Raw genomic sequence first — 72,089 nt, 5'->3', positions numbered from 1 at the left:
AATGTCAAATTGGCCGTAATTTTTCTTTGAATTTGTCGCTGCCAACTGGGGTGGCAAGGCTTTCTTTTAGGGTGGCATTTGCCACCCTATGCCACCCCGGTAGATCCGCCCATGTTTATTCACCCCCGAGCGCGCTGGAAACTGTTCCATTGGTATGTTCAGATCCAGTCACGAGATGAGGTTGCCAGATCTCTCTATAAAAAGGTCACTTTGCAGTCTGAATCTGTGGAATATTCGTAAGCGAGGACTGGCAACCAGCAGTGGGTTACGCACCAGCTGATCAGAACTCCAATGGAAAAGAAGCACGTGTTAGTAACTGTTTATCTCGATTGGCTGTAACCTTGTAAGTGAAATGTTTGGCAACAATAATGTTGTAGCCTGCCTACCCCCCCCCCCCCCCAAAAAAAAAACCTCTTCGGATCTACACGATTCACACAAGTGACCTATTTTGGGACCAAAACGGCGAATTTCGCCAAAAGGTGAGGAGTTTGCATGTGTGCAGATAGCCTGTGCCTTTTTATCTAAGTAGGCATGGTGGGTCATAAAGAACCAGAAGTTCACTCAGGTACTGTGGTGTGAGACCATTCAGTGCTTTAAAAGGTCAATAGTAGTATTTTATAATCAATATAAAATTTAATTGGGAGCCAATGTAATGTGGATAAGACAGGGGTGATGTGGTCATATCTTCTAGTTCTAGTAAGGACTCTTGCTGCTGCATTTTTAACTAACTGGAGCTTGTTTATGCACTTATTGGAACATCCAGACAGTAAGGCATTACAATAATCCAACCTTGAAGTAACAAAAAAAAAGCATAAACTAGTTTTTCTGTGTCATATAGTGACATTACATTTCTTAACTTAGCAATGTTTCTGAGATGAAAGAAAGCTATCCGGGTAATGTTATCAATATGAGATTGAAATGAAAGACTGGAGTCAATGATGACCCCGAGGTCTTTTACTGCTGCACGTGAATAAACAGAAAGGTTATCCAGAGTTGCTGTGTAATCAGAAAACCTACTTCTAGCTGCATGTGGTCCTAGTACAAGTACTTTTGTCTTGTCAGAATTAAGCAGAAGAAAGTTAATAAGCATCCAGTGTCTAATGTCCTTTACATATTCCTCAATTATATTAAGCTGGTGTCTTTCATCTGGCTTTGCAGAAACATACAACTGTGTGTCATCAGCATAACAGTGTAAACTAATACCATGATTACGAATAATATCACCCAGAGGTAACATATATAAAGAAAAAAACAGTGGGCCTAAGACAGAACCTTGTGGAACACCAAACTTTACCTCAGTATGTCTAGAATAATTACCATTTACATCAACAAACTGATAGCAATCAGTTAAAAAAAAAAGGCCTGAGCCAGGAGAGGGCCATTCCCTTCACTCCCACAACATTTTCTAGTATATCCAGGAGAATGGAACGATAAGTGGTGTCAAAAGCTGCACTCAGGTCAAGCAATAGAAGCAGAAATACACAGCCCTGATCAGACGCCAACAGTAGGTTGTTTACTACTTTAACCAGTACTGTCTCTGTGTTTATGAAGAGGTCTAAATCCTGACTGATACATTTCATGGATGTAAAGCCCGTGAACTACAAAGCCTGGCTGTGAAGGCCCAAATGCTTTGGTACCTTTTTCCAGACAGATGAAGATATTGTGTGAGGGGTGCATGGGGTCATCCACAATGCTGGTGGCTTTCCAGATGCAGTGTGTGGTGCAAATGTCTATAATGGAGGGAAGAGAGACTCCAATTATCTTCTCAGCTGTCCTCACTATCTGCTGTAGGGTCTTGTGATCTGAGACAGTGCAATTCCCAAACCAGACCATGATACAGCTGCTCAGAATGCTCTCAATAGTCTCTCTGTATAATATTATGAGGATGGATAATGGGTTTTCCTCAGCCTTCATCGGAAATAGAGACACTGCTGGGCTTTCTTGGCTATGGAGCTGGTGTTGAGGGACCAGATGAGGTTCTCCACCAGATGAACACCAAGGAATTTGGTGCTCTTAACAATCTCCACAAGTGAACTGTCGATGTACAGCAGGACGTACTTACATAGGCAGGGTTACAGTTACAAGCCACAAGAGTTTGACTTCCTCCTCACATCTGTATTGCAGTGTGCCTCACCAGATGGCAGTAGGTACCATTTTTATGATGGTCTTTGGTATGACCAGACCATGAATAGAACTCACGATCTCTCAGTCAAGAGGCAGATACACTAACTACTAGGCCAATTCGCAGTTATGAATTAAGTCATTAACTAATATTTAAATAGGATTATATCAACCTTCCAAACTGCTCCTACTGGCTTTTTCTGTATGAAATGGTTTTGTTGGAAAAAGTCAAGTGTCTACAGTTAACTGACGTCTGTGTAATCATGTGATCACACCATTATACATGAGTCATAACACATTTAGCCATACAAATTGGGCAAATGGTTTGTCTGTTTGAAGCAGAGATGTTGTGGTTGATGACAGTTACTGACTAAGTGTGTTTGTATTTCTGTAAAGTCAAGTGTAAGCTCAGCTTAATCAAAGTCTTTGCAATGAGTCTTTGCATATGGGAGTGTTGCTCGCTGCTACATCACTGTGGAAATGTGATTACAGCCCTGTTTGGTGGCAAAGGAGCAGATGACTGAAATAGCACATTTTACTTTCCTGTCTGTGTTTGAGAGAGATTGAAGAGAAAAGGCTTTTGGGAGAAGAAGAAATGGGCAGAATGAGAGAGTTATACTGACAGAGAGAGAGAGAGAGAGAGAGAGAGAGAGAGAGAGAGAGATGGTTTTTGCCACCGCTTTGTTAATGCCATTCAAGTGGACTCACCCCTAGCAGTAACAGTCACATAGTGAGAATGCCAGAGAGACACAGAGAGAGCCAACTTAAGAGCGAGAGCAAAAGAGTGAGCGAGAGAGAGGGAGAGGGAGAGAGAGAGGGAGAGGAGCGGAGCGGAGAGCACACAGATCCGTCCTCTGTAGAACGCCTACACAGTGTCAGTAATAAAGACACAGTGCTGTAGGTTTGGGGCTAAAGACTGGGTCTGTGTGTAATCCTGAGAGGTGCGCTAGAGCAGCATCATGAGAAAAGACACAGAATAAGCTGGGGGGGGGAATGAAAACAGCTGAGAGGAAAGACAAAAGGAAGATCAGAAGACAAGACAGAGCCTTGAAACCTACAGATGTTTCTTGTCTTTTCAGGGTAAGGAAGTTTATCTTCTTCTTTCTGAACTTGTAACCAAGGAAATGGCATTTAAAATGCAATGCACTATGTTTAGATAATTATAGTTTCTGTCTGAATCATTACAGCTAACCACAAAAAGCTTAAGAATGATATTATAAACATTGACTAAGGAATGATGCTGTAGCCCTGTGGTTTAGCATGATCAAAGCATATCAGAAAAAAACTGGCAACAATTCAAGTCGACAAGCCTAAGTTGTGCTGTTGAGCAGAGATTAGATTTGGTCTGATTTGTTTTTGTTCTTTCATCCTGGGTGCCAGTTATCATTGGCATGCCAGGCACATAAGAATAGAGCAGGTTCCAATTCTGCCATTAACTTGGTCGCAGTGAAACGGAAATGTGTCGTGGCGTGAAATTTCACAGCAAAAGCAGTTGCAAAATAAGGTGCCTGTGGGGTGTCACTGAATACATTGTGTGTGTGGTGTATGTGTGTGTGCATTCAGGGGGATGCGTCTGTCATTCCATTGAAGTGATCAGCATCCAAACCCTTCCTTCCTCTCTCTCTCTCTCTCTCTCTCTCTCTCTGCTGACCCTCCTTTCTTTCCCTCAGTTGTCATGTAGTTGTGTACTTGACTATCATGTTGGCGCAGCTGCTTTAGTGTTTAGAGTAATTCCCCACTGTTTCTCCACAAGCAGTCCAGTTGTGATTATTCACCTCAGCGAGCCTGTCTAAAGGGTCGCCACTGAAGGATTTAATTCTCCCCTGCCGGTCCTTTTGAAACAAATCTGTGTGTGTATGTGTGCATGTGTGTGTGTGAGATGTTTAAGAGTTGAACTTGGACAAGTGAATGTTCTGGCAAGGGTCCGGTGTGTTGCTGTTGCATATAGATAGACTGTTATAGAAGAGGGAGTAGGAGTGGGTGTATTGAGTACAAATATCTATTGTGTTCAATCAAATGCATTGCTCAAAAACTGGATATATTTTTGCCAACAAAATGTTAGCTATGGTGGGTATTTTGACTATCCTGAAAATAATTTGGGAAACGACCTCAAAAATTACATTTAAATTTGCAGAGCAACTATTTGGCTCATAAAACTCCAACCCATAAATAAATGATTGAAACACTAATAAAGTTTACCCTGAAATGAAGCACGTCTTTATTACTGACAGCTAGACTAGAAAGATAATTATGTCGTTTGTTCCTTGTAATGTTGATTAGCCTTCAGTCCTGTCTATGGCTATGATTATAAAAGGCATAAGGCCATTGCTTGCATGATGATGCTTGACTCTTGCCCAGATTCCATTATAGAGTCCATAAATTGTCATTGTGACTTCTCGTCATATTGCAGAAAGAGAAAATTATTAAGCTATAGAGTAAATTGGAACGCAAATAATTGTTGGGATAAAATGTATTTTATTTTATGTATTTTATTTTAAAAAAGAGTATAACCTGCATCATTTACAGTACTTTAGTTCCCATTATCATTTCAACATTTTTTTTGACTGAAAATAGTGTGATTTTTAAAATTCTTAAAAAATATAATGGGTGACAAATTAAAGTGATCAGAGCCACCATGAGCCACCAGAAAATGGCATAGATTCTGAAAGTATGTAGTGGAGGGATAAACACCAGTCTTCCAAGTTAGTTTTTCCTTTAATCTGTCACCCATCTGTAGCCATTTCCCTGCCAATTTTAGCATCTGATGAATGTGTGAGCATTTTTTCTGTAGATTTTCTCTGTTGTTTCCATTGGACATCTCCATATTACTTCAGGAACATCAGGAAAAGTATAAATTAAACCCCCTATTCAGTTTTGAAATTCACAAACATCTTTATTACTGAACAAAAGCCTATATTTCCTGATCTTATTTAGGTATTCTTGTTCCTCTCAAAATAATATCCTATGAGAAAAAAAAAAGGTCATCAAGGATAGATAGAGAAGCTAAAGAAAAGTGAAGAAAATGGAGGTAGTAAATGTTCATAAATGCTTATTAAGAAAAGACATTCATTTCTAATAAAAATAATATTTGAGTTAATAGGCTATTATATTTTACACCAACCTTTACAAATGGGGGGAAATAATTATTGTTGGTTATTTTAAAAAAATGAAACAAAAAAGGTTGTATTTGTTTGTTTTAATTTAACAAAAGGTATAAGTTGATTAAGAGTAGGAAAATAAACATTGGACGTTTTTGGTAATAAAATTTTCTTCATTTAATATTTTTTCAAGAATATAGTGGGATAATTGAATAATGAACACAATGTTGTGAATCAAATCGAATCATGAATTGGATGAATTGTTGCATGCCTACGGTACTTGAGTAAACAGGTCCCAAAGCATATAAGCTCAACAGTCCAGAGACTTTGAATTTATGTTATTTGTTCTTTCCTATGTGACTAAACACCTTCAGCCAGTACTGTCTGATCAAAACTACGCTATCAAAACAGATATTAGAGGTGATTGTAACTCTGTTCCAGAACTTCCAGGAACACAAAACAGCCAGTTCACATTGTGGCTTAGCCACAAAAGTGCCCACTGAAGCCCATGTGAATAGTGCACTTGATCATTTGAAAAATAAAACTACTGGAAGGCTGACCAGGCAGCTGCAAACAATTAAAGAATCCACAAATGCAAATACCCTCTCCTCCACCACTTTATAGCCTCTTTTATAGACTTTTTTTTTTAATTAATCTGAGGCTTTTCTGTACTCCTGGTGTCATCAATATCTTCATTTCATTCTGCAGGTAAGTTTGCAAAAATGTGAAATGTTGCACTTCTTGCACAAAACATCTGTTAAATACTGCTTGTCACACTGTGAGTACAACAGATAAGGGAGGTGTTGAGAGAGAGAGAGGGAGAGAGAGATCCAACAGATGAGCAGAGTCAATAAAGACAATGATTAAGGAGGAGACACAGGTTGCTTGCAAGTGAAGTTTCTGTCTCACAGGTCTGCCACTTTAACTACAGCAGTCAAGTCAAAGAATCTTATCAATTAGAGATGTAAGGAAACTGATTAGTGTTGGTTACTGGATACAAACTGTACAGTGTCTTGCAAAAGTATTCATCCCCCTTGGTGGTTGTCCTATTTTGTCACATTACAAGCTGGAATTAGAATGGATTTTTTTTGGGGGGGGGGGGGTAGCACCATTTGATTTACACAACATGCCTACCACTTTAAAGGTGAAAATTGTTTTGTTTTGTTTTTTATTGTGACACAAACAATAATTAAGATAAAAAAAAAACAGAAATCTAGAGTGTGCATAGGTATCCCCCCCCAAGTCAATACTTTGTAGAGCCACCTTTGCTGCAATTACAGTTGCAAGTCTCTTGGGGTATGTCTCTGTAAGCTTAGCACATCTAGCCACTGGGATTTTTGCCCATTCCTCAAGGCAACACTGGTGCAACTCCTTCAAGTTAGATGGGTTGCGTTGGTGTTCAGCAATCTTCAAGTTATGCCATAGATTCTCAATTGGATTTAGGTCTGGGCTTTGACAAGGCCAGATATTTAAATGTTTCCCTTTAAACCACTCCAGTGTAGCTTTAGCAGTGTGTTTAGAGTCATTGTCCTGCTGGAATGTGAACTTTTGTCCCAGTCTCAAACCTCTGGCTGACTCAAACAGGTTTTCCCCAGAATTGCCCTGTATTTAGTGCCATCCATCTTTCCTTCAATGCTGACCAGCTTTCCTGTCCCTGCAGATGAAAAACATCCCCACAGCATGATGCTGCCACCACCATGCTTCACTGCAGGAATGGTGTTCTCAGGATGATGGGGAAGTATTGATTTTGCATCACACATGGTGTTTCCCATGATGGCCCAAACGTTCAATTTTAGTTTCATCTGACCAGAGAATCTTCTTCCATGTGTTTGAGGAGTCTGCCACATGCTGTTGGGCAAACTCCAAACATGTTTTCTTATTTTTTTTTCTTTAAGCAATGGCTTTTTCTGGCCACTCTTCCACAAAGCCCCGCTCTGTGAAGTGTATGGCTTAAAGTGGTCCTATGGACAGATACTCCCATCTCCACTGTGGATCTTTGCAGCTCCTTCAGTGTTATCTTTGGTGTCTTTGTTGCATCTCTGATTAATACCCTCCTTGCCTGCTCTGTGAGTTTTGGTGGGCAATCTTTACTTTTCCACAACTCTGTCTCTGACCTGTTTGGAGTGCTCCTTTGTTTTTATGTTGCTTGCTTATTAGTGTTGCAGAGTCAGGGTCCTTCCAGAACAGGTTGATTTATACAGACATCATGTGACAGATCATGTGACACTTTGATTGCACACAGGTGGAGCTTAATCAACTAATTATGTGACATATGAAGTGAATTGGTTGGACCAGATCTTATTTAGGGGTTTCATACAAAAGAGGGTGAATGCCTATGCACACTCCAGATTTCTGTTTTTTCCACTTAATTGTTTGTGTCACAATAAAAAACAATTTGCACCTTTAAAGTCATGTGTACATGTTGTGTAAATTAAATGGTGCTAACCCCCCAAAAAATCCATTATAATTCCAGCTTGCAACGTGACAAAACAAGGCAAACACCAAGGGGGATCAATATTTTTGCAAGACACTGTATGTTTATTTGACATGGATGGACATGCCGTGATTTGGCATGTATTAATATTATGCAGCTTCAATGCCTTAACATTCAAGGTTTGACGTCTTATTAACATTCCAGTCATGTCCCACTTAAATGCTATAATCCCATTTTTATCACCTTGGATCATCCCAAGAGGAATTAAAGAATATTCCCAATTATATTGTTTTAAAACATGTAGATGAGGGATTAGATAAGAACATCACTCCAAGAGAAAGCTTGGTGATACCTGAGAAATAAACACATTTAACTGGGATGGGGTTGACCGTTAACTCTACTCACAGAAATGGGCATTGTGTTGATATCTTTATCTATTTCTCTCCACCTGTTTGTCTTTCTTGCATTCTCTCTAAGTTACAGAGTTAAGCTTGGCTTAGACAGCCAGAGGCGATACCTGACTCCTGCCTGCTAGGAAGCAGGAGTACTGCAGATGAGCACTCTGTGCCTGCATGTGTTTTGAGTGTAAGTGCTCTTATGTGTCACCTTTGGTCCTGGTTGGAGAGCACAAGCATCACCAACGTCTGTCTAACCAAAAGAGGAGAGAGGAAAAAAGAACTTGTGCTGTCACAGAACATTTCTAGATATACCGCCTTTTCTATGTGGTGTACTCCCATCAAGTCTCTCTCTCTCTCTCTCTCACACACACACACACACACACATGCGACAACATGTACATGAACCTGAAATGTTCCCAAAGCACCAAAATGGTGTGCAGGTTTGGGGGGAGATCCTTTATTTATTTTGTGAAATTAAAGCAAAATATCACTTTCACAAATATTCACAGATAATTGACAGTGTGCATTTCTCTCAAATACAAGCAAGGAAGAAGAGACAGAAAGAACAGTGCTTGCATCCCTCAAGAGCATAGCTGAATGAATAAATAGATCAGTCTGCCATTTTGCAGCCATTGATGAATGCAAACTGTGATGCTGAAGCAGCTTGGATAGATTTAACAGCAACACAGTTAATAGCAATCATTTGTAACTTGACAGAATGCCAGTTTACCTGCCACACCACCTCAGCATCAGTAGGGAATGTCTTTACTAGCCACTAAACCAGACCTCTATCTGACCTCTTTCTCTTTTACACCTTGGAATTGATACCTATAATGTTAGTGCCTTCATTTTAGCTCAGCTCAAAAAGGCTAAGTCATCAGAATAAATCCTCAGTATAAGAGAGCAAGAGTGTGGAAGAGGGCTGGAATTGGATGGGAGTTCAGAATTAAACAGGTCACCCAGGTCAATTCACTGGACAATAATACTATAGCACTTCATAATTAATGCTCAGAAGGAGCCCATTTGTCTATCCGTAAAGCACATTACCTAGTGCATCTTAAAACAAAATTTGATTGAATGTATTGATTACACTATTATTGGACCATCTCATCAGTAAAGTCTTGATTCAAGTGCAATGGCATAGTAGGTGTGGATTAATTATATCAAGCTGCCAAAACCAATCTCAGTACCCTGAATAAGTCCCTGTGCACTTAACATGGGAACACAGGGAACCTCAGGTTGCAAATACAAAGAAGCAAAGGAAGCTTAGTTGAGATCAACTCATTTTGTTGCTCCATCCAATTTTTCTCCAATTAGCACTAAAATCATTCAACTCCAATGGGCCAAAAACACTGAGCACTTTAGGAAACGTTAAAAAGAGAAGGGATGGCTATTCACAGTAAACAAACTTACTTTACTTACTTATCCTCTTCATCCCTAGTGAGACATAAGGCCATGACTTTTTCTTTCCATCTGGGTCTATCCTGCGCCATAGTCTGTGCTGATTGCCAGGAGAGCCCCATGGACACCAGGTCATCTGACACTGTTCTCCTCCACGTGGTTTTAGGTCTTCCTCTTTTTCTTTTCCCATCTGGTCTCCAGTTTAGGGCGACTTTGGGTATTCTGTCATCCATCATTCTTAGTACATGGCCAAGCCATTTCAACCTTCTGCTAATAATTTCAGTGGATAGTCTTCTACATCCAGTTTTGCTATGTAGTTCCTCATTTGAGACCTTGTTTGGCCAGAAGATGTTGCATATTTTGCAGAGACAGTTGTTGTTGAATGCATCGATCTTCCTCATTTCAGTCTTTGTAACTCTCCAACTCTCTGAGCCATGTAGAAGAACTGACTTGGCATTACTTTTGTAGAGTCTGAATTTAGTCCTAAGACTATACTGTTTAGATTTCCAAATAGTTTGCAGTCGGCTGAAGGAACCCCTAGCTTTGTCGAGGCGAAATTTGATGTCCTTTTGTGCACCATCAGTTGTACTCATAACACTTCCCAGGTATGTGAAGACTCCTACACCCTCCAGGGCCTCTCCATCTATGCTGATGGGGGGGGGGGTCTGTTGGTGTGTTAATGTACATAACTTGTGTCTTCTTCTTGTTGATGTACAAACCAGTTTGTTTACCTCATTCAGTCTTTCCCTGGAGTAGGGTACGGATGGATGCAAGAGCAGCCAAGTCATTGGCAAAGTCGAGGTCCTCAAGGTACATGGTAGGAGTCCATCTGATGCCGCGAGGACAGTCTGATGTAGTTTCACGCATTACCCAGTCGATAGTGATTAGGAACAGAATTGGGGAGAGAATGCATCCTTGTCTAATACCAGACCTAACACAAAACGGTTTAGTTAAACGATTCTCTGTGATAAAACTGCATTCAAAGTGTTCGTAAAATGTTCCCATGATGGTAACTATTTTGTGTGGAATACCATACGCCCTTAGGATTTTCCACAGGCTTTCCCTGTGAACACTATCAAAGGCTTTCTGGAAGTCTATGAAGTTTATGAGCAATGGGGAGTTCCATTCAATGCACTGTTCAATGATGTTCCTCAGGGCAAAGATCTGGTCTGAACAGCCGCGGCCTTTACGGAAACCTGCTTGTTCTTCCCTTAACTTGGAGTCTATTGCACTGTCAATCCTTTTGAGAAGGATTCTGCAGAATACCTTACTGGGGATAGATAGTAATGTTATTCCCCACCAGTCATCACAGTTGCTAAGAACTCCCTTCTTAGGGATCTTAAATATGAGACCTTTGCTCCAGTTCTGAGGAATGACTTCATGTTCCCAGATTTTGGTAAACAGATCTGTGAGTAAAAGTGTAGCTGTAGCACAGTCTGCTTTCAAAAGTTCTGCCTGTAGGGAGTCAATACCTGGTGCTTTGCCATTTTTCATTGCCTTTATTGCTGTTTCTACTTCAGCTTGAGAGGGCGGGTTGGTATTGATGGGAATGTCATCGGAAGGTACTGGGTCAGCCGGCTCATCCGGCTCCGGTCTGTTTAATACTTCTTCGAAGTGTTGAGCCCATCTTTCTGCTTGTTCCCTTTCAGTTGTAAGCAGTTTTCCCTGTTTGTCTTTGACTGGTACAGAGCAGACACTGTTCTGGCTACTGAGCCTTTTGGTAATTCTGTATACTGTGCTAAGTTCTCCTCTAGTGGTAGCCCTTTCTGCTTCATTTGCTAACTCTAACTCCTCTACGAAGGCTCTCTTATCACGTTGAGCACTCCATTTAACCTCTCTGTCTTTGCTCCTGTATGTGTCCTTTGCCTGTTGTGACTTTGTATTCAGCAACTTCCTTTTGGCTACTTTCCTTTCTTCAATTTTCTTCCAAGTCTCCTGTGTTAACCACTCCTCATCTTTCTTCTTTCTATAGCCTAGGACTTTCTCAGCTGTTTCTCTGTACACCTTTGTTATGGTATTCCATGTTGTTTCCACAATGTTTTGTTCTTCTTCATCTGCTAGGTTCTCTAGGGCTTTGAAATGATTTTTTAGCTCAAGGGCAAATTCATGTCTAGTTTTTGGAGTGCGTAGTTTGTAAGTGTCCAACACCTTACGCCGCCACTTGGTGGGAGATGTTGCTCTTAACTTCAGTCTAACCTTGGTCACTATCAGATGATGGTCACTGCCGACATCTGCTCCATGGTAGACTCTGACGTCTAGTAGAGACCTCTGCCACTTCTTGTTGACTATTACATGGTCAATTTGATTAATGGTATGTCCATCTGAGGAAGTCCAGGCCAGTTTGTGAATGGTTTTGTGTGGGAAGATGGTTCCACCTATCACTAGCCTGTTGCTTAGACAAAAGTCAATAAGTCTCTCTCCATTGTCATTGATGTTTCCACATCCATGCTGACCCATAGCATCTTCCCTCCCACTGTTGTCACTGTCAACCTTGGCATTCAAATATCCCATTACCAGTATCATATCATGTTGTGGGGTTTTACTGATTTCTCGTTGTAGTTGCTCATACCATACCACTCATCTTTAATGTCATCCTCTGCCTCATTCGTAGGAGCATAACATTGTAGGACAGTTAGGTGGGGTTTACATTAGACCGTATCAGCGGATCATCAGATTAACGTTTTTAAAACGATTAGCGTGCACACAGCAACACCAATACATGATTCGCGTGCACACAGCAACGCCAATACACGGATACGCTCGACTCCGCAGGCATCCTGCGCTCCAAATCACTCCGCCCTGAACAGCGAGTGCCCTCTGGAGGGTGCGCACTCTGGCCCTGCGCAGCTCACAGAGTGTGCGAGTGAAGTGCACGAGCAGTGATTCGGGACTGAGCCGCTGTATGTGTGATCCTAGTGCATATCGGGCATGCGCGTCACCACTTGCAAGTGGAAGGATGGCAAGCCTAAAGACAATCATAACTACACAATGGGCAGTATTTGCATCAGTATTTGCAGTATTTTCATACTTTTATACTCTTTAATGAAAGGTGATACAAGGCGGAAGTCCGCGCCGTTTTTCAGCAGTCGCATCACATGACCAATGCCAGCGAATCAGGAAGGTGGATGTCACAGTGACGTTGTCTAATGACGACGCCAGCTAGAGCTCAGCACAGCGTATCCGTGTATCCGCGTATTCTCAATGTTTACACAGCACCGGACCAGACACGATCTGGATTGAATACGTGGACCCTGGCGGATTCCCGTTTCCCGGCATTTCCAGGCATTTTAATGTAAACGGACAGTGCATCCGTGAAGAAAACGAGACAGATATGGTCTAATGTAAACTTGGCCTTAGTTTGCAGAACTTGGAGTCAAATCTGGCTCTGATTAGTCTATCGCTGATGGGTTCCCATTCAAGAAGTGATTTAGTTGCCTGTTTGTTCAGTATGAGGGCTACACCATTAGCATGTTGGTTGTCTTTACCAGAGTATACAATGGTTAGGCCTTCTGAGGTTACTTTATGTCCTGCGCCAGTCCATCTACATTTGCTCACACCAAGAACATCTAGGTTGTATTTCAGCATTTTCCTGCTTACTTGAGCTGTCTTTGAAATTTCGAACATTGTTCAAACATTTCATGTACCAATCTGGATGGTACTTTTAGGGCCTAGGAGACTCCAATTCAAGCTTCTGACTTCCTGGGGTAGGCTTTCATCAGGAGCTGTCATGGTGCCTGTTGCTAGGCTGGCGCATCCTGTCAGGCCCTGGGGTTTCGTAGGTAGAAAAGTCATAGTTTCAGTAACAGGATTGAGTTTTTGCAGGGTGAGGTTGTTGACCTCACGCCCAACCCCCAACCTGGAGGGCCAGGTGCTGCCTTTTGTCTGACCTCTCACCTGTAACCTGCCCAGCATGGTTGAACCTGCCAAGGACCTGCCAAGGACCTAAGTCTAGGCCCCCATCGGTATAGCTCACAGGTTCCTTGAGGCACTCAAGCCTCCCCACCATGTCAAGGTAGCAGCACAGGGGAAGACAGTAAACAAAGCAAGAATGTAAATCATTAAATCATTACTTCTTCTTTTTAACCTAATCTCTATCTCATCTCATCTCATTATCTCTCTAGCCGCTTTATCCTGTTCTACAGGGTCGCAGGCAAGCTGGAGCCTCCTAATCTCTATCCATAGTGTATATGTGATTACCACAGACAAGAATATTGACATGCTTTGATCAAGAACATATAAAGAAGATGTGTGTTCCCATTGTACATACCTGAGAAATAAAGACAAGGTCTAGGTATGTTTATTAAGGCAAGGCAGGTAGATTTAATTGGGACGGGGTTTACCAGTGGCTCTACTTATTACACATACACCACATACAGACTGAAAAAAAAACCACTAGAGTGTTTCTTTAATAAATTATATACTAGCACAAGTGTAACACCTATCATTTGTAGGAAAGTATTACAGAAACAAACTTACTTTTGTAATTATTTAAATGCCTGCCACAGTAGCCGAGTCAAAATGCAGGAAGGGTCAATGAGATGATGGGTTGGAGGCATCCAAAACTTTCCAGACCAAGTTTGACAGATTGACTGACTGCAGCTGCTGCCTGTGGGTCTGAGCACTCATGTAATGTCATAGTGTAAAACACTGAATAATTCATAACATACCCTAGTAAATTAAATTACAGGAAAGTGGCTCAAAATCAGATGCTTAAGTGATTCTGTGGCTCAAGGTTTGCACAAGGCACTCTCTCTCACACACACATACACTGATCAGCCATAACATTATGACCACTGAGAAGTGAAGTGAATAATATTGATTATCTCATTACAATGGCACCTGTCAAGGGGTGGGATATATTAGGCAGCAAGGGAACAGTTAGTTTTTGAAGTTGATGTGTTGGAAGCAGGAAAAATGGGCAAGCATAAGGATCTGAATAACTTTGACAAGGGCCAAATTGTGATGGCTAGATGACTGGGTCTGAGCATCTCTGAAATGGCCCATCTTGTGGGGTGTTCTAGGCATGCAGTCGTTAGTATCTACCCAAAGTTGTCCAAGGAAAGACAACCAGTGAACCGGTGACAGGGTCATGAGTGTCAAAGGCTCATTGATTCGCATGGGGCACGAAGGCTAGCCCAGATGGCCCAATCCCACAGAAGTGCTACTGTAGCACAAACTGCTGAAAAAGGTAATGCTGTCTAAAAGAGAAAGTTGTCAGCATTAATTATTTCAGCTGTTTGTGTTACAGTAGCTCTTCTGTGGGATTGGACCATATGGGCTAGCCCCCGTGCTCCATGCAAATCAATGAGCCTTTGACACCCATGACCCTGTCACCAGTTCACTGGTTATCCTTTCTTGGACCACTTTTGGTAGGTACTAACCATTGCATACTAGGAACACTCCCACAAAATGGGCTATTTAGGAGATGCTCAGACCCAGTCATCCAGCCATCACAATGGCTGGATGACTAGGTCTCTGCCACAAACAAAATGGCGGCGCATGTTGCTGAATCAACTGAGGACGAAATAAAAAAATCTACTCAAAAACAAAACCGCAAAAAAGGCAACAAATTATGGATTAAAAGTATTTGATGGTAAGAACGTATCTTTTTTATTTTTCTAGAATTATTATGATAGCATTTTTCACAAATTGCTACGGTCATTTCACTGGTTTGTTTATATTCTAAGCAGAAATTATTTTGTCGGACGTGTTGTATAAAGTTTTTATTTATTGAATTTGCAAAAAATAAAAATGTTCTGTTTCTCAAAATCCAGTGAATGTGGATAAAATAAAACAGTTATTCCACCCAATCTCATTGTACATGGCTTATAGCCTCTTCTGCGCTATGGGCCTCATCGGCTATCAGCTCATGTATGTCTTGATTTCATGGAATAACTGTTAAGTGTTACACCAGTCAGCCATAACATTACAACCACTGATAGGTGAAGTGAATAACATTGATTATCTCTTTACAGTGGCATCTGTCAAGGGGTGGGATATATCAGGCAGCAAGTGAACAGTCAGTTCTTGAAATTGACGTGTTAGAAGCAGGAAAAATAGGCAAGCATAAGGATCTGAGTGACTTTGACAAGGGCCAAATTGTGATGGCTAGATGACTGGGTCTGAGCATCTCCAAAATGGCACATCTTGTGGGGTGTTCCTGGTATGCAGTGGTTAGTACCTACCAAAAGTGGTCCAAGGAAGAACAACCAGTGAACCGGTGACCAGGTCATGGGTGTCGAAGGCTCATTGATTCACATGGGGCATGAAGGCTAGCCCATACGGTCCAATCCCACCAAAGGGCTACTGTAGCACAAACTGCTGAAAAAGATAATGCTGACACCTTTATATAATAATGCTATTAAAAGTTATTGCTGACTAAACCAGAAAGGTGTGAACATTAATGAAGAAATTCCGCTAATTAACTTTTGACAAGGCACACCTGTTAATTGAAAAGCATTCCAGGTGACTACCTCATGAATGTGGTTAAGATCATGCCAATAGTGTGCAAAGCTGTCAGCAAGCTGAATGCTGACTGGTTTGAAGAATCTAAAATATGAAACATGTTTTGTTGTTTTTTAAACAATTTTTTGTTCACCACACAATTCCACATATGACGCGGTACGCGGTGGTCCGGACTACCGTTGTGGTCCGGACCACGCCGTTTTCAGGTGTGGTCCGGACCACCAAGTTCAGAAGACAAATAAATTTTAAATTTTCAGCTACTTCTTCCCCTAATTTAGAATAAATTATTTCCTTTGCCCTTTCTTCTGTTGCTTTGTAGTCTCTAGCACATTTTTTCTTATTCCTTAGAAGCTGTTCATAACCACCCTGAGACATAATGACGAAAGTTGGTAAAATTATTTTTCACTTCCCTCGTGGCAGCTCCCGCTTTTTTACATGCGTTAGAACTGGTATCTTTTATTGCGCGTGTGTTTTACGCATGCATTTCTCTTCCGGTTTGAGAAAAAATAACAAATGATGTACGACTTTGTAAAAAAACTCGTATTAAATGACAAACACAGTATGATTTTGGTAAGTTTTTATTTATATCGTAATATAATACAGCATACAGTGAACCGGACCACAATCCAGGAAAAATAATTAATTAATGCCCTCGTTTTGTATGGAAAATACGGTGATCCGGACCACCGCGTACCGCATCATATGCTCCATATGTTTTTCATAGTTTTGATGTCTTCAGTATTGTTCTACAATGTAGAAAATAGTCAAAATACAAAAAACCTATGAAAGAGTAGGTGTGTCCAAAATGTTGTCTGGTACTGTACTTTACCAGTTAAATGTTTGGACACACCCACTCATACAAGTTTTTTTTATTTATTTGTTTAAATTTTACTATTTTCTATTTTTGTTTTACTATTTACACATGTCTGCATGTATTGGGAGATAGGGGAAAACCAGTGTTGTGGACTTGAGTCCCATGACTTTGATTTGATTCACAAATTTGGAGACTTTCAACTCAACTTGACACAATCAAAGAAGGCTTGCAATTCAACTTTGGTATCAATTCACTTGTGACTTGGAAAGACTTGATTCGTTTTCAAAACTAAACTCAAACCATAACCCAAGATTAAGAATTATACATTTAAACGTGTGCAGTGAATGGACTTTTCTTCTTCCCAAAAAACAATTAATTTTCAGTAAATCAGCATCAATCTTCATTCAACATCAGCATTTAACCAGTCAGATACCCAATCAACTTGCACAAGACAACAACAAAGTTGAAAGACAATGCAAGTTTGAAAGACAATGGAAGATAGTAGCCTTTGCCTATAAATGTTATGTTGTTTGCAACAACATACAGGTTGCAACATGTAGAACCTGTGGTTTAAGAATATCAGACACAAAACCAACATTTTCAATATTATTCATCAATTGTCATTGCACAAAGCAAAGGCAAAACCCAAGAAAAAACAAATTGAACTGATGGGTACTCTAAGTGAAAACAGTCTACACCTCATTTGATGTGAAACTGAACTGAAATATTCAGTTATTTGTGTAAATTTACTACAATCACTATTACTCTGGCCTTATATGTGGGAAAGAGCACATTGTGACTTATTAGACTTCAATGCTTAAAGTTGGTGGTTCAATGGGATAAGGCTCTAGAATACTGATAATAGGGTTGCGCGTTTAAGTCCCACTGCTGCCGTTGTTGGGTCACTTGGCAAGGTCCTTAACCCTATTGTCTCAACTTATCTACATCAGCCCCATACAGAAGTGGGAAAAATATGTAGGCATAAGGACTTAAAGCTAGACAGCCTTTTGATTTCATAAAATTGGTGAAATTTAGTTCCCTCTGAAATTTGGTCATTGTGATCTGTTTATTACTGTAATAACTCACAAAATATCAGGTCATTCTGTGGCTGGGAAGTTATTTAATTTGAGGGGATTCCCTAGCAAATAACGTGCATGAAATCACTCACTTCACACAGTCAAGCAGACAGAGGAAGTCCATGTGCGCATGCACAGGTTTACCTTCTTCTTATTATTATTTTGGGTTTTACAGCAGCTGGCATTCACAGTGTTGCATTACTGCCATCTACTGGTTTACCTTGACTGTGCACCAACAGTTACATCATTCTGTTGCTAAACAAACAGCTGATCACACCAAGGTGCTTGCTGACTGCTGATATTTATTAGTTTGGTCCTGCATTTCCTTTCCTTCATAACAATGTCTTTTCTTCTTGCTTTCCATTCCTGTAATCAGTCTTTCATGGTTCATTCACACAAGCATGTCCTCCATTTTTCTCTCCTGTTTCACATTTGTATCCTACAATGCCTTGCGCAAATGGGGAAAGCCCACCATGTGATGCATGACGTAGTATCTTGAATTGGGTCATGTTGAAGCAGGAAAAAATAGCAGGGCCACATGGCCCTAAATTCATTAATTGTTCTATTTAAAAAATATATATTATAAAAATAAAAAAACCCTAATAAAATTGGAAGTATCTTTAAAGTACTTGACGTTTACTTAAAGTTAAGTAACTTGACTTGGACTTATCCATCTTGTCTTAGGAGCTGACTTGTGACTTGAATGCCAAGACTTAGAGACTTACTTGTGATTTCCAAAAGAATTACTTGTCTGGAAAAACCTGGAATTCAAAGGAAACCCTCACGAACATAGGAGAACATGCACAGAAATTCCACACAGACAGTAATCTACCTATGGGTTTTTCCATTGTTTCCGAGGGCACAGTGACGTGATTTAATGTTAAAAAACACTTTGACCATGCCCACTTCAGGTTGAAATCTGAATCCTTGACTTGCAAGCGATGTCAAAGCCAATTAGAAAACTGGATGTCGGCCACGTTGATGGATATAGAAATGCAGGGCCAAGTGACATTCCATACAAAACACTATAGTCACGCGTGCAAAACTCTCTTTGTTTTCACTGCTTTAAGCGTTCTTTTAGCTATGCCATCTGTGTATGGTTGTGGTCACAACAGTACTCATGACTGTGGTAAATTCAGATTTTTTAGAATTCCATCTGTGATTCAGAAAGAGGGTGAGGAAACTTTGAAGCATATACGGAGAGGAGACGAGCATGGCTGAACAACATCAGCAGCGCTGATGATTTAACTGAGGCTAAAACAAAAACAACTCATGTTTGTAGTGATCATTTTATCTCAGATGAGATTTGAGCATGGCTGAACAACATCAGCAGTGCTGACAATTTAACCGAGGCTAAAACCAAAACTACTCGTGTTTGGAGTGATCATTTTATCTCAGGTGAGATTTGAAGGTTTCTAAATAATATCATGGAAGAATTTTGTGTTTCTAGAATTTTTCTATAAAATGAGCTTTCTCTTGTCGTGGTTCACTCGGTCGTAGTTATAATTTTAACACGTATTACCATTTCGCTTCTAGGAGCGCCAGCAAAATTATACGACAGAAACAATCCAGACTGGGCACCCACTCAGAAAATGGGCTATGTTTCGTCCAAGGTCAGACTTGATTCTTTGGCAGCCGAATGGCACGAAAGAGCTCAAAGGAGGAGGAAGACAGCTGAATTAGTGGAAGATACATGTGGTAGCTCACACATGGAGTTCCAAGACATCCAAGACACCACGGTTGAAGCTGAGAAGTTAATACCAGGTCAGCTAATTTTGACTGAAACAAAGTACTATTATTTCGAAACTTACATAAATTTAAGATTTCCAAACTGATCTCTATCTTCTTTGAGACAGATCAGTCCGATGTTGGTGAATCATCTGTTGTTTACACATAGAAGTAAACTAAATGCAAAAGTAGCCCTAACTTACCCTTGCAAATACAACTGCTTTATCGTCATTGACTGGTTTAATTAATAAGGTATTTACCCATCAAGAGACAAAGAAATGATAGGTTTCTGTGGATTTATAAGCCTTCGTTTGAGATTTGTCAACCCATAAAGTCTGCCAAACCAGACAGAACGCAATTTCTGGGTACTCGATGGTCGGTAGAAGCGGCTTATCTTCAGAAAAATCTGACTTTTTTAAATAATGTGGGTCAACACTACACATATCTATCTTCTCTTTGTATCGAATCTTCGCTGGACCATTCAAATCATGGTAATATTGAGAAAATTCAGTATTGTTTACAGACACGCTTTCAGCGGCCGCCATCTGAATTGCTTTGTATATCCACCAACACGCTAGACACACATGAAGTAGAAGATTTTGATCACGTGGTTGCAAGTCAAGGATACACATATGAATGTTTGGAGCACTAAACACATGCAGACACAGATACCCCTAGTCTACACATTGGACTGGTACTGTGTAACAGAAGGTTGTATAATAAGAATGTTTTGTAAATGTACAACATGGTATTGGAACATTTAACACAATGCACCAGTTGTACAGTACATTAATCTATGCACTTCATCATGAAGAAACACAATAGTAATTAGAGGTGGGTTGTTGGGGTTTTTTTTTTTTTTTTTTTTTTTTTCTGGAAGACAATTTTGTGCATAGCCAAAGACCTACTGAGACAGCAGAGAGAGCAAAACAGTATGTTTATTCAAGTCACAAACACATGAATCCACTAAATTTATCTCCTGCAATTATCACACATTAACACTTGTTAGATAATCCAACAGACACTAGCGGTTATTCTATATTCCTCTCTAGACAGCAACCATGTGATTATTCTTAGCTGTCTCAAAATAAATACCTATGCTCAAATTCACACTTTCTTTTATTCTTCTCTCTACAACACCCATATACAGGCATGGCCTTCTGCTATAGCACCTATCTTCTTGTAATTTTCATTATTGCAGGCAATGCAGCAGCCACAGCCCTCTGCTAAGTGTCACTGGAAATAAGGGGCTTAATGAGTGACACAAATTGAATGTTGTTCTCTTCATCCAGGAAGGTTGAAGGAAATTGAAGCAAACCTAATGAGCAGTCTCTTCCCTGCAGCGTCCCCTGACATCAATGACTGGTGACAGTCCAGGGAGGAGACACCTTGCCTCGGGTTCTTCCCAGCTCAGTGTGACATGATCCAGAATGCCATTGGCCATCTGTGCCTGGGAGAGGCTTAAGTATCATTCTGCCCACCCACCACCTCCTGGAGCTTCCTGTTACATTTAATCACCATGATCTACACGTTGTTGTTCTTAGTGGTGGCCTCTCTGTCTCTCATTCTCTCGTTTTTCTCCATCAAGGCTCTTCTTGCGCATAACGTAATCCTCATGGACACAAAACACCTGCTTGTCTGCGGGAAAAGGACAGCTTGGTACAGCTCAGTATTAGCATGATAAATGTGTACCATCTCCATGAACAGCAGCATTTCTACTTAAACGAAGAATCCAGCCTGAATTACTTAATCTTTATAATTAACATGTGATCTTCACTGTGGTACAAGATTTATCTTGTAATGAAATTCTTATTCTCCATTATCTCATTTCTCTAGTTAAAATGTCTTTCATCTACAGTACCTGTTGGTCTATTTTTCACTTTAGGTAACTGTTTCCTACATTACTCACAATGCCAATCAGCTATCTGCTAATAGTGGGAATTATGCTGCATGCAACTTACCTCAGAAATGGTAGATCGAAGCTCAGAATGACATAATTTTCAAGCTCCATGCATTTGAGCTACAGAATAGGAAAAAACATTGACACATAGTGTTGCCACCTGTCCCGGATTTTCATGGTCTGTCCCGGAAAAAAAATAAAAATCTGGGACACTGAATGTCCTGGTTTTTTGTACATGATGGGCAAAATATGTATTTCAACTTGCGAGCCAGCTGAGAACCAGTTTGCTTTTCCGTAGCTCGCCGTGCTAAGCGGAGCCATGTCATTACGTCGCTGAAAACGTCATTACGTCGCTGTATACATCAGTTACAGCGCTACGTTTACATAAACCTTGGCGCAAATATCAAAGCAAAAACAATACGGAAGAAGCAGCAGCAGCAACAGCAACAATAATAATAATAATAATAGATGACTTTGCGTTTGTACAGCTGCTGCTTCTCGTCGCTTAAAAATGGCGACCTTTCGCGTTCTTGCTATTGTTGTTGGTCTTAACAACTCCACCCCCCGCTGACATAAGCGGTTCTTTCCTCTGGCCCAGCAGAGAGTTGGTGCTAGCCTGGAACCGGTTTTTCTGGCCCCAGAGCCAGTTCTTTGTCAGTGGAAACAGAAAACCTGGTTCCAAACTAAGCACTGGCCCCGAACCAGCCCTGGAACTGCTTTGGTGGAAAAGGGGCAATGGAGGATGCTTGGACTGATAAAAGAAACAGACTCTCTGTTGCAATGGTGAAGGCTGAGCTTCAAGTCAGGCTAAACTTTCAGTTGTCCTGTACTGAGTTCAAGACATTCATTGAAAATCAGCCAGGACTCATAGCAGCAGCAAAGAAAAACACCAAATATAAATGGAAGATTAGGTAAGGTTTTGGTGAATTAAATGAAATAGTGTAGTGTAGTACATACTCCTGTATGTACTGTATGTGCCCAGTTATATCAGTTACATGTCCTCCTATGTATTTGTTTAGCCAAGAGCAGCAGAGGCACAGGCAAGCACAAGCAAAGCACACACCACACTCTAAGCAATCAGGTAAGCTGTTTGACACTACACCTTACATTGTTACATTCAGGTATTCTTAGATACAATGAAAAATTAGATTATTTATTTTTATTCCACATAAGCAAACAAACAGAACTTATGTATTCCCCTTTTACCTGTGCCCACTACTGCCACCAGGTGTCCACAACCAAAAACTGTTGGAAATAAACCAAAATAATGAAGACCTGCTATATTATGTAAAGCAATTAACTAAACAAATAACTAGCAAAAGTGTCATTTTTACTAATTAGAGCAATACAATTTCAGCGTAGAAGGGCAATTTTTGTCTTGGGTTAGATGTGCGAAGGGCGCCGTTGCTTACAAGCAAAAAGGTCGATTGGATGGTCGAAATGTTCAGGATTTTTGTCAGACACAGGTGGCAACCCTATTGAAGCATCCATGTTCATCTTTTGTTAGCAACAAGCTACGGTAGCTAGCTACCGTAACTGTGATGAGTAATGTACCAAGTTATCTTTTGTACCAAGTGCAACTTTTTTGACACTGTGCACAGATATTTTGATTTGATGTCACCTGTAGAACTCAGAGGACCTTGGAGTTGAGAAGACCACTCTATGAGAAGACCATAGAGTTCCTAAATAGGAGCCTAAACATTTTCTCAAACATTTATTCAATGGAAATTCTAAGGTTGCAGGTTCTAAAGGTATGGCTTTAATAATGAATGTATTTAGCAACTACAAAGACAAATTATATTAAAATGCTGTCCCTACTAATGGTAATTTAAGAAAGATGAATAGACCACATTTGTCATAAAACCACACTTATAGTAGTTTTGCCTGTTCTGGCAGACTTGTTCATCATGCTACTGTGACTATCATTTGAAGCACTGCCAAACTTTTGAAGCCTTGGGTCTTTGGAAACTTTTACATTGAACCTCTTTCGTAACTGAGTCAAACTCCAGCCGCCATGATTTTTTTAAAACCATAGTGTTGACTGGAGTTGACCAATGACCAGAGCCAAAAAATATGGCAGTTAAAACCCTGCACATGTATGCATGTGATACGAGTGCACAGAAGAGATGCAAGGATGGGATTCTGCTTACAGACCACATGCACAGGTTTGGAGAATGAAAAGCAATTAAATGCCAAACAAAAGTGACTGACGTCTTGCACACAGCATTTATGTAGTGATATTGGGCAACTATTGCTAACTTTGGATGACACTGGACAGTATTTAATATGAGCTTTTCAAACATGGTAATCAACTGCAATTTGAATGATAATTAAAATTCAAAACGGTAATACTAACCATTGGGAATTTTACCGTGGTTTACCATGAAACCAGTGACCATTTCATCCCTAATTCCAACTGTGACATGTAGCTGCATTATTGCATTGTGTAACTTTGAGTCCAGTGTTTGCTGATTCCATTATTTTTAGTTCTCATTAGTATGACATTGAACACCACTGGAAAGTGGTGAGGAAGGGAAAAAAAAGATCTCGCTTGTTTGTTATCAGATGCTAACAAACAGGCAAATTTATGCAGAACTGCTTGTGCATGGTTTAACAAAAGTGAAAATGCATCGTACAGATTTAAAGGGGACATGCCATACACATTTCGGTTATTTTATATTATTCTCTGTGATATTTTTGTAAATGACCTGGCGACTTGTCCAGGGTGTACCCCACCTTTCACCCGTAGTCAGCTGGGATAGGCTCCAGCTTGCCTGCGACCCTGTAGAACAAGATAAAGCGGCTAGAGATAATGAAATGAGATGAGATTTTTGTAAAAGTTTGCAAAATTCTTATTTATTTATTTATTTATTTATTTATTTATTATTGAAAAATGCCTTGGTTCTTTTATGCTATTTTAGCATGGTATGAAACCCTATAAGATAAGTCAGGGTGATTTTGTGACTGTGCCTTTAAATATTAAAGTTGCAAATAGCTTTGCTCTGATTGGCTAAAATCATTAAATGAGAGCTCTGTCATCTACAGTGGTGCTTGAAAGTTTGTGAACCCTTTAGAATTTTCTAGATTTCTGCATAAATATGATGACAAAAAACATCATCAGATTTTCATAAAAGTACTAAAAGTAGATAAAGAGAACCCAGTTAAACAAATGAGACAAAAATATTATACTTGGTCATTTATTTATTGAAGAAAATGATCCAATATTACATATCTGTGGCTTGTCCACATGATCTTCAGCAAACTGCAGATGAGCAGCAATGTTCTTTTTGAAGAGCAGTGGCTTCCTCCTTGCAACCCTGCCAGGTACACCATTGTTGTTCAGTGTTCTCCTGATGGTGGACTCATGAACATTAACATTAGCCAATGTGAGAGAGGCCTTCAGTTGCTTAGAAGTTACCCTGGGGTCCTTTGTGACCTCGCTGACTATTACATGCCTTGATTTTGGAGTGATCTTTGTTGGTCAACCACTCCTGGGGAGGGTAACAAAGGTCTTGAATTTGCTCCATTTGTACACAATCTGTCTGACTGTGGATTGATGGAGTCCAAACTCTTTAGAGATGGTTTTGTAACCTTTTCCAGCCTGATGAGCATCAATAAAATTTTTTCTGAGGTCCTCAGAAATCTCCTTTGGTCGTGCCATGATACATTTCCACAAACATGTGTTGTGAAGATCAGACATTGATAGATCCCTGTTCTTTAAATAAAATGGGGTGCCCACTCACACCTGATTGTCATCCCATTGATTGAAAACACCTGACTCTAATTTCACCTCCAAATTAACTGCTAATCCTAGAGGTTCACATAGTACTTTTGCCACTCACAGATATGTAATATTGGCTCATTTTCCTCAATAAATAAATGATCAAGTATAATATTTTTGTCTCATTTGTTTGACTGGGTTCTCTTTATCTACTTATAGGACTTGTGTGAAAATCTGATGATGTTTCAGGTCATATTTATGCAGAAATATAGAAAATTCTAAAGGGCTCACAAACTTTCAAGCACCACTGTACACCCACAGAGTTGTTTTGCTGCAGTCTTCACATTGGTCTTTTTATGATGACATCTAGATGCTTGTGTACACATGAAACAGATATTCCTGAAACTATATACATACTGACATAGCTTGTGTGCCCTATAGCATCCCTGACATTGGCTAAGCCACCTTGGCAAGCTAACCTGAACTTGCAAGAGATAACTGCCTGCAGTGGTGAAAAATAACCCTAGGTAATGTTAGTGCTTTTAGAAGCTCACTTCTGTGCATGCTAGCTAACAAATGTATCAAAATTACTCCAATACTATGGTCAATTCAATGAATGCAGCCTAGCAAACTATGTATGTCAAACTACATGTTTTATCTAAATGTAGCATCATGGAAAGAATATTAATGTTAGCCGATCAGCTAATGTTACCTGAGGACTTTGACGGGTCATGCAAGTGAACTAAGGTTCATTCTAAAAGGAGAAATCTAATTCTTTTACAATGTCCAATACAGCTTTTAACATTTTGATTTTTGGAAATTTTGAGCATTTTACTTACGGTTTGCAGACTAGCGGTTGACTCCAATAGAGCTGGCATGATTACACCTTCTTGATTCAGATTGCTATGGGCATTCATATGTTAATGAGGGATGGTACTATAAAAAAATGAGAGGAGATTCTACATAAGAAGCATGCACTTTAACTGACCTGGGGTGGGTTTCCCAATAATGTTGCACTTCAGGGATAAAGAGCAAGTTTAAAGATTCTCTTAAGCAATGAAAGTTGTCTCTGTACATGGTTTTCCTGAACACACTCATAAGAAGGAGCCTTAAGAGCAACTTTGCTGTCAGTAACAGTGCTGAAAACCTGTTGGCCGCTCTGGACTACACTTCCCAAGTGTCACAGCGCCCCTCGTCACCAGAATTCTAACCTCAACACCTGTCTCTAATTTACTAGCAATCACCTTTCCTATATAAGCTCAGCTCTCACACTCTGGCTTTGCAAAGTATCGTTCTGTGTCCCTGTGCCTGACTTTACCGAGCTGTTTAACTATCTGCCTGACTTCCTGTTATTGAACTGTTTACATTTATTTCTGACTTCATTCTCTTGCCTGATCTCTGATATTCTGTTCACCGATCGACTGACCCTTGCCTGTCCCTGACTATGTCTTCAGCTTCCCGATTTGGCTTTGTTTACAGTTTGCAACGCACTCGATCTCCCTGCGTTTGCATCCGTAAGTGCCTGCACCCTGACAGGATACTTCGCCATAGATGGATGCAGCAGAAGAAGCCAAGCAAACTGCAATTAATGCTCAGGGGCGTCTGTTAGGAAAACACCAGCAGATGATCAGTGATCTCAACACCAGGATATCTCAACTCACTGCTGTTGTGTCACAGGTCATCCTCACATGCCCCTCATCTTCCATCGATGCTTCTCAGATGATTCCACAAGCTGAAAAGTATTCAGGTGAAGTGTCTAACTGCAAGGGATTCCTGCTCCAATGCTTCCTGTATTTCTCTGCTCTCACAGGAGCCACAAAAGAACAGAAGATTGCTCAATTCATCAATCTCCTTTCAGGCAAGGCTTTACAGTGGGCTAGCACTGTGTGGAAGCTTGGGGTGAACATATCACCTCCTATGACCGGTTCATAGAGCTTTTAAAGCAAGTATTTGATCATCAGCCTGAAGGAGTTGACATCGGCAAGGGCTTGTTGACTATCAGACAGGGAGATAGGAGAGTCACTGAATATGCGCTGGACTTTTGCACATTGGCTGCTGGAAGTGGTTGGAACAAGCCAGTACTAAAAGCTACATTTCATCAAGGTCTACACCCTGAAGTGCTCAGTGAAATGGCCTGCCATGATGAACATCTCTCCCTTGACTCCCTGATCGATCTGGCTATTTATCTGGATCACTTCATCAAGGACAGACCTTCATTACAGCCACCTCCAGCACCCTCTCCTACTTTGGTCTCCCCAACTCCCATGGAGGTCTCTCACACTTGCTTACAATGGTCTGAGAGAGACAGGAGATGCTGTGAGGGCCTCTGTTTCTACTGTGGTGAGTCCAGTCATCAGATTGCTAAGTGCCCTGTTCACCCACTGCGGGAGAATCAGACCAGCCAAGTAACCAGTCTTCCTAGCCCGGTGAGTTTCAAAGCTATTCACAAGTCTCATGCATGTAAGGTATCTGTTGTGTTAAAACTGCCAGACTCAACCCATATTCGCTCTGCATTCGTAGACTCAGGGGTGGAAGGAAATTTCATCAGCAGCTTGATCATCCAGAAATTCCACTTGTCCACTGATGAACTCCAAAGACCACTCAAATTAAAAGCCATTGACAGGGGTCCCATCGGTGACAGGCTTGCTACTGTGTGCATGTCACCCCCTTGAAATTCCGGTGGGGGCAATCTACTCTGAGCTCATTTCCCTGTTTGTCACCCAAACTGCTCATCATGACCTTATTTTGGGATTCCTGTGGTTTCACGATCCTTTAAAATCTTGGCAACAAAAAGAAATCCTCCAGTGGACCCTGTTTTGCCTGAAACTCCCCCAGCTCGTGTTCTCTTCCACCTCTGTGGAGAGCCCTCTGCCCAATTCACTAGATAATGTTCCTTCATGCTACCTAGATCTCAAAAAAGTGTCCAGCAAAGGTAAAGCCAGTGGCCTGTCTCCTCATCATCCCTGTGACTGTGCCTTAGATCTCCTCCCAGGTACAACACCTCCTCACAACCGTATCTACCCCCTGTCCATAACTGAACAAGCTGCTATGGAGGAGTATGTTCAAGAGGCATTGAAACAAGGGTATATTAGACCGTCAACATCTCCAGCTTTAGCTGGTTTCTTCTTTGTTGAGAATAAAGGGGGAGGTCTCAGCCCATGTATCCATTATCAAGGCCTCAATCAGATCACTGTCAAATACCCCCATCCACTTCCATTGGTGCCTTCAGCTCTGGAACAGTTAAGAACAGCCAATATCTTCTCCAAACTAGACCTCCATAGCACATATAACCTGGTCAGGATTTGAGAGGGCAACAAATGGTAGATGGGGTTTAGCACCACCACTGGTCACTTTGAATATTTGGTCATGCCTTATGGCCTTTCTTGCATGCCAAGTGTCTTCCAGTGCCTCATTAACAATGTGCTCAGGGACATGCTTTGGAGGTTCGTAATTGCTTACATCGATGACATCTTGATCTACTCCCCAGATGAGGATGCCCATTATGAACATGTCAAGTCAGTGCTCTCCCATTTGCTCAAGAATCATCTGTAAGCCAAAGCTGAAAAATGTGAGTTCCATGTCAACCAGATCTTGTTTCTTGGATATATCATTGGCTCAGTGGGCATAAGCAAGGATCAGGGCAAAGTCTCAGTGGTCATGTCATTGCCCACTCCCACGTCAGTGAAGGAGCTACAACATTTCTTGGGGTTTGCAAACTTTTGTCGATGCTTCATTCATGGGTTCAGCATGATTGCTGCTCCTCTCATGACCCTGCTGAAAAATGGACCATGCCGCCTCCAGTGGAACCCAGCAGCCAAAAAAGCATTCAACCGGCTCAAGTCCACCTTCACTATGGCCCCTATCTTGCAACATCCAGACCCTATGAAATCATAGGGAAAAGTAGGAGTAGGAGGGGTTCTTTCTCAGCATCTTGGGGAAAAGCCGAAGCTACATCCTGTCGCCTTCTACTCCAAGAAGCTCACCCCAACCAAACGAAATTGACATTGGAAACTGAGAGCTCCTGGCCATTAAACTGGTGCTAGAGGAATGGAGGCACTGATTGGAAGGCACTGCACACCCATTCACCATCCTCACTGACCACAAGAACTTGAACTACCTAAAGACAGCTAAATGTCTGAAATTCTGCCAAGCTAGATAGGCCCTATTCTTCGCCTGATTCCAGTTCACAATATGCTACTGCCCTTGCTCCAGAAATATGAAGGCTGACACCCTCTCCAGAATCCATGACATGTCAACTCACACATCTGAAACCACTCCCATTCTTCCACTAGTCTGTTTTGTACAAGCTGTCACTTAGAACATCAACAAAGAAATCAGGCAATCTCAACCAGCTGACCCACCTGAGAACTGTCCTCCTAGACTCATGCATGTGCCACCAAGACTCCGAGGCAAACTCATCACATGGGCTTACTCCTCTCCAGCCACAGGGCATCCCAGCAGCCATTGCACTACCAGCTTCTGAGGAGCAAGTATTGGTGGGAGAACATGGGCTCTGATATCAACCACTTTGTCTCCTTGTGCTCTGCCTGTGCCCAAGCCAAGGTACAATGGTGCTTGAAAGTTTGTGAACCCTTTAGAATTTTCTATATTTCTGCATAAATATGACCTAAAACATCATCAGATTTTCACACAAGTCTTAAAAGTAGATAAAGAGAACCCAGTTAAACAAATGAGACAAAAATATTATATTTGGTTGTACAATCAGGTGTGAGTGGGCACCCAGTTTTATTTAAAGAACAGGGATCTATCAAAGTCTGATCTTCACAATACATGTTTGTGGAAGTGTATCATGGCACAAACAAAGGAGATTTCTGAGGACCTCAGAAAAAGCATCGTTGATGCTCATCAGGCTGGAAAAGGTTACAAAACCATCTCTAAAGAGTTTGGACTCCACTAATTAACAGTCAGACAGATTATGTACAAATGGAGAAAATTCAAGACCATTGTTACCCTCCCCAGGAGTGGTCGACCAACAAAGATCACTCCAAGATCAAGGCGTGTAATAGTTGGCGAGGTCACAAAGGACCTCAGGGTAACTTCTAAGCAACTGAAGACCTCTCTCACATTGGCTAATGTTAATGTTCATGAGTCATTAGGAGACCATCAGGAGAACACTGAACAACAATGGTGTGCATGGCAGGGTTGCAAGGAGAAAGCCACTGCTCTCCAAAAAGAACCTTGCTGCTTGTCTGCAGTTTGCTAAAGATTACATGGACAAGCCAGAAGACTACTGGAAAAATGTGTTGTGGACAGATAAGACCACAATAGAACTTTTTGGTTTCAATGAAAAGCATTACATTTGGGGGGCGTCGTGGCTCAGGTGGATAAGGTACCATACCATAAATCCAGGGACCTGGGTTCAATTCCGACCCGAGGTCATTTCCCGATCCCTCCCCATCTCTCTCCTGCTCATTTCCTGTCTCTACACTGTCCTATCCAATAAAGGTGGAAAAAGCCCCCCAAAAAAAAATCTTTAGAAAAGCATTACATTTGGAGAAAGGAAAACACTGCATTCCCACATAATAACCTTATCCCATCTGTGAAACATGGTGGTGGTAGTATCATGGTTTGGGCCTGTTTTGCTGCATCTGGGCCAGGACGGCTTGCCATCATTGATGGAACAATGAATTCTGAATTATACCAGCGAATTCTAAAGGAAAATGTCAGGACATCTGTTTATGAACTGAATCTCAAGAGAAGGTGGGTCATGCAGCAAGACAACGACCCTAGGCACACAAGTCATTCTACTAAAGAATGGTTAAAGAAGAATAAAGTTAATGATTTGGAATGGCCAAGTCAAAGTCCTGACCTTAATCCAATCGAAATGTTGTGGAAGGACCTGAAGCGAGCAGTTCATACTGTATGAGGAAACCCACCAACATCCCAGAGTTGAAGCTGTTCTGTACAGAGGAATGGGCTCCTCTAGCCGATGTGTAGGACTGATCAACAGTTACCGGAAACATTTAGTTGCAGTTATTGCTGCACAAGGGGTCACACCAGATACTGAAAGCAAAGGTTCACATACTTTTGCCACTCACAGATCTGTAATATTGGATCATTTTCTTCAATAAATAAATGACCAAGTATAATATTTTTGTCTCATTTGTTTAACTGGGTTCTCTTTATCTACTTTTAGGACTTGTGTGAAAATCTGATGATGTTTTCAGTCATATATATGCAGAAATATAGAAAATTCTAAAGGGTTGACAAACTTTCAAGCACCACTGTACCTCAAGCTCCACCTGCTAATAAACTTTGTCCTCTCCTGGTACCCCAACAATATTGGTCACACATTGCCGTTGACTTTCTCACCTACCTACCTCAATCCCAAGGTAATACAGTCATCCTGGTGATCATAGACCAGTTCTCCAAGGCACTCAAGCTCATCCCGTTAGCCAGCCTACCCACAGCATTTTAAACCACAGAACTGTTGTTCAATCACATTTTCTGCTATTATAGTATTCCTGAAGACATTGTTATTGACCAGGGTCCCCAGTTCATCTCCAGAATGTGGTCCAAATTCATGGACAGGCTAGGAGTATCAATAAGTCTCACTTCAGGATATCACCCTCAATCCAACAGCCAGGTGGAGCACGCTAACCAAGAGGTGGGTTGGTTCCTCCGAATCTTCTGCATAAGGAACCAGAAAGACTGGGCATGATTCCTCTCCTGGGCTGAATATGCACAGAACTCGCTAAAACACTCTGCTACTCAGTTAACCCCTTTCCAGTGTGTTCTCGGCTCTCAACCACCACTTTTCCCTTGGGATGATGCATCCACTCAGATCCTGGCAGTAGACTCTTGGTTCCAGTCATGTTGATCCAGTCAACAGGTATGGGAGGAGGTCCATCAGAGACTGGAGCATATCAATTCAAAATACAAACAATATGCCAACAAGCACAGAGGGGAGACACCAGAGTATGCCCCAGGGGACCAAGTGTGGGTATCCACTAAAGACTTGAGGGAACCCAACACCTGCTAGAAGTCTAAGCCCAATACATTGGCCTGTACAAGGTAGTGTGCAAGGTCAATGAGGTCTCCTACAAGCTTGAGCTCCCACCTCGCTGTAAGATGGCTCCCACATTCCATGTATCATGCTTAAAACCTGCCAACCAAGGTCCCCTAGCCACAGACACAACCACTCAAGAACCTCCCTCCTTAAATCTAGAAGGCAACACCATTTACCAAGTCAATAAGATCCTCAACTCCCATCGCAGACAAGGACAACTCGAATACCTGGTCAACTGGGATGGGTACAGCCCAGAAGAGCTCAGCTGGGTTAGTTCCAAGGACTTCTTAGACCCCCTCCTCACTCAAGAATTTCACAGGGAGCACCCAGACAAACCAGCACCAAGGAAGAGAGGTCGCCCAAGAAAAGAAGTTGCTCCAAGAGGGAGATCCTCAGGGGGGTTCTGTCAGTAACAGCACTGAAAACCTGAGTTCGGAGCAGCCTCCAAACATGGCTGCTCCAGACTACACTTCCCAAGTGCCATAGCGCCCCTTGTCACCAGAATTCTAACCTCAACACCTGTCTTTAATTTACTGGCAATCACCTTCCCTATATTAGCTCAGTGCTCACACTCTGACTTTGTGAAGTATCGTTCTGTGTCCCCGTGCCTGACTTTACCAAGCCATTTGACTATCTGCCTGACTTCCCACTATTGAACTCTGTTTACATTTATTTCTGACTTTGTTGTCTAGCTTGATTTCTGATGTTCTGTTTACTGATCGACTGACCCTTGCCTGTCTCTGACTACATCTTCAGCTTCCCGATTTGGCTTTGTTTACAGTTTGCGATGCACCTGGTCTCCCCTGCGTTTGCATCCATAAGTGCCTGCATTCTGACATTTGCTAAGAGTGTCCCCGTGAAAGACATTAATAGCTGCTAAATCCAGTCGATGAGGTCACATGGCATTTGTTTTAATCAAAAACCAATGAAATATAAAGTACTTAAAATATGTTAATATATTATATCATCATTAAACATTACATATATCATGTGGCAGTGGTACAATGGTGTAGTGGTTAGCACTGTCACCTCACAGCAAGAAGGTTCTGGGTTCGAGCCCAGTGGCTGACCGGGGCCTTCTGTGTGGAGTTTGCATGTTTTCCCTGTGTCTGTGTAAGTTTCCTCCAGGTGCTCCAGTTTCCCCCAAAGTCATTCAGTTAGGTTAACTGGGTGCTCTAAGTTGTCCATAGGTGTGAATGGTTGAGAGGAGAAAAGCTCTATGATAATCCAGTATAAGGCAACAGGAAACCACTACTGTAATTCTTCCCTAGAAACTTTGATGGCTGAAGCCATCAGAGCAGACCTGCTGTCAGGCAGAACACTAAAGAAGAAGAATATATCATGTAGTAATTAATAACAAAGTATTTTACAACCCCAGTTCCAAAAAAATTGGGACACTGCATAAACATGAATAAAAACAGAATGTGAAGATTTGCAAATCATGACAACTCTACATTTCATTGAAAATAGTATAAAGACAACATATCAGATGCTGAAACTGAGAAATTTTATTGTTTTTTGAAAAATATATGCTCATTTTGAATTTGAGGTCAGCAAAGCATTTCAGAAAAGTTGGGACGGGGCAACAAAAGACTGAAAAAGCTGTCATGCTAAAAAAAAAAACTAATTTGGTTCATTGGCAACAGGTCAGTAACATGATTGGGTGTAAAAAGAGCATCCCAGAGAGGCTGAGTCTCTCAGAAGTAAAGATGGGGAGGGGTTAACTGCTCTGTGAAAGACTGCATGGGTAAACAGTGCAACAATTTAAGAATAACATTCTTCAATGTAAAATTTCAAAGAATTTGGGGATCCCATCATCTATGGTACATTATATCATTAAAAGTTTCAGAGACTCTGGAGAAATCTCTGTATGCAAGAGACAAGGCTGAAAAACTGACACGGCTCGAAATTTGCGGTGGTCCGGTCGCCCGAGGCAACTTAATTTGTCATTTGGCGTGTAATTCCTGTCATTAGCCAGCCCGGCTGGCTAGTTGAAAATAAAAAATATATATGGAGCGAAGATTCAGACACACCGTCAACTAAAGCCGCCACATATTAAGCGTGTGCCGTGTCTGTGTTCATCGATGTGTTTATCGGCAGGACAGAAAATACCGAAGAATTCCGTATCATATCGTGTATGAGTCAGGCTGTCGGTTTTTTCACTACTGTGCATGCATATAACGCATCTTGTTGAATATCGCGGTAATCACGTTATCAAATTCAATAGATGTGGCCACATTATCGCCCATTTAAACACGTGTTTTTGTTGTTGTTTACATCTACATCTGCCAAAGCTACGTTGAGATGTGGAATTTTCTGAAAGGTGTACAGAAACCGCCAGAGATGGGGACAAAGCGACCTCGGTCTGAAGAGGAGAAAAAGGCCACCGATAAAGCGTATGAGAAGGAGAAACGACAAAGGACTTATAAGCAAACGTGGGAGCAGGGTAGGCCTTGGCTGCGATACGATTTTTATGGAATAATTAATTTTTTTCAAGTTGATTCCTAGTCAATATGAAGCTCCTAATGCTTTCTCTCTCATAAATGGTTCAATACAGAAAACATGCTGGACATATTTTGGGTGCTACAGTCATGATAGTAAGTATATTTGTTTTCAGTACTCATACACCAAGTTGCCAAGTTTTCCAATATTTTAGTATTTGTTGATATTATATTATGGTGCTCTGTGTTGTTCTCATTTATGCATTTAACAACAGTATCAAAATACTCGGGTCTTGAAATAAATGCACATTAGTCATGAACAATGGTAACTACTCTCTTTTGTGTTATTTTTGACAGAAGTAAAATTCATACATGAACAAATTTTGGCTAGTTGATTTTCTGTTTGGCTAGTTACTTTGGAAGGTAACTAGTCCGGCTGGCTGGTGAAAAAAATATATGAATTTCTAGGCCTGACTGACATTGGATACCTGTGATCTTCAGGCCCTCAGGAGACACTGTATTAAAAGCAGACACATGTCTGTAGTGGAATTCACTATATGGGCTCAGGAACACTTCAGAAAACCATTGTCTGTGAAAACAGTTACGGTAATTACTGCATCCACAAATGCAAGTTAAAATCATATATAAACAATATCCAGAATCACAGCCGCCTTTTCTAGCCCCGAGCTCTTTTACTATGGACTGAGTTGAAGTGGAAAATTGTCTTGAGGTCTAACAAATCAAAATTAGAAATTCTTTTTAGAAATCATGGACACCATGTTCTCCAGGCTAAAGAGAAGAGGAACCATCCAGCTTGTTATCAGTGCACAGTTCAAAACCCAGCATCTGTGATGGTATGAGGGTGCATTAGTGCATATGACATGGTTAGCTTGTACATCTGGGAAGGCATCATTAATGCTGAATGATATATACATGTTTCAGAGCATGGCAAAATCTTTTCAAAATCTTCCTTCTTTCAGCAAGACTATGCCAAACTGCTTTCTGCATGGCTCCGTAGTAAAAGAGTCCGGGTGCTAAATTGGCTTGCCTGCAGGTCAGACCTGTTTCCCATTTGAAACATTTGGCGCATTATGAAGCGCAAAATATAACAAAGGAGACCCCGAACTGTTGAGTAACTGAAATTGTATATCAGGCAAGAATGGGACAACATTTCTCTTTTAAAACTACAGCAGTTGGTTTCCTCAGTTCCCAAATGTTTACAGAGTGTTGTTAAAAGTACAGGTGATGCAACACAGTGGTAAACATGCCCCTGTCCCAACTTTTCTGAAATGTGTTGCTGACATCAAATTCAAAATGAGCATATATATATTTTTCAAAAAACAATAAAATTTCTCAGTTTCAACATTTGATATGTTGTCTTTGTACTATTTTCAATGAAATACAGGGTTTCCATGATTTTGCAAATTATCACATTCTGTTTTTGGTTACAGTTTACACAGCATCCCAACTTTTTGGAATTGGGATTGTACATTTTTGGACAATAACATTTTATTCCAAGCGTGTTTTTTTAATAAAATGATCAAATGTTCACATGAAAGAATGAGCAAATAATAAGTTAAATAATTAAGTAAAACATTTTCCCTGTGCCTTCTCATTTCACTGTTACCCAATCAGGTTCCTTATAAATTGGCATGCAGCTGAGCGGGATTTGGCATATGAAGGAGGTACAGTGCCTATCCAATCACCTTCCCCCCTCCCCAGACCACAGTGCCTCCCCACCCCATGGCCCTGCTGTCTCCTCATCCCCTGACCACTTCCTAGGCTGCAGGCAGCCAGAGTACAGCCGGCTGAGAGTGTCAGTGCAGTCGGGAGCTGCTCAACACTGAGAAGGAACAGCTCCAGTTGCTCCGAGACCTGCATGACCAAAGGGAGCAGCACCATCAAGAGTGGATGGGCCTTAAATGGGCAAAACTAGACATCCTGGCCAGATAAATGGTGCTTGGGAGCGGATTCAATGGCATGTAGTCATGATTATTTTAACTGCTTTTCACAATGCCAAGTTGGCAGTGATTTGCCCTTATATATACACACAATGTTACAGGTGCAGAAATTTGTCTCATTTACAATGCTAAATTAGATAATCACTTGCCTAATTGAGTTAAATTTGATTAAAATGTGGCAATTTCATTGTGACATTATGATATGTCATTTAATATGCATAATTCCATGACATATTGAAATATATTCATAATGTTTTGCATATATTTAATGTGGGGCGGCCTGAAGTGCTGAACTTGGGCTGAAGTACCTTTGAGCAAGGTACCTAACCCCTGACTGCTCCCCGGGTGCTGTAGTCTGGCTGCCCACTGCTCTGGGTGTGTGTGCGTGTATTCACTGCTTCAGATGGGTTAAATGCAGAGAATGAATTTCACTGTGCTTGAAGTGTGCATGGGACAAATAAAGGTTTCTTCTTCTTCTTCTATATTTATTTAATAATTAATTCAACATACTTGTAGTGTACAAGAAAAATAATTTAATCCTGGTAGCAATATTCAACACCAGTTTCTGCCCACTGATTGTGAGAGTTCGGAGGTGCATGTGCATTCTGTGTATGTGGCTGCAAGCTAGACATTCTTTATGGTGAAAGAGTGATCCAGGTCCATCGTAAGTTAAGAGCAAACTAAAGTACTACTTTGGCTATGACGTTGTTTGGGAAAACCACGTTAGCTTAATGATGGTTCTTAAGAGGCAGTTAAAGATGCTCTTAACATTAAGAGGCTTTTGGCAAACCCACCTATTCTCTCCACCAATTTTCTTTCTATGGCTATTCCAGACTGGGAAGTTAGCAGTCCACTTTGAAAGGCCCAAAACATCTCCAAGTCACATCAATATAGCTTATTTCAAAAACAACAAGATGAATCATTTTTCCATGGCATATCTCCTTTAATGACTGAAGATGTAATTAATTTAATTAGATGCTACCCCTTGAATTTCCACAAATTCAAAGCCTGACCATAATCCTTACTGAAATCAGTAAAATGGGCAAAGGCAGAAGTGAGCTCAGGTGGCTGAGTTTACTTTTAATTAAAAGTGAGTGCCTGTTCTTCACTGCATAATGGTAGAGACAATCATCGTACATCCAGAGTTGGCAAGCGTGGAGCTGCTGATGGGTGAAGCATTGATTCAACTAATACAACTTCAACCCTTCAACCCCCCCCCACGTTTGTTTGTTTTTTGCACTTTCTCTGTCCTGTGCCTCTATTTAATTCAGTGTGCCACACTTTGCCTGCAAGCATGTACTCTTTATCTGATTCATTGGACCATTTAAATGAAAAATTAAATTATATTCTTCAATATGCTCATTTCCAAAAAATAGTCAGGGCCACAAGATTGTTTATTAGAAGCAGACACATCCCTTTCCTAGCATTCCTTCTCATCCATGGGGCACTTTTGCCAATCAAAAGGGGGGAAAAATCCTTTCAGCACCCTTATTTTCCCCTAGCCTAGGAAATCCCATGCTGCTTTGCACAATCGTTCCGATCTGAAAAGACAGCATGGAAACTATGGTCTAAAGGCTCACCTGAGTTAGGTAGCCAATCAGAGAGTGGGGAGGGGTGGAAAGACGGTGACACGTACTACTCGACAAACGGAAGCTTGTAGTTTATTTGGGACTGTTTACGGATCACATTTAACATGGCGGCGAGCGATACGAACCAAACTAACCAAACCAGCTTCTCTCATATTTGTCTTGCACAAACGACAGTAATCGTTCGGTGCCATTGTTTTCCTATTTTTGTTTTGCCTTCTCTTTCTCTTTCCTTCGCCTCTTCGTCTTCTTCGTCGCTCTAACTAGGTCACCGGGTACAACTGCCATGATTGGCCATCGGCTATGTATACGCCAAATGATAGACATTCGCAACGTCCAATAAACGGCAGTTGACAATCGTAAACCACACCTCCCCTACAAGAAATTCAATAGGCGGATTCCAGACCATTTCACTTGTGATATGGTCTGGTGTTAACCAGACTAATTTTCCCCCTGCTTGAAGTGGCAATGGAGAATCCTCTCCTCCTCCATGGTCTGCTCTAATAAGACTCATTACATACAGAAAATTGATCAGTGGGAGGTGCAAGAGCCCAGAACAGAGCCGTAAAATGACAAAATAATTTGTCATTTGGGGGTTTGTGCTAAGATAATTTCCCAAACACCTTTTTGCACAGTTAGCACTGATATGTAGACCAATGCTTGCATTGAAGAAAAACGAAAGAAAGAAATTTAGTCTTTGGGACTTCCTCAGGAGCATCTGCTAATGAAAAATAGGAACTCACATTGCAAATGCACTAAGTGTTGGAGATTTATACCTGTTGGGAATGTGGTTGTAAATCATCCTGGCTGTGTATCTAAGAATTTAGTTGCTCTTCTCATTGCTGATACAGTGTCTTGCAAAAGTATTCATTCCCCCTTGGTGTTTGTCCTGTTTTGTCGCATTACAAGCAGGAATTATAATGGATTTTTGGAGGGTTAGCACCATTTGATTTACACAACATGCCTACCATTTTAAAAGGTGGAAACTGTTTTGTTTTTTTTTATTGTGACACAAACAATAATTAAGATGAAAAAACAGAAATCTGGAGTGTGCATAGGTATTCACCCCCTTTCGTATGAAACCTCTAAATAAGAGCTGGTCCAACCAATTAACTTCATAAGTCAAATAATTAGTTGATTAAGATCCACCTGTGTGAAAAGTGTCACATGATCTGTCACATGATGTCTGTATAAATCAACCTGTTCTGGAAGGACCCTGACTCTGCAACACTAATAAACAAGCAACATGAAAACAAAGGAGCACTCCAAACAGGTCAGAGACAAGGTTGTGGAGAAGTACAGATCAGGGTTGAGTTATAAAAAAAAAATCCAAACTTTGAATATCCCACAGAGCACCATTAAATCCATTATAGAACAATGGAAACAATAGGGCACCACTACAAAGCTGACAAGAGAAGGCTGCCCACCAAAACTCACAGACTGGGCAAGGAGAGCATTAATCAGAGATGCAACAAAGACACCAAAGATAACACTGAAGGAGCTGCAAAGATCCACAGCGGAGATGGGAGTATCTGTCCATAGGACCACTTTAAGCCATACACTCCACAGAGCGGGGCTTTATGGAAGAAAAAGCCATTGCTCAAAGAAAAAAATAAGAAAACACATCTGGAGTTTGCCCAACAGCATGTGGCAGACTCCCCAAACACATGAAATTAGATTCTCCGGTCAGATGAGACTAAAATTGAACTTTTTGGCCATCATGGGAAACGTCATGTGTGGTGCAAACCCAACACTTCCCATCATCCTGAGAACATACCATTCCTACAGTGAAGCATGGTGGTGGCAGCATCATGCTGTGGGGATGTTTTTCATCTGCAGGGACAGGAAAGCTGGTCAGGACTGAAAGAAAGATGGATGGCACTAAATACAAGGCAATCCTGGAGGAAAACCTGTTTGAGTCAGCCAGAGGTTTGAGACTGGGATGAAGGTTCATGTTCCAGCAGGACAATGACCCTAAACACACTGCTAAAGCTACACTGGAGTAGTTTAAAGGGAAACATTTAAATGTCTTGGAATGGCCTCGTCAAAACCCAGACCTCAATCCAATTGAGAATCTGTGGCATAACTTGAAGATTGCTGTACACCAACACAACCCATCTAACTTGAAGGAGTTGGAGCAGTTTTGCCTTGAGGAAGGCGCAATAATCCCAGTGGCTACATGTGCTAAGCTCATAGAGACATACCCCAAGAGACTTGCAACTGTAATTGCAGCAAAAGCTGGTTCTACAAAGTATTGACCTTTTTTTTGGGGGGGGGGGGGGTAATACCTATGCACACTCCAGATTTCTGTTTTTTCATCTTAATTATTGTTTGTGTCACAATTTTTTTTTACAAATTGTGCCTTTAAAATGGTAGGCATGTTGTATAAATCAAATGGTGCTAACCCCCCCAAAATCCATTGTAAGTCCAGCTTGTAATGCAACAAAACAGGACAAACACCAAGGGGGATAAATACTTTTGTAAGACACTGTATATGGGTCAGCCTTGTCTAGGCCAGGTTCTATGTATTTAACTATTTAACTGCCCTCAGTTGTGTGAAAGAGAGAATGGGAGGCTGGCAGTTTTGATGCCTTATCCTGTGAAAGGCATGTTCCACTCAAACAGTAAGGCAGCTACACTCACACATCTTACACTGAACCTTGTCAATCAGATACAAACATATAAACACTTGCCAGAGAGTCTTGCTAAAGCGTGGCATAAAAATCTCTATAAGCATCAATCTTCCCCAGTTAAGGCTTTTAAATCACAATGTCTTGAGCTAAAATACACCACACAACCATCTAAAGCCAAAACAGTGTCATGTGCTATGCTTTAGCATTTAGCATTTATTTGTATTTATTTTTTTTTTAAATGCAGCACCCCTCAGCATGCTAATGGTATATTTAAGCTAGTGCCTGCTTCTCTTATCAGGGTTGCAAACACCCACACATACACACCTACACACACATGCATGTCTCAGACATCAGAGGATGCAGAGCGAAACACATTTCTCCTTTTGTACCACTTTGAAACCAGCTCCCTAAATAATTTCCTCAGTATTAAAAAGCTCCACCATGAACAGTCCCATTTGACGCAGTTTCTCCTGCTTCTTGCTCATACATAATCATGTTTAAAGTTCCCATGGCATGAAATTTTCACTTTCTGAGGTTTTTTAACGTTAAAATGAGTTCCTCTGACCTTCTTAAGTCACTCCAGTGGCTAGAAATTTCATAATGTGTAAACCAAACTATGCCCAACATTTGAGAATGGCGCGTCAAAACGGCGCGTTGATAAACTCTTCCCTTGCCTACGTCAGCAAGGGAGATGATCCCCACGCCCCCCCTCTGGATTCCCACCCACTGTATGGATTGCCCGCCCAACTCAGAAGTTGCTGTTTGTCCTACCAAGCCTACTGCGCATGCGCAGAACACATGACTACATTTTGTAGTGAGGAGCCCATAGAAGACACAACATGGAAATTGCGCTGTACATGGATGTGACAACACAGAAAGGAGTCTGTTTTTACTGCCGACGGGAGAGCCCCTGAAGACGCAGTGGCTTAATTTTATTTACTTCAATAATACGCCGTCGAGTCTACCTAAGACGGTGTATGTTTGTCAGAAGCATTTTCCTGAGGAATGTTTCCACAACTTGGGACAGTAGGGCAGGTTTTGCACATCAACTGTCACTGAAGCCTGGGTCTGTGCCAAGCATCCCTGCCGCATCAGCAACAAACACCGAACAAGTAAGTGTATAACTGGTCGTTTTGCCGTGTTTTAAAATCGGTGCGTTAGCCTAGCAATGGCTACATTAGCTGTGCAGCTAACCGCTTCCTGCAGTTAGCCAGGTACATGGGCTCGAATTGTACCATTTTTTTAGACAGGGTGGACGGACCAGGGCATTCGCCCGCCTGGCCGTGCCCGACGAGGAGCGCTCTCGGCCAGCTTGGGAGGCAGACGGCAGCCCCTCCCCCTCCCCCATGGCACGCCCCCACCGTCTACCCTTCCCCGCCTCCTGCTTCTCATTAGCAAAACGACGCACTGGGAAAAGCGCTGAAATGGGGCTTTCTCTCAGGAGGCTATATCTACGTACCGAGGGTTCATTTCGAGAAAGGCTGCGGATATAACATCCGGAAGCCTCCATGAGCCCATTTAAAGCATCAACAAACCACCATGCCATGGGCCCTTTAAAAATTAACACTGTGCAAATTGGAGGACAGACAAAGGTTAGAGGAAAGCAGCGTACTGGCATGTATGGGAAGTACGAGTCAATTTACTCGGTCAATTCATTTGAAATGTCCATTTCACATGAACCAAATATCCAATTTGACTGATTCAGTTTTTCTCAGGAAAATATAAAACCTCTAAATGTGGCACATAACACATGTGCAAGCTTGTACAGTATACCAAGGAAACTGCACTTGCCTACCATTTTTATAGGGTTTTTAAAGTATTTTACAAGGCATCTATCATCATTTTAGATAAACACTCAATACTACAAGTAAATCCTGAACGAGCTTGAACATATTATGAGCTTTCCGAATGCAATCCATATTCATGCATTTAAGATGCCACAATGTTTGTGAAAAGTGATTACAACCCCGATTCCAAAAAAGTTGTGACAAAGTACAAATTGTAAATAAAAATGGAATGCAATAATTTACAAATCTCAAAAATTGATATTGTATTCACAATAGAACATAGACAACATATCAAATGTCGAAAGTGAGACATTTTGAAATTTCATGCCAAATATTGGCTCATTTGAAATTTCATGACAGCAACACATCTCAAAAAAGTTGGGACAGGGGCAATAAGAGGCTGGAAAAGTTAAAGGTACAAAAAAGGAACAGCTGGAGGACCAAATTGCAACTGATTAGGTCAATTGGCAATAGGTCATTAACACGACTGGGTTTAAAAAGAGCATCTTGGAGTGGCAGCGGCTCTCAGAAATAAAGATGGGAAGAGGATCACCAAGCCCCCTAATTCTGCGCCGACAAATAGTGGAGCAATATCAGAAAGGAGTTTGACAGTGTAAAATTGCAAAGAGTTTGAACATATCATCATCTACAGTGCATAATATCATCAAAAGATTCAGAGAATCTGGAAGAATCTCTGTGCTTAAGGGTCAAGGCTGGAAAACCATACTGGGTGCCCATGATCTTCGGGCCCTTAGACGGCACTGCATCACATACAGGCATGCTTTTGTATTGGAAATCACAAAATGGGCTCAGGAATATTTCCAGAGAGCATTATCTGTGAACACAATTCACCGTGCCATCCGCCGCTGCCAGCTAAAACTCTATAGTTCAAAGAAGAAGCCGTATCTAAACATGATCCAGAAGCGCAGACGTCTTCTCTGGGCCAAGGTTCATTTATAAAATGGACTGTGGCAAAGTGGAAAACTGTTCTGTGGTCAGATGAATCAAAATTTGAAGTTCTTTATGGAAATCAGGGACGCCGTGTCATTCAGACTAAAGAGGAGAAGGATGACCCAAGTTGTTATCAGCGCTCAGTTCAGAAGCCTGCATCTCTGATGGTATGGGTTGCATTAGTGTGTGTGGCATGGGCAGCTTACACATCTGGAAAGACACCATCAATGCTGAAAGGTATATCCAGGTTCTAGAGCAACATATGCTCCCATCCAGACGACGTCTCTTTCAGGGAAGACCTTGCATTTTCCAACATGACAATGCCAAACTACATACTGCATCAATTACAGCATCATGGCTGTGTAGAAGAAGGGTCCAGGTACTGAACTGGCCAGCCTGCAGTCCAGATCTTTCACCCATAGAAAACATTTGGCGCATCATAAAATGGAAGATACGACAAAAAAGACCTAAGACAGTTGAACAACTAGAATCCTACATTAGACAAGAATGGGTTAACATTCCTATCTCTAAACTTGAGCAACTTGTCTCCTCAGTCCCCAGACGTTTACAGACTGTTGTAAAGAGAAAAGGGGATGTCTCACAGTGGTAAACATGGCCTTGTCCCAACTTTTTTGAGATGTGTTGTTGTCATGAAATTTAAAATCACCTAATTTTTCTCTTTAAATGATACATTTTTTCAGTTTAAACATTTGATATGTCATCTATGTTCTATTCTGAATAAAATATGGAATTTTGAAACTTCCAGATCATTGCATTCCGTTTTTATTTACAATTTGTACTTTGTCCCAACTTTTTTGGAATCGGGGTTGTACATGTACAGTATAGTAAAAATTTTATAGGACATTAGCATAGCATTTTATAGTATATTAACCAACTATCCAAGTGGTTTATATCATTGTTTGTTTGTTTATTTATTTATTTATGAGAGTGAATCGATGTCATTTATGGATGGAACTCTATTAACCAGCTTATTTGGGCTCTTAACTACTCACAACCAACAAACTAGCTAGCTGGCTAAGGTTCAATGTACATGGCTAAGGCTAGATGTTCAGTGAGTGACTACTTTCTTTCCAGAAACATCCACCCATAGTCACATGATTTTGCTCCACCCCTTCAAAGAAATTAACAAGGTGAAAATTCAGTGTGGCCATCGCTTAGTATTGGCACACAAAGTTCAGGTCAGATAGACTTCTTCACTGGTTCCCTTAATGTATTAAAAATAATTTGTTCAAAAGAATGATACACAAGTTGGTCATCAGTAGGACACAAGCATCTACTCACTCTAATGTGGAAGTGTAGAAGTGTGATCGAAACAAATGTGGACTCAAAGGCTTATTGGATCACGTATAGTATATAAATATTTTGGGGGGTGTTTTGCTTTGTTTTTAATAGACAGTCTTAAAAAGGAAACAGGTTGATGTCTGTTCTTAACCAGTGAAGCTATCATGAAGCAAATTATGGGAATGGTAGAGATTTCAGCAGCAGATTATGTTTTCTGACACAGGCAGAGGTGAACAAAGTAACCAACTTCATTACTTAAGTCAAAGTACAGATACCACTGGTCAAATGTTACTCCGATACAAGTGAAAGTCATACAGTCAAATTTTTACTTAAGTTAAAGTACTGAATTACTTGCTTTTAAAAATACTTAAGTATTAAAAGTATATTTTCTGTGAACGCAGTTGTATTATTACCACAATGCTTACAATACCTAATGCCTTTGAAGCAACTTACTGGATTATTTTGTGAATGCACAAAATGAATGCATTTTGTGCCATCACGGTGGTTTAACGTTAAGCTAGCTAGTCAGTGAAGCGCCATCTGACATGCTAGCAAACTCTTTTCAAACTCGAAATCATATTGGGTAGCTAATGTTACTAGAAAAGAAAACTTTCTACATTCTGTTTATTTGGCAAGATTATGTTAAAACATATTTCTGAAAGGACTTCACATAAGTTTACATTATTCATGTTAGTGTAACTCCATTTTTACATGCTAACTAACTTCATTGCAAGCTTTCTCTTGGAATAAAACATTTACACACCTCAATATGCTTCCGCAGTTGGACAGTGAGTTTTTGTAGGCCGTGATGTGGTTTGTTTTAGGCAAATAAAGCAAACATTTAAAACAAAACAAATCTTTAATCCTTTCAGAAAACTGAAACATGGGTTCTAGGTATGGCCATGGGTGCATGCATTCCCCAGAAGAACCACCTCTTTCCATTCTGCCATCAACTGATCGTGTTCAAATAATGCTGCTGAGAAATCACTGAACTTGATTGTATACAGTCTATGGATGTGACGTGACCCTAGTGATTACTGGCAGGCTGTCTCAGTGTCACCTGTGAAAGAAACAATCACATTTCAGAAAAGAAAAGAAAACAATATCCACTTTTAAAGCCACTTCATAGTAATGAGTAACAAGGACCTTGAAAGAAACGTAGTGGAGTGAAAAGTACGATATTTGTCTTTCAAATGTAGTGAAGTTAAAGTTACAAGTTTCCAAAAAAAAATACTCAAGTAAAGTACAGATACTCAAAAAGTGTACTTAAGTACAGTACTCTAGTAAATGTACTTAATTTCTGTCCACCTCTGGACACAGGGGAAGCATATGTATCAGTCAGGCAAAAGGTATTTAGCACTCAGGACATTAGCATGTTAACCCTCGTAGTGGCAAAGCAAGCAAGAAAGTAGGAAGCTTTAAATGAACAGTTCTGTCACAACTACCACAGCAGCTAAACCTGTAACAGACCAGCAGTAACAAACATGCACAGGACTGAACATGCTAATTTTGATATTAACCGAATGTTAGCTAGCTATCAAATTTTTTCTTGGAACAGCAAGGTATGGCTTGTCAACTAGCTAACTAAATGGTTTGTGACTGCTACTAACTGCTACTTGTGAGATTCGCATAAATCTATTTAATTAGCAAATAATAATAATAATAATAATAATAATAATAATAATAAATATTGTTGAATTAAAATGAATGAAAAATGAACCCATACCTCTATATTTTGCTCATTTACGACATCTACATTGCAATTATTAACTGGCATAACGTGGCAAACATTCATACAGTGGTGCTTGAAAGTTTGTGAACCCTTTAGAATTTTCTATATTTCTGCATAAATATGACCGAAAACATCATCAGATTTTCACACAAGTCCTAAAAGCAGATAAAGAGAACCCAGTTAAACAAATGAGACAAAAATATTATACTTGGTCATTTATTTATTGAGGAAAATGATCCAATATTACATATCTGTGAGTGGCAAAAGTATGTGAACCTCTAGGATTAGCAGTTAATTTGAAGGTGAAATTAGAGTCAGGTGTTTTCAATCAATGGGATGACAATCAGGTGTGAGTGGGCACCCTGTTTTATTTAAAGAACAGGGATCTATCAAAGTCTGATCTTCACAACATATGTTTGTGGAAGTGTTTCATTGCACGAACAAAGGAGATTTCTGAGGACTTCAGAAAAAGCGTTGTTGATGCTCATCAGGCTGGAAAAGGTTACAAAACCATCTCTAAAGAGTTTGGACTCGACCAATCCATAGTCAGACAGATTGTGTACAAATGGAGGGAATTCAAGACCATTGTTACCCTCCCCAGGAGTGGTCGACCAACAAAGATCATTCCAAGAGCAAGGCGTGTAATAGTCGACGAGGTTACAAAGGACCTCAGGGTAACTTCTAAGCAACTGAAGGCCTCTCTCACATTGGCTAATGTTAATGTTTGAGTCCACCATCAGGAGAACACTGAACAACAATGGTATGCATGGCAGGGTTGCAAGGAGAAAGCCACTGCTCTCCAAAAAGAGCATTGCTGCTCATCTGCAGTTTGCTAAAGATCACGTGGACAAGCCAGAAGGCTATTGGAAAAATGTGTTGTGGATGGATGAGACCAAAATAGAACTTTTGGGTTTAAATGAGAAGCATTATGTTTGGAGAAAGCAAAACACTGTATTCCAGCATAAGAACCTTATCCCATCTGTGAAACATGGTGGTGGTAGTAGTATCATGGTTTGGGCCTGTTTTGCTGCATCTGGGCCAGGACGGCTTGCCATCATTGATGGAACAATGAATTCTGAATTATACCAGGGAATTCTAAAGGAAAATGTCAGGACATGTGTCCATGAACTGAATCTCAAGAGAAGGTGGGTCATGCAGCAAGACGACTCTAAGCACACAAGTCATTCTACCAAAGAATGGTTAAAGAAGAATCAAGTTAATGTTTTGGAATGGCCAAGTCAAAGTCCTGACCTTAATCCAATTGAAATGTTGTGGAAGGACCTGAAGCGAGCAGTTCATGTGAGGAAACCCACCAACATCCCAGAGTTGAAGCTGTTCTGTACGGAGGAATGGGCTAAAATTCCTCCAAGCCAGTTTGCAGGACTGATCAACAGCTACCGGAAACGTTTATGCCGGTATTGCTGCACAAGGGGGTCCCACCAGATACTGAAAGCAAAGGTTCACATACTTTTGCCAATCACAGATATGTAATATTGGATCATTTTCCTCAATAAATAAATGCCCAAGTATAATATTTTTGTCTCATTTGTTTAACTGGGTTCTCTTTATCTACATTTAGGACTTGTGTGAAAATCTGATGATGTTTTAGGTCATATTTATGCAGACATATAGAAAATTCTAAAGGGTTCACAAACTTTCAAGCACCACTGTATAATAATTGCTATCGATTTGTGAATAAAATATCTGCACTCACAATAGTCTTTAACAAATTACTGCAGCACCAGTGAGCACACAGAATGATGAAAAAAGAATAGATATTGTCCATACTCTCTGAAATTGTCTCACTCATGCATTCGTTTCAAATATTAGTATTTTTTAGATCTGCTAATGTGTGTGTGTGTGTGTGTGTGTGTGTGTGCGCGCGCGCGCACGCACGCGGGCACTTGCGTGTGCATGCATGTGTGTTTTTTTTCTTTTTTCCCTTTTTTCTATTCAAAAGCACTTCATGAATACTCACTGCCATCCTTTGAAGGCACATGCCTGGGTGGGTCCAATATGACATTTTAAAAGCTTTTTTATTCAATAAATGTTGAGATTTTATGCATAAAAACAAAATGTTTTGACTAAGCCATATGATTGTACTGAAGTCTCCTGGTGTCTGAACATTATAGTAAGCTACACAATTAAACATTTTATTTTTGCATTTTGTCCATTTGCATTTGATAGCAAAGCTGTAGCTTCTTCTAGACTTAAACCAAGCTGAGAATATCAGGGTTATCCTGAGGCCATGGTATGCCTGTAACCTAGTGCAATACTATGTCCACTGGGTGAGTTTGGTGCTTCTTTTTTAAATAGAAAGGAGCTACATTCATGATGAATGAAGCAGCAGCAGCGAGACCAAAATGGAAAAAGAGAAGATACACCGTATACTATATACTGTATATTTGGGATATAACTGAATGTGAATCCATTATGCGAAATAAACAGATAATATGTCCCAAATATTAATTGTTACTTGTTTGTTTCATTTTAAGCTCACTTTGAATGTAAATCCAAATGCAGACATGAATATTTGGAGCATGTACTACACCTCATATACACTGCCCAGCCAAAAAGTCACACACTCTAACTTTTTGTTTGACCGCCTTTAGCTTTGATTTTGTTGTGCATTTATCATGGCATTGTTTCAACAACCTTATGCAATATCATAACCTTTATTTCCATGCAGAGTTGCATTAATTTTTCACAGAGATCTTGTCATGACAATGAGAGAGTCGAACTACTCTGTAAAGTCTTCTCAGGTGCATCCTAAATACTTTTAATGGGGTTAAACTCAGGACTCTGTTGCCCCTTTTCCACCAAAGCAGTTCCAGGGCTGGTTCGGGGCCAGTGCTTAGTTTGGAACCGGGTTTTCTGTTTCCACTGACAAAGAACTGGCTCTGGGGCCAGAAAAACCGGTTCCAGGCTAGCACCAACTCTCTGCTGGGCCAGAGGAAAGAACCGCTTACGTCAGCAGGGGGGTGGAGTTGTTAAGACCAACAACAATAACAAGACCGCGAAAGATCGCCATTTTTAAGCGGCGAGAAGCAGCAGCTGTACAAACGTGAAGTCATCCATTATTCTTATTGTTGTTGTTGCTGCTGCTTCTTCCGTGTTGTTTTTACTTCGATATTCGCGCCAAGGTTTATGCAAACGTAGCGATGTAACTGACCTATACAACGACATAACTGACATATACAGCGACGTAATGACGTGTCTTCCGTTAGCACCGCGAGCAATGGAAAAGCAAACTGGTTCTCAGCTGGCTCGCAAGTTGAACGAGTTGTGAACCAGCACTGGCTCCGAACCAGCCCTGGAACTGATTTGGTGGAAAAGGGGTATGTGATGGCCAATTCACGTGTGAAAAAGATTCCTCATGCTCCCTGAACCACTGTTTCACTATTTGAGCCCTAATTTTATGCCTGTAGAAAAGGGAAGAAAAAAATCAATTGATGTGATAACCTGGTCATTCAGTACATTCAAGTAGTCAGCGGACTTCATTTTATTGCCACATAACCTTGCTGAGTCTAGACCTGACCAACTGAAGCAACCCCAGATCACCAGACCATTTTTCAATTACTCCAGTATCTAATCTTTATGCTCCCTAGCACATTGAAGCCTTTTTTTTCAGATTAGCCTCACTAGCAAGTTGTTTTTTTATGGCCATACAGCTATTTAGTCCCAATTCTGTGAGTTCTCACTGCATTTTGAGTGTGGAAATGCTCTTACTTTCACTATTAAACAGAGCCATGAGTTCTACTGTCAATTTTTTATGATTTGACTTAACCAAGTGTTTAAGTAATCTCTGATCATCGCCAGTCAAGATTTTTTTTCCCACCACATTTCTCCTGCAAAGTTGATGCTTCATCACTATGCTTCCATGTTTTAATAATGCATTGGACAGTTCATAACCCAATTCCAGTAATTTCAGTAATCACCTTAGTTGATTTCTTTGCTTGATGCAGGCCAATAATTTACCTTTTCTGAAACACAGTAACATCTTTTCCATGACCACAGGATACGTCATTTAAGAAAAGAGAAGATACTTATTGCATCAGGGTTAAAAATAATTCTTGCCAGCTGAAACATATTAATAACTGCAGAAATTATCCAATCAAAGGTCTCATCTCATCTCATCATCTCTAGCCGCTTTATCCTTCTACAGGGTCGCAGGCAAGCTGGAGCCTATCCCAGCTGACTATGGGCGAAAGGCGGGGTACACCCTGGACAAGTCGCCAGGTCATCACAGGGCTGACACATAGACACAGACAACCATTCACACTCACACCTACTGTCAATTTAGAGTCACCAGTTAACCTAACCTGCATGTCTTTGGACTGTGGGGGAAACCGGAGCACCCGGAGGAAACCCACGCGGACACGGGGAGAACATGCAAACTCCGCACAGAAAGGCCCTCGCCAGCCCCGGGGCTCGAACCCAGGACCTTCTTGCTGTGAGGCGACAGCGCTAACCACTACACCACCGTGCCGCCCCCCAATCAAAGGTTCTTAAGTTTTTGCTTATTTAAATCCAAATGGTGCCTTTTTTCCCCAGGCAGTGTATATAGTATATAATTTGGGGGGAAGGGGGACACATAACACTGTACACAAGCCATTTTGTAAAAAGATATAATGCTCTTCTCTCAAATTCTGTATTACATAGGAGAATTCAATGTACACAACAAGCATGAAGCAGCAGGACACAGAAACAGCACTTGGAGAGCATCTGTCAGTACCATTAGTCAAATCGTGACCTTTACTAGAGCACTTGCAACATCCATTAGCATACAGAAGATAGGTTGATATTTGATTTAATGTTCAAATGTTTTATATGTAAGAAAGAAAAAAGGTATTTGATATGGTAATCTCCCCTAAATGCACAGCATGTCACCCTACAATTTAATATGTTTGAAGAAACAGCCCTTTAAACTATTGTGATTTGCGGCAAGTAGTAAAATGTCTATTTGCATAATAGCTAGGGACAGAGATGAGAGTGAGTGACAGCTTTAACATTTCAAAGTAGAAGGAGAGGGAGTGTCAGGAAGACAGAGGCTCTCATAGAGAGCTGGAAAGGAGTATTTGTATGTAATTGAATGCAGTGTTCATAAAGCAGCCTAAAGCGCTTCCATTCCATCCGTATGTAGAGCCCCCCTTCAAAACACACTGCATAAATTTCCACTGGTTAACACAGGCAGGTGTCAGGGGGAATTACACACATGCTTGAGGGCAGGCTTCACTGCAGTGGTTTAGCCTCTAGGCTGCTAGCCTGCTGCTTAGTGCAACAGATGATAATTCTAACTTGAGGCAAATGAGGCTCTAAGTTTTGGCCAACAGGCTAATTAATTGCTTGCCAAATGACAGCAATCAGAGCTGTGATAAAATGCAACTGAAATGCCATAATGTCTTAGCAGACCATTTGTTTTGTGAAGCCTGTTATTTATTTATTTATTTATTTATTTATTTATTTTAATTTAGACTCTTAAAATTGAAGTAAATTACAAGGCTCTGTTCAGCAACTGGCTTTCTCAATAAGCCTTCCGTTAAAATCCAAAACAGCATGCACACTAATCTGTTGAAAATGGTACATTTTAAGTGGGACCATGTGTCTTGGTGATGTGATCATATGTAACCTACGGTATAGTGACAAAAAAGTGTGAAAAAAACCATGTAACACATGAACCAATAAGCAATATCCATAATCACTCCTTGTCATGATAAAATTGATATTGTTATAAAAAGCCTCCCTGACCAAAACTTGTCATTACAGGCCATATCGACAACAGACTCTAATCAATATGCATCTAGAACAGTTAGACCGTGACAAACTGGTTGCTATCTCTCCAAAATCCAGTTTCTGTTAAAGCAGGCATTATTGTTTCACACTGCGTCCCCACAGCTCTGACAGCCATCTCTATTGTGCTCCCTGCCAGGCAAATCCACACTTGACATTGTGATCAATCAAACTTAGGGGTGAAAAAATTACAGTAGACTTGCTCGGTCAGCCAATTACACAAATGCCATTGATCCCTGTGGCTCTTTCAAGGTAGAAGGCTTGAGGACAGGCCTTTTGGATTAGTATGGATTTTTCTAGCCTCTGTTTTTATCTCCACTGCACCGTTTTTAAAAGATGGGATTAAAGACATTGGAAGAAAACAGGCTCACTGACCCACAGGAGGCTGCCTTGTTACTGTGACTTATCAACTGAGCCACACTGGAAAACTGAACAGACTGTGTGACTCCATCTGTGCTTGTCGTTAAGTGAGGCTAATGCTGATATAGATCTACCGTAGACTCCGTATAGTGCACAGTCTGAAGGACTAATAGAGAGACAGATCAGAATCTCATGTATATGTGTGTGATTAGAGGGGTTAATAAAAGTACACATCTAGGCACACGTCTTGTTTGTTGTATGCAGACGTTTGGGGATGGAGAACTCAGCATGGCAGTGAGAAGTATGTTGGTCATAGTTGTAAAGGCTGCAGATGGCACAAGCTTAGCCCAGCATGTTGTTATTATCGCTAAGAACTCTTTTATTAGGCCATCACAGCACAAAGGCACAGGCCCTGTCCATCAAGGCTGCCAAGTGTCCAAGTGGCTCTTGTGATGAGCCTGATAGAGTATATATCTATAGATCCAATCTGCAGCAGGTGCTAGGAAAATAAAAGTCAGTCCAACATGAACTCATGACTATAGATTATTAACAATTGGGACCCGTCAAATTAAATGAAGAGATACAAGTATCATAGTTCTTAAAGTTAAGCACGAGGGGAAGGACTGGGTGACTTAAGATTTAACATTTACAAATGTGTATGTAAAGTGTTTGCAAAGTAAAAGACATTTTCGGTGAACATTGGTCGTGTCCTTCACAACAACCTACAGTATGCAGATATTTCAGATAAATAACATAAAACCTCGCCAGCACACACACACACACTACAGAAACAGCATTTTTGCCCATCCCAGCCCATTATAATGACACTGTACCTTGAAATACAATTATTTAAAAAGTTTCATACTTTTTAAAACTTGAATATTTTTAAAATTAATTTTGCATGATTGTGTGAATAGATTTAACATTTCATGCTTGAAACTTCTTTTTCAATGCGTAATTTATTGTCATTTATGAAAAAAAAATTTACAACCTTCTTACCTTAACAGAATATTTAGAATATTCATTGTCAAACAGAAAGCATTAACAAATTTCCTGAACACCATGGAAAAAAAAAAGTATGTTTTCCAATTCTAATTTTTAATGATTTTTTTGATATTATTGTTACCAAATTTCTAGATTGAAAGTAAATTATTAATTTAAGAAATCTCATCTCATCTCATTATCTCTAGCCGCTTTATCCTTCTACAGGGTCGCAGGCAAGCTGGAGCCTATCCCAGCTGACTACGGGCGAAAGGCGGGGTACACCCTGGACAAGTCGCCAGGTCATCACAGGGCTGACACATAGACACAGACAACCATTCACACTCACATTCACACCTACGGTCAATTTAGAGTCACCAGTTAACCTAACCTGCATGTCTTTGGACTGTGGGGGAAACCGGAGCACCCGGAGGAAACCCACGCGGACACGGGGAGAACATGCAAACTCCACACAGAAAGGCCCTCGCCGGCCCCGGGGCTCGAACCCAGGACCTTCTTGCTGTGAGGCGACAGTGCTAACCACTACACCACCGTGCCACCCCAATTTAAGAAATCATTTTAGGCAAATTATTAGAATGTCCTTAAAGGGAATATTCTGGACCAATTTCGTGTTTTTTTTTTTTTTTTATATGAAAGTATGTCCCTTTACACACTCATCCAGAAGGGTAATTTTGCACCAGGCCATCTGTCTACAGCAGAAAAAAATAAAACAACAAAATCCCAAGGGAGTCTGGAGCCAGAATCGTGACGTTATCTGCGGAAGCGCCAGCAGGCTGCGCAAGCTTGCACGGTTTCAGTGCACAGCCTGTGTAGACCAAGCGCTCCCATTTCTCTCTCATTGTCCGGTCTTTTGGAAAACGATGAGTACTAATCCCATCAAGATTGGTGTTGTTACACCCTCCTACCATACATCTGTTAACCATTTTAATAATTACGCAATAACGTTGAAGAAATTTGCAGAAAACCACCAGGTCGTTTTCTCATAAACAAACCAGCGCTGACGTAGGATTCAGAGGGAGGCGTCCCGCAAATGACGTCACGAAAATCAATGTTTCCCGGGAAATTCAAATGCAAAATTTTTTCAGAGGCAGACCAATTCGCTTCAAATGGCTTGATTTCAACTGAATTTTTCTGGTATTGCACAAGGTAAAAAAAATTGCAGAGAATGCAGAATGTTACAGATATTTGACCAAAGTTTAATATAAAATAGGAGAATTACATTGATCTTGCTCCTGAATTTACCCGTGATATGCCCTTTAATTTCCTCATGCTAGGAACAAGGATGCTGGTTAACTACATTTTGTGCATTAACAATGTCAGCAGGCGGCACGGTGGTGTAGTGGTTAGCGCTGTCGCCTCACAGCAAGAAGGTCCAGGTTCGAGCCCTGTGGCCGGCAAGGGCCTTTCTGTGCGGAGTTTGCATGTTCTCCCCGTGTCCGCGTGGGTTTCCTCTGGGTGCTCCGGTTTCCCCCACAGTCCAAAGACATGCAGGTTAGGTTAACTGGTGACACTAAATTGACTGTAGGTGTGAATGTGAGTGTAAATGGTTGTCTGTGTCTATGTGTCAGCCCTGTGATGACCTGGCGACTTCTCCAGGGTGTACCCCGCCTTTCGCCCGTAGTCAGCTGGGATAGGCTCCAGCTTGCCTGTGACCCTGTAGAACAGGATAAAGCGGCTAGAGATAATGAGATGAGATGAACAATGTCAGCAAAGAAACCTTGTAAAAATATCTTGTTGCCTGATATGTTGATTTTTTTCCCTTAAATTCAGTGTTGAAAAAATTATAAAAATTTCATTTTAAATAATTACAAGGGTTAAATGGCACTCTAATCTTTAGGAAATGTAAACATAAGATGAATGTAGCACTTCTTAATATCTGGAATATTTTTGTCTACATTTCCACAACTGGTAAATTAGCAGTTGCCTTGGCCCCCAAGATGATCTGCAGTTAATTTGGGTTCAAATGACTTCAGAGTTTCAGTCCAGACTAAAAATGGAAAGGCAGGGCTGAAAAAAGTGATCTTCATTTTGATGAAAGAAGAAACAACACATGAATCCATTTATGGCCTCGAAGCCATTTATCTCAGCTGTTTTAAGTCATCGTTCCAGTCAGACAAATTCACACCAGTGGGCAGAAATCCCAGTTAATTCATTTAGGATAGTTAGGGTGCCAGTCCCAGTGTGGTAAATCACACCACAGCAAACACTCAGGCTCTGAATGGCTGATTCAGCAACCAGGTCCATTTGTATTTTGGCTTTGATGTATGGTATTTGGCTCATTTTCAATTCGGCAGTCGATCGCTTAGTAGCAATCACATAACGTTTAAATAAAAGAAGAACCATGAAGAAACTGTTTTGTCTAATGAGGTACCAATCCCATATTTTCATTTTCAATACAATAGTGATATCTGAGTATTACTGGATACCTAATACCAAAGATCTTCAAGTTTCTAGTGCTAGCATATACAAAAACATCATAGACAATACTAGTTAAATATAGGAATAGATTAGGGATAAAATTAGCTAATGTTTAAAGTCATTAAAATTCTGTAAAGCTCTTTTGCGACAATGTCTATTGTTAAAAGCGCTATAAAAATAAACTTGACTTGACTAGTTTTATATAGAAGGGATATTACACAGTTGTGCGAAGATATGAAGTTTATTTTCAAGTGGTGAATGGATATATCACAACTGAGTGAAGTGAACAAGTAAAAATATTTTCAACATGAGAAAATAAAGTTCATATATTCGCAACACTGTGTAATGTTCTTTGTATTATATGGACACATACACAAAAAATATACAAGCTAATGAAAATAATCTTAATTTTGAACTGGTTTGCCATTTTGACAATGCGCATTGAGTCAGCAGGAAAACACTGGGAGTGACGTCATCGGAGTGAAATATCAGAAATTATTATACATACAGGACACTTTTTCCATGGAATAAAAATATGTATTTTATTCCCTTCTTGTAGGTTTCGTTCATTTGGTTCAATAGCATGCAATATTGTTATCATATCGCTTATCCTACATGTATTACTTCACTCTCCCCAATGAAGAATGAGCATTGAATATGGTTTACAATATTGCATGTTGTCAAGACAACATGATGTCACATGTCGGAGCTAATGCAAATAGCCAATGAGAAGGTTTTCTGCTGTGCATGCGCAGAATCATTTCTTTGTTTGCCAGGAAAGAGAAAGACTAAGCTAATCCAATGCTAGGATTCACTATGCTATAATTAAGCACTAAATAAGTAAACTGAAAACTGAAACTAAAGATGCGCTGAACACCCGAAAGGCTACCAAAACGTCATTAGATATTCTTCACACATATTTACAAGCAGTGGCGAACTGTTACGATTAGCGCTGGGAATTCAGCTCAGCCAAAACTTAGCCAGACACATCAAAAAAGCAACAGGGTAAAGGATTTTGCAAGGGATTAGCAGCAGGCTGCCAGGTAGCTCCATCGTATGTATTTGTCGATGCTGATTTTAAAAGTAACTAAGTAAATTATGGAGGGAAATGAATACTGAAGTCTGAGTGAAAAATTATGTGGCGAGTGTGCATGGAAGAAGAGTCTGGAGACAGAAATCTTAGTTTCTAGGTCATTAGTCTGTGCTACTTGCTCTTGATAGCACTGGCTTGACTGCTTTATTAGCATTTGCTAACACTACTGATGAACACTACACCAGCTAGAAGGTTACTTCACTGCCGTACTGATGGCACAGACTCGTGGTTAAGCTCACAATGGCCTTCAAGAAGGCCTAAAGGCAATAAATTTTTGGTCCCTCTCACTATAAAATCAAGATGTGATTGGTTAATTCATCTGTCACTTCTTCCATAAACATACACTGCCATGGCCTTCTGTCCCAGCAATGAAGTCCTAACCAATGAGTGAGCTAGCTCTAAACTCTTCTCTGCCTACAGACAGCAAACAAAAAATCTCATTTGATAACTCTATTTTAATGTTTTCATGACGGTAACCCTTTCATTTCTGAAGATAATTTGATAGAAAATGAGGCCGAATTAGAAGAGAATAATTAAAATTAAATTATGAAAGCAATTACAGCATGAAAAAAATTAAATATAAGAATGAAAATGCTGATATGTTTGGGTCTTTTCTGAAGGCTTAGAAGGCCTTGATGGTTCCCTTCTGTTTACAAGAGAAAAATATACCAACAGACATCGAAAAACTGTAAAAGAGAGTGTGTACGTATAATAATAATAATAATAATAATAATAATAATAATATTGGCAGGCTTTTTTCCTGGTATATCAGATATATTCCATTCAGCTAGCATGATATTGAACTCATCTTCGACTCAATCAATATCATCCTACCTGAATGGAATATATCTGATAGACCACTCAATGCCAGCCAAGATTTATATATATATATATATGTGTATACACACACAAACACTCATTGGCCACTTCATTAGGAACACCCATACACCTGCTGTTAGATGCAATTATCCATCCATTATCTGTGACCGCTTATCCTATGCAGAGTTGCAGGCAAGCTGGAGTTTATCCCAGCTGACTATGGGTGAGAGGCTGGGCACACCCTGGACCTGGACAAGTTGCCAGATCATTGCAGGAGACAGACAACACATAGAGACAGACAACAATTCACACTCACGGGTAATTTAAAGCCACCAGTTAACCTAAACTGCATGTCTTTGGACTGTGGGGGAAACCGGAGTACCTGGAGGAATCCCACGCAGACATAGGGAGAACATGCAAACTCCACACACAAAGTCTCCCGTCAGCCACTGGGCTCGAACCCAGAACCTTCTTGCTGTGAGGCAACAGTGCTAACCACTACACCACCGTGCTGCCTTGATGCAATTATCTAAACAGCCAATCCTTTGACAGCAGCACAATGCGTGAAATCATGTAGATTTTATGCATTATCAAATCAAAAGCTTCAGCTAATGTTCACTTCAAACGTCAGAATGGAAAAACTGTGATCTCTGTGACTTTCACTGTGGCATGGGTGTTGGTGCCAGAAGGACTGGTTTGAATATTTCAGAAACTGCTGATCTCCTGGGGTTTTCACACACATCAGTCTCTGGAGTTTACACAGAATGGTGCAAAAAAAATTGAGTGATGACAGTTCTGTGGGTGAAAATGTCTTCTTTTTAAGAGAGGTCAGAGGAAAATGGCCAGATTGGTTTGAGCTGCCAGGAAAGAAAGAAAGCACAACTTTATTCATCACACACTTGTGAAATTTCCTCTCTGCATTTAACCCATCTGAAGCAGTGAACACACACGTACACACACATGATCAATGAGCACACACATACCCAGAGCAGTGGGCAGCCATGCTAACAGCACCTAGGGAGCAGTTGGGAGTTAGGTGCTTTGCTCAAGGGCACCTCAGCCCAAGGCCGTCCCATATTAACCTAACCGCATGTCTTTAAACTGTGGGGGAAACCGGAGCACCCGGAGGAAACCCACACAGACACGGGGTGAACATACAAACTCCACACAGAAAGGCCCTTGCCGGCCGCTGGGTTCGAACCCAGAACCTTCTTGCTGTGAGGCGACCGTGCTAACCACTACACCACTGTGCCACCCAAAAAAGAAAAGGAAAGATATAGCAACTCTTTATAACCATGGTGAGCAGAAAAGTATCTCAGCATGCAACAGCAGAAGACCACATTGGGTTCCACTCCTGCAGCCAAGAACTTAGAATCTTAGAATCAAGAACAAGTTCCTACTGAAGTGGCGTGGCCAGTGTGTGTGTGTGTGTTTTAATTGTTTTGATAAATTTGGGATGTTTTCTTTGTGAATGTATCTATATAATAAAAATGAAAATCACATGTTGGCTTGAAGATATGAAGTTTATTTTCTCGTGTTGAAAAACTCACTTTTTTCGTATGAAATACATTGCAGATCTGAGTGATATATTTCCCAATATCTTCACTGCAATGACATCACTCCCAATGTTTTCCCAATGTGTCTATATAATACAAAGAACATTACACGGTGGTGTGAAGATATTAAGTTTATCTTCTTGTGTTGAAAAATATTTCACTCGTTTGCTGTGCTCGTTGATGAAATATATTCACCACTCGAAGATAAAGTTAATATCTTCACACCACTATGTAATATCCTTTATCTATGTCAAGGCATTTTGATGAAGGCATTTAGCACACCATTGGTGTGTTTTATTCCTCTTATACCACAGCAGTTTTCCAATACTAAAAATTATTTTGTTTGTTAAACAATGATGTCATCTTTTTTCATCCATTTGTGGTTACATTTAATGTTAGCAACAAGTTAGTTCCTGGTATCATTTATATTCCTTCACCAGCCTCTTTTCTTCTTGGGAGAAAACACAAAGCCCTGTGATCTGAAGACTTTTTTAACTGTTTTACAAAATGTTACAAACACTGACACTGTAGACTCCTTCCAAAAATGATCAATAAACATTAGATAATATTAAACAAAAACTTCACCGTAAAAACATTTTAAATCAATTCATGTGTAATGCAATAATAATAATGAAACCATTCTACAACAACAGCATTAGCATAAACCTTGTGAATTGATCTGCAGTCAGCACTCCTATCAGAGCTGCTCTTATAGAATTCTTCAACACCAATCAGATTTGAGTATTCATTTAATTAGGCTCTTCTTGGTGTTCTTTATATAATAGCGGTTGATTAAATGGGACATGACGTGGAAAACTGTTGATGTTACTTGGGTAAATATTGGGCCTTTCAAAGTGGGCTGTTACCTTCCCAGTCTGTCATTGCCATACCGTAGAAAGAAAACAGACAGAGAGAACAGGGGTGGGTTTCCCAAAAGCCTCTTAATGCTAAGAGCATCTTAACTAGGAGAGAGAGTGTTCATTGTGCTGCTTGCACTACCATTTAACTATGATCGTTGTGCTATGATGCTTTTGGGAAACTCAGGCCAGGTCAGTTACAAAAGTACATACACCTTACATAGAATCTACTCTCTTTTTTTTATGGTAACACCCCCATTAACATTTGACCAAACAGCAATGTGAATCAAGAAGATGGGGCAATCTGCCTAGTTATTCAGCAAATGATACCTGGAAGGAACAAGTGGTGATGTCTGGGAAAAAGCACAAGTGTGTACAAAAGAAATCCTGAGTCTACATATTCTTCCAAAGCATCTGGTGAGCTCTCCCTGGCCTTTGAAAATCCAGAGTAGGGTGTAAATCTCATGTCAAGCCATACCCATATCCACAGCATGTCTCCAAAGTGAACAGTCTCTGTAGTCTTGATTGTGGCACTGGCTTAGTGTCTGTCATTTTTTTTCTTCTGACTCGGGTTCATACATGTCATCTTGGTGCAGAAGCCATTGCTTACCTTTCAGAGTTTAGCTACAACTCCACACATGTTGGCAGCAAGAGGGTGCCTGACAGAGTTCTCATTTAAAGAGTGAAGCTAATCATGTTTAATATTTGAAAGCACAGCCGCAAAATCAACCTGTCTTATTCTGTAGGGTTTTCATACCATGCTAAAGTGGCATGAGAAAAGAGAGAATCAAAGAGTTTATTTGGTTAAAAAACTTTACAAAAGCATCTCAGGGAATAATAAAAAATAATATTTGATGGATATGATGGATTTCTTCATTAATCTCTGAGAAACAAGGTGAAATGTCATAAATGTCTGCAAGAACAATTCAAGCAGTGTGTCTGTTTTCGCGTTTCACAGCCGCACCACACAAAGATGAAGCACATCTCTTGCTTCGTCATCTGTCCAGTGTATTGCACTGACGTAGTCGCCATTTTATTTTTTCATACTTCCTGTCTTTTTGAGTGTGCTCTATTTCACATTTGTCATTTTCAGAGCTTATGTTCCAGTGCCTGGATCCCAACAACACTTTAAAAAAAAAAAATACAAACAAACAAAAAATCTGTTGATTATTTCCATTGAGTTCATGTCCATTTCAATCTCTCATTCTCAAACTGGGCTTTAACAGATTCACAAATCAGATGTAAACACTGGACTGAAGCTTTGAGCTTAGTTAGTATTTAAAAATGCCAAATTTTTAAAAGATCTAGGTTGTTGTTTTTTTCCTTTGTTTTGTTTCGTTGAGTTTTGTGTGTGTGTGTGTGTGTGTGTGTGTGTGTGTGTGTGTGTGTGTGTGTGTGTGTGTGTTTTCAAATACACTCAGGAATCAGAAAGCAAATACTTGAGTGTTCCCCCTGCTTGATGGGTGACATAAATCAACACCAATTCCAATTTTTTAAAATAAAACTATCCAATGAAAGTCCTTTTCATTCTTTCTACATCTTTTCACATCAAACCACTTTAACTGTAGGAGTTCTCCTCGAAATGTGTGCAGAATTATAGCTCTATTAAAAGAGTCTTCAAGTCACAGTTACTAATAATATTTCATACTTCTTACATTATTACCGCATACCCTCGCATTCATGTTTTATGCAGTAATATAAATAAATTTGATTCGAATATTACAGTATTCCCTGTGTGAAATGAATTAATATGCCTTATTAGAACAGGAAAAAGCCATCATTAATTTCAGTAGGTTTAATAATTGTTGCCTGCATGCTATTTATCCAATACCCTTGGGACACTTATCTACACTGCGTACTCCTTGCATGAATCCACTTCAAGAGAGAGGGGGAGGGGGAGAGAGAGAGAGAGAGAGAGAGAGAGAGCTTTAATGGTTTGCATTTGGATTTATCATTTATTATAAAGGAGTGAGTTTGGAATAGGATAGCCTTGCTCTTATTTTTACATAAACTGTGGATGATACAGACATGTGACACTGACATCAGCTAAGACAGCCTCTGTATCATAACTAAACAATGTTGTCAGAGATTTTATGACACTGTGTTCCATCTTGTCTTCTGATTCAGATTCACTCTGCATGCCTATCAGCTATCTGTGTTGTTGACAGCAGAGAGCCACATAATGATTTGTAAGCTGTCATGTTTACAGAAAAATTGAAAGTAATCAATTTATAATTTTAAGAATTAAGCAAGGAGTTTAAATTTTAAAAGCAAATTTTAAAACTACATAAAAGCATGAAATTACATCAAAACATACCATTTGCTATTCCACAGAAAATATTTTTATTAATATTATGTATTGAGAAAATCATGACTAGATTGATATCTTGTCATTGTTATAATGCAAAGAGTGGCATGACACTAATACAGCAACTAATGCAGACCAACAACAAATCAAGTTACAATGCATATATGCATCTTGGTTGCCACTGCCGAACCCACTTGAGGCAAACCACGTTTGGTTGACTTGGCCAGAATTGCAGCAGTAGGGTGGCCAGTTCCTTTCTGCACACTCACACACACAGCCAGTTAATCTAACTGCATGTCTTTGGACTGTGGGGGAAAATGGAGCACCTGGAGAAAACCCACACAGACATGGGGAGAGCATGCAAACTATACACAGAAAGATCCCCATCAGCCACTGGGCTCAAACCCAGAGCCTTCATGCACACCCAGCATGCTCCACTATCTATCGACGGTGCTGCAGTGGAGAGGGTGAGCAGCACCAAGTTTCTGGGTGTGCACATCTCTGAAGACCTGTCCTGGAGCAACAACACCGCATCACTGGCCAAAAAAGCCCAACAGCATCTGTACTTCCTCCGCAAACTGAGGAGAACAAGAGCCCTGGCCCCCATCATGCACACGTTCTACAGAGGCACCATCGAGAACATCCTGACCAGCTGCATCACCGTGTAGTATGGCGCCTGCACCGTGTCCTGCTGCAAGTCTCTGCAGCGCATCGTGAGAGCAGCTGAGAGGATCATTGGTGTCTCTCTCCCTTCTCTAATGGATATTTATAACTCCCGCCTCACCCGCAAAGCCATCAGGATTGCAGGTGACCCCACCCACCCATCTCACAGCCTCTTCAGCCTGCTGCCGTCGGGGAGGAGACTGCGGAGTCTCCGGGCCAAAACCAGCAGGCTCAAGAACAGTTTCTTTCACCAGGCAGTCAGGAGGCTCAACTCCCTCCCTGTTCTGCCCCTCCTCCCCCCTCTGCCCCCTGCCACAGATTCTGCTCGCACACCCCCCTTCAGCATCTGACATGTCATCCTCACAGTTTCCCCCCCCAACACACACACACACACACACACATCCATCTCATCGTTCATTAACACACTGAACTCAGGGACCGCACATCTCACTCTACCTCGCTCATTTGCACTATTCCGCACCACCTCATCTTAACAGCTGCTAGTTTGTTTATACTGCTTATTTCATGTTTCATGTTTACCTGCTATAGAGGATGTGCAGTCACGTGACCCGCACGTGTGTACTCCGCCTACTCCGCCATATTGGACAGCATCAGGATAGTTTACCTTGCGCGAGCGTAATGGATCCAGGCAGTAATCCCCAAGAAAATTCGGAAAATACCCCATCTACATCGCACGATTACTTGTCTAAGTTTGTTCAGCATCTTGAAGGTGATGTGAGGCAGCGTTACGTGGAAAAGTGTTCCAGGTTTGGGATTGCAGATCCGTACAACTTGCCGCAATCCTTGTTCAGGGAAATTCGGAGCTGCGGTGCCGGCGATTTGCCCGATCTGGCCTACCGCGACATTTACAATTTTCTCGTTAATCATGAATCATGTTACAGTGGCAAAGCCCTCAAAGTTTACAAGAGCCTGGAAGCTTATAAATATTTTGTTGCGGGATGGATATCTCAACTATACCTCTGGAAGGTCCCGAAGAAGAATGTCTACTTGATAACCTCACGGGTAAGTGGCATTAAGACGTTTATCATAAAGAGACTATGCAGGACGTTTTATCTTAAGAATGTTCGTAATCTAAACTCAGTTCCAGATAATGACAGGGTTGTAAATATGTATGTTTTTGTCTGAAAAAACAGTAACTCAGAAAGCTGCGCACGTTTGCGCGGAAGCTGCGCAAATGTGCGCAGCTTTCTGATTAACTGTTTTCTTCTCATACTAATACTTCCTATTTTTCATGGACTGTAAAGGCATTTGCTTATTTAGTAATTTTAATACAGAATTTACTCTGATGAAATTATTCAGACACTCCAACGCCCCCCCTAAAAAAAAAATCGGATCTGCGCGATTCAGCCGTGAAAAAGGCGCATCCGCCATTTGCATCCCTGTTTAAACTCATAGGTTAACCGACTTTAACCGGCTAATGAGGCTCGGTGGTCGGTCAAGATTTTTTTTTAGTTTTCGCCATCCCTACTATGGATTGGCCTTTCAAAGGCATATGAGCCAAAAAGATAAAACATTGTCATAGACTAGGCCAGGGTAGTAGGGCTAGGCATAGCCATTTTAAACGTTAGAGACTGTCTAGTTTCTAAGTATGCAGTTATCATTCAATCCGAAAATCAACTTAACAGATGTACTAGGAGTATTGAATTAGAAGATTACACCTACCTGATATGAAGTGTTCACTACAAATTCGGCTGGTAGAACTGGGGTTTCGGTTTTCTCTTCGCACAGCGGACACCCATTTTGCGCGTCTCTCCGCGTCTGCAGGGAATCTATAAAATGACAGGCCTTCCTTTTGGCCCTGTCTATTGGTACAACCAAATGCTGAACAAGATATAACCATTCTCGAAAGATCTACTCCCACACACTTGATAATTAGAACGGGTTCGTCTAAGTTCTATGCGCGACCTTGCCGTCCAAAATGGCGGATAAACAAATATCACGTGACCTCGTGACGTCACGTGCACGCTCTCTATACCTCAAGTGCCCTTGACTGTTTGGTTATTTGAACCAATTTATGTGTGTGTGTGTGTATATGAGTGCTTAGTCTACGTCTAGTTCATATCTAGAGTGTTTGTTTATACTGTTTATATTGTCTGTTTGAGTGTTTAGTCTGTGTGTAGTTCTTATCTAGTGTTTACACTGTTTATATTGTCTGAGTGTTTAGTCTATGTCTTGTTCTTATCTAGTGTTTATACTGTTTATTTATGCTGTTTATATTGTTTGAGTGTTTAGTCTATGTCTAGTTCCTATCTAGAGTGTTTATACTGTTTATATTGTTTGTTTTTTTCAATTATTCTATTTTTATTTATTGCACTGCCTGTTTGCACTGTGGGTCAGAGAGGACTGATATTTCATCTGTGCTGTATGTCGAGCATGTATAGCATATTTGACAATAAAGTTGACTTGACTTGACTTGTGAGGCAACAGTACTAACCACTGCACCACCATGCTGCCCACATATATGCGTAGCAGTACATTACTACAGTGTAGAGCTACTCTGTCACACCTATGGGCAATTTAGCAGAGAAAATCCACCTACTGACATGTTTTTGGGAGGTGGGAGGAAACAAGATATTCTGAAAGAAATCCTACATTGACATATATAAAACATACACAGAAACTGGAAAATAACTAAAATAAACCCCAAAACTGTACCTTATTTATACTATGTGATTTCTGTATGATAGGAGTCTTGTAAAAATCTGTAATCCTCTTTTGTGCCATTATGAAATGCTATGCGCTGGCTGAAAACTACAGGTTGGAAATTACAATTAGTAAATACTATTATTTGAAGTGTTTTTTTGTTTTGTTTTGTTTTGTCTTGCTGCTTCATGACTTCCCGTCTAGTGCCACAGACTCTGAAAAGATGAACTGGACTCAGCAAGAATAAATTCATACTACTCTTTCATCTTTATACATTCTGTTTTTATTGTCAGTTTTTACCCATGTCAGTGATCAGACCACAGAGGGTAGATCATTTTATAATAGTTTTATAATTAAATAAAAATATTATTTTCCAATTGAATGTCTTTAGTTTTCTTGCAGCTTCCTTCATGATTAGATAAGTTGCAACATTCTGATTTGCTTCAGAAACCTCACTGATTCATAGTAAAAATAGAAAAAATAGTCACAAATAGTCACTGAACTAAGGCCAGATTTGTTTGTTTGTTTGTTTGTTTGTTTGTTTGTTTGTTATTTAGTACTGTTTTTCAAGTACTAAGTTCAGTCAGCAGAAATATCCAGACCACCATCCAGTTGAATGTACTTTTTTTGAATCACAGACACATCACAATCGAATTTGTTGATATGGAACTGGCAGGTGGTAAAACCTAATATGACTCTGTATAATGCTACTGTAGGTCTCAGACAAAATACCACTGGTGAATTTTATTCTTTATATAATATTCTTAAATAACATAAAGATAGGTGGCATGGTGGTGTTGTGGTTAGCACTGTCGCCTCACAGCAAGAACGTTCTCGGCTCAAGCCCAGTGGCTGACGGGGGCCTTTCTGTGTGGAGTTTGCACGTTCTCCCCATGTCTGTGTGGGTTTCCTCTGGGTGCTCCGTTTTCCCCCACAGTCCAAAGACATGCGGGTTAGGCAAATTAGTGGCTCTAAATTGACCGTAGGTGTGAATGTGAGTGTGAATGGTTGTCTGTGTCTATGTGTCAGCCCTGTGATGACCTGGCGACTTGTCCAGGGTGTACCTGCCTTTCGCCCTTAGTCAGCTGGGATAGGCTCCAGCTTGCCTGTGACCCTGTAGAACAGGATAAAGCAGCTAGAGATAATGAGATGAGATGAGATAATGCTACTGTAGGTCTCAGACAAAATACCACTGGTGAATTTTATTTTTTATATAATATTCTTAAATAACATAAAGGTAGGTGGCATGGTGGTGTAGTGGTTAGCACTGTCTCCTCACAGCAAGAACGTTCTCGGCTCAAGCCCAGTGGCTGACGGGGGCCTTTCTGTGTGGAGTTTGCATGTTCTCCCTGTGTCCGTGTGGGTTTCCTCTGGGTGCTCCGGTTTCCCCCACAGTCCAAAGACATGCGGGTTAGGCAAATTGGTGGCTCTAAATCGACCGTAGGTGTGAATGTGAGTGTGAATGGTTGTATGTCTCTATGTGTCAGCCCTGCAATGATCTGATGACTTGTCCAGGGCACCAGGGTGTACCCCGCCTCTCGTCCATAGTCAGCTGGGATAGGCTCCAGCTTCCCCACAACCCTGCACAGGATAAGCGGTTATGGATAATGGATGGATGAAAAAAAACCAAAGGTAAATGAGTCTATATTGTTGGTAAACTTACAAAATAGAAAACTACAGGGAAATGAGAAAGGAGTAAAGAGCGAGGGAAGGATGGATAGGGAAAGAGAGAGAGAGAGAGAGAGAGAGAGAGAGAGAGAATGGGTTCACTGAAGTCTGCTAACTCTGTTGTCCCACTAATAGCCTCATCCTCACGTAGATAGATTACTCGAGCTGAACACTGTGTTTTACTGCCACGCTCTCCTCTTTCCATGGTTCCCTTCTCTTTTGTTTTGACAAGAGTACTTGATTTATAGCCCTGTACCGCATCCTTTCAATCTCTCCTCAACTTCAGGCTAATCTATTTTCTCCATTTTCCTAATCCATCTGGTTCAGATTCACATACACCAATTTTAATGTGCTGCTCTTCAATTACATGCCCTCTATGAAAATTAAAGGCAAGTACTGCTACACTTCCACCCACCGAATGTCAGAGATCAATGGCATTTCACGTAGGTCCCCGATATTGACATTCAGCCCACCTGTGTAAATATCAAGCTACAAAGTCGACGTTAAAACTGTTGCCATTGTGAAAGCAACAAAAGCCTGATGCAGTTCACATACAAATAGGAAGGAAGGCACACACACACACACACACACACACACACACACACACACACACACACTTTGGAACACAGTGTTGTTTGTACGGTAAGTACAGCTCAGTAAGGCCCAGGTTATAGAAGTGGCTGAGTGCCATCTCTTCCCCCCTCCACTCATCCTCTCCTTTCACCTAGCCTTCACCTTGAAGGATGAAATTTCCTGACATCCTGCGTCAGCTTTTCTGATAGATTCTAATTAATTTTTTTTTCCAGTGAGACTGACCAGTCAACAGAATTTTGCTTAAGAGTAATTTCATAGCCTCAACTAAAGCACTGTCAGTAAATAGTAATTTTTTCTGACATGGTCATTCTGCTCCTCTGGCTCATCTGTAATTATAATTCAAATAATAGTAATGCTAAATTTTTCAAACACTAATCCTAATTGCTGTTTTGTCAAAGCTCACAAGCCTCTGTGAACAATTTGCCATTCATAAATAAATTCATAACTGTATGTTGCACAAACCCAGTATGCTAAAGTTACAGTACTGTATAGTCAAGACTGCCTTTGTCAAGGTCAAATTGAATACCAGAACTAGTCGAGATCATGTCAAGACTGAGTTTGAAGGGGGGTTGAGACCAAGTCAAGACTGAGTCCAAATGAAAGCATGACTGAGTCAAAATTGAGACTGAAATATATTTAAAAAAAATTTAAGCAAAACCTTTACCTCAGTGTCATATATGCCAGACCAAATTTGCTCATTTTCTTGAGAATTATGTAGAAACCTGCAGAATAATTTGGACAAGAAATTTGGTTATATAATTGGGTTACCACACAAAGACAACATTAACATTATTTTTTTATAAATTCCCAGTCCAGACCAATCCCATATTTTACCAGAACAATTCCCAAAAGTGAGACAATTCCAAGTAACAATGACAATAATTCAGAAACAGTCCAAGTCAATACAGAAAACCTTTGAAAACTGGACTTGACTCCTACAACCCTACTTTTTGTAGCCCATATATTTTTGGTGCTAAATTTTCCTTTTACCTGGGTTTAGTTTACTTATTTATCATTTTAGTCTATTATACAAAGGCTGTATGTTTATTCAGTGGTTAATGGAGGCTATAAATCATTTTAGAATGCAGTTACTACTGCATACCCATTTTAAAAAGCTCCAAATAGTTTTGGATTCTGGTTTCTGTGGCAAATTCATAATGGAGTTCTGAGAAAGACAGGAAATTAATAGTTCTGATGCGATGATTTATTGCAAGGTGTTTTAGAAACACAGTGCAACTGCCAGTGGGTGCCTGTGTGTAGCGTCATCACTACTGCAGCAAAAATGCCATGTACTCCTTCACAATATGGCAGGCAGTGTGTGTATTGTTCCATGGATGAACATACACTCATGAGTATTCCTGTAGCCTACTGAATCATCTAATAGGCAGCTGTGTTGGAATGCAACAAGATTGATGGTGGGATGTTGTAATTATGCTAGTGTAAGCTTATTTTATTTAAACAAAAAGGAAAAAAGAAATCTCAACTAAAGCTGTGTGTGAAGCAGATGTTTGGAAGTGATACTCAGGGACATAGAGGAAAAATAATGCAATGTTATTTCAAACTAGAATATGCTTGGCGTAAATCTCCATTTGCCATAAATACAGTACTGCTAAGATGCAAAAACAATGAAAACTCATTTTCTTTGTTCCTCATAAGTCTGTGATAAATGCACTAGGAGGAAATGTGAAAAGAAATGCTGTACCTTGGAGCCATATAATCAAGGTTTTGTTTCTCCCATAGACCAAATAAAGCTGAGCTTAAAACACCACTTACGTACTAGTGTCATTGCTGAGCCCTTTTCCCAATTCCCTGCATTGCTGCTAATGGTAATAACAGTTAGTGAGACTCCCTCATTGTTTTAGGCAAATTAAAAATGCAAAAACAATCAACAAGGCCATTTTCTGTGGGCAAATATATTTGTGACCATAACCATCTTGCTTTATGAACTGGAAAAGTGTGCATTTCTTATGTGCTTATTTAAACTGCATGTAATGTAAGCAGTTCTAAAAATAGCTATACTGTATTTACACATCACAGAGTGCTCAAGGCTAGCTTAGCCATTCACCTCTTCTCATTGTTTCATAAATTGCTGAAATAAACTCAGTTAAAAATAAACATTTGGCAGCATAAGAAATGAGCCCAGGAGATTAAACATAAGACCTACAAAACCATGTAAGCTAAAATATTTTTGTGAATAATGATGTGGTGTGTTTTAGGTATTTTATAATTCACAATCAATCACAGAATTCATTACAGAGAAAAGTTATTGGCTTACAGTGGGGCAAAAAAGTATTTAGTCAGCCACCAATTGTGCAAGTTCTCCCACTTAAAAAGATGAGAGAGACCTGTAATTTTCATCATAGACACACTTCAACTATGAGAGACAGAATGGGGGGAAAGAATCCAGGAAATCACATTGTAGGATTTTTAATGAATTAATTGGTAAATTCCTCGGTAAAATAAGTATTTGGTCACCTACAAACAAGCAAGATTTCTGGCTCTCACAGACCTGTAACTTCTTCTTTAAGAGGCTCCTCTGTCCTCCATTCGTTACCTGTATTAATGGCACCTGTTTGAACTCGTTATCAGTATAAAAGACACCTGTCCACAACCTCAAACAGTCACACTCCAAACTCCACCATGGCCAAGACCAAAGAGCTGTCAAAGGACACCAGAAACAAAATTGTAGACCTGCACCAGGCTGGGAAGACTGAATCTGCAATAGGTAAGCAGCTTGGCGTGAAGAAATCAACTGTGAGAGCAATTATTAGAAAATGGAAGACATACAAGACCACTGATAATCTCCCTTGATCTGGGGCTCCACGCAAGATCTCACCCCGTGGGGTCAAAATGATCACAAGAAAGGTGAGCAAAAATCCCAGAACCACATGGAGGGACCTAGCGAATGACCTGCAGAGAGCTGGGACCAAAGTAACAAAGGCTACCATCAGTAACACACTACACCGCCAGGGACTCAAATCCTGCAGTGCCAAACGTGTCCCCCTGCTTAAGCCAGTACATGTCCAGGCCCGTCTGAAGTTTGCTAGAGAGCATTTGGATGATCCAGAAGAGGATTGGGAGAATGTCATATGGTCAGATGAAACCAAAATAGAACTTTTTGGTAAAAACTCAACTTGTCATGTTTGGAGGAGAAAGAATGCTGAGTTGCATCCAAGAACACCATACCTACTGTGAAGCATGGGGGTGGAAACATCATGCTTTGGGGCTGTTTTTCTGCAAAGGGACCAGGACGACTGATCCATGTAAAGGAAAAAATGAATGGGGCCATGTATCGTGAGATTTTGAGTGAAAACCTCCTTCCATCAGCAAGGGCATTGAAGATGAAACGTGGCTGGGTCTTTCAGCATGACAATGATGCCAAACACACCACCCGGACAACAAAGGACTGGCTTCGTAAGAAGCATTTCAAGGTCCTGGAGTAGCCTAGCCAGTCTCCAGATCTCAACCCCATAGAAAATCTTTGGAGTGAGTTGAAAGTCCGTGTTGCCCAGCGACAGCCCCAAAACATCACTGCTCTAGAGGAGATCTGCATGGAGGAATGGGCCAAAATACCAGCAACAGTGTGTGAAAACCTTGTGAAGACTTACAGAAAACGTTTGACCTCTGTCATTGCCAACAAAGGGTATATAACAAAGTATTGAGATTAACTTTTGTTATTGACCAAAGACTTATTTTCCACCATAATCTGCAAATAAAT

This window comes from Neoarius graeffei, chromosome 26 (genome assembly GCF_027579695.1).
Source record: "Neoarius graeffei isolate fNeoGra1 chromosome 26, fNeoGra1.pri, whole genome shotgun sequence".
NCBI classification, from domain to species: Eukaryota; Metazoa; Chordata; class Actinopteri; order Siluriformes; family Ariidae; genus Neoarius; species Neoarius graeffei.
The sequence above is the reverse complement of the archived record's forward strand: the minus strand, read 5'-3'. Positions refer to the sequence as shown.